The following is a 72089-nucleotide window of genomic DNA, read 5'->3' as shown; positions in this document are numbered from 1 at the left end:
TTTTATTTTTTTGTTTTTTGAGATAGGGTCTCAGTCTAGCCCAGGCTGACCTGGAATTCACTATGGAGTCTCAGGATGGCCTCAAACTCACGGCAATCCTCCTACCTCTGCCTCCTGAGAGCTGGGGGATTAAAGGCTTGCGCCACCACGTCTGGTGCAAGCACTATTTCTTGTGAATAGGGTTTTAATCAGGAATCTGTGATTACAGGCTGCTTGACTGCATAGAACAATGAAGCGTTGTGTGGCCTTAGACCTTGGTCAAAGAATCACAATGGCACATAGCACACGACTGTCGGTTAGTCCTATTCTCCTAGTGTTGTTTCCATCTCATTGATAGCTTTGCCTGTGAAGATACTAGCAATTCAAGCACCACAGAAATATTGAGTAAGAAAGTCTTGGCTGGAGAGATGGCTTAGTGGTTAAGGCAGTTGCCTGCAAAGACAGAGGACCCCGGTTTTATTCCTTAGGACCCATGTAAAGCCAGATTCACAAGGTGGCACATGTGTCTGGAGTTTGTAGAGGCTAGAGGCCCTGGCATGCCCATTATCTCTTTGCCTCTCTCTCTCATAAATAAATACATAAAATTTTAAAAATTGAAAAAAGAAAACTGGAGGTAATATTCTTAGGGCTGTGCTTTAACAAGCTCTCTCTGTAATTCTCATACATATTAAAATTTGAGAAGCCCTGGACTAAGGGATGGCTAATGCAAGAAGTACATATCTAATACCACTTTTTGTGGTAGCTATCCCCTAGTTGGGCATTTTGTCATAGCAATGAGAAAAGTAACTAACACAATCTTTGGCTTGAAGGAGCTTGTTTAAGTAAGAAATACTAGATAAGTAAATTTATAACTCCCAAAGGTACTGGAGATATTCTAATTCCTTTGAAGAAATGCAGACATGGATGTAGGTAAAGGAATCTTGGAAATGGTCAAGCAGAGTGACCAGATAAATCACTGTGACTGACAGACAAAAGGTTGACAGAACTTTCTTATGAGCATCATTATGTAAATACCAACGCCTAGCCCAATTTACCACTACTGTCTCCTGGCCTCAACTAGTCACCTGCATTTCATAAGCTATAGTTTGGGTCTTAATTGGGGAAATAAACTTTGTCAGAGAAATGTGAGAGTTGAATTAGATGTCCCCCACAAACACATGTGCTTTGAATGCTTGGCCCCAGCTGGTGGCACTTTGGGAGGTGAAGCCTGGCTGAAGGAGGTGTATTGCTGGAGGTGGACTTAGGTTTTATAGTGAGCTCTACCTTTCCAGAGATTGTCTCGTTCTCCTGCTGCTGTTTTCTGCCTGCTGTGACAGAGGCGATGTCAAGCCTCTGTTCATGCCATGCTTCCCCTGAAGTCATGAAGCTTCCTCTGCAGACTGTAAACCAAAGCAAACCCTTTCCTCTCGCAAACTGCTTCTGGTCAGGCGCTTTATCCTAGCAAGGAGAAGGTACCTGTAACAAAACTTATGTACAAATGTAGGGCTTTGACTCTGAACTCTGTCTCAGAAGCTGCTTATTATTCAAATAAAATTTATGTAAAATATTTCAATAATTTAGTTCCTATGCTCTACAAAGGATCGAATATGTATGAAGAAATACATGAGAAAAAATACTAAAGAAACAAAGTTACTTGCCATAGGGGAAAATAAGATTAAGGCACATTATTGCAATTAGAGGGAAGAGACACTTAACACTTAACACTCTGATCTTTTTTATATCTCCATTTCTTTGAATTAATCAAACTGGCACCTTAATCCTTAAACCAAAAACAACCAGAAGAGAATAAAGACATAAGCTCAGAGTGCTGCACAAAACAAGTTGCAAAGCAACAGAGCACTTTACAATTGGGTTGCCTGAACTTCTGGGCAGGAATGAGCCACCAACCCAGCAAACCAGCCAACTCCCTTCTCTGAGTGTTCATTTTCTCCACTCTTTCCTTCTACAATAATTTACATGCTGTTATTTATAACTTCTTGCTAGTCTACCTGATGATGAACAGCTCCTTTATTTCATCTGAAATCTTTATTGAGAAAAAAATATATAAAATAGATTATTTATTATTACATAATAAATAATTTTAGCTAAACAATGTCATTAATATGGGGAACATAGTTGTTTTGTTTTAAAGTTGACAGGTTTTGTTACATTATCACTAGAACTTAAGAGAAGGAAGCAGGAGAGAGTACAGGGGTCTGCTGCCCCGTGAGAAGACAAAAGCAGGGTAAAGCCCACCCAGAGACCCAGATTGGAAACTTTGCTAGGTTCCGGATGGAGGCCAAATAGATCAGCTCATCAGGCGGGGAACATACTTTTAAAAAATGAAAGAAAATAATCAAAAGTACCAGACAGAAAAAAGAAACAGAAGTTTTATTTTACATAATATTGCAAAACAGAAAGATGTTTTATTAGCAAGGCATAGTGGTTCATACCCATAATCCTAGCACTTGGTGGGTAGGTGGGAGGAAAAAGCAGGAGCATTTCCATGAGTTTGAGGCTAGCCTGGGCTACAGAGTAAGATGTTGTCTCAACCCCCCCCCTACATTTTGTAAACTGAAAAAAAAAAAAAAAACTAGCTCATATTTTAGAGGAAATAAATCTTTCACCAGTCTAAAAGCTGTATTTGAGTCCCGGCATGGCAAAAGAATCAGGAAGCACTTACAGTTGAAGGACTGAAACTCACAAGAAAGTAGACAAGTCTTGGAAATGAAGGCTCATGTAGAGTGCAATCCCTGTTGGACTGCCCCAGAGGAGTATGTCAACACTCTGTATATTGTCCTTTGGTTTTGAGACTGATACAATGCATAGGTCGATCAAGTCAACAACATCTAAACTGTTAAAGGATTTTTTTTTTTCCCAGAGTCTTCTGGGAGTGGTAAAACAGGATACAGTCTTTTCTTCTCATTTCCCTTCATGAAATGGACTCTTCTTTTGGGAACACGATAGTTGTGCTGCATACAGATAGGGCCTAACAATACTGCTGCGACATTTAAGTATTTCACCTTCTATGAAGTGCAGCCTGTGTGTCCTTTCAAACTTGGCTGCTGGACCAAATGCAAAGGAACCACTGTGTGACTTTCCACTTATCTTTCCGTACCCAGGCTACAAAGTTAGTGTGTGAGGGTGTCAGGTGTCACCTAGGGACTTAAGAATGAGTCTTTTTACAGTGAATCCAATCCCATGACCTCTACTACTTTGCCTTTGATTTGGAAGCAGTTAACTACCAGAACTGCCTACTACATTAATCAGAATCAAGTTCACCTGAAATGTGGGCACACAATAATTCCTAGTTTGCCACATAATAGTGTTAGGCTTACTCCATTACATGCAGGGACACATTTGCCAGCAGGAAATGGCACTGTTTTTCTTCTTCATTTGCTGCATTAGCCAGAATGCTGTGTCCAATTTGGAAATTGTTTCAAAATTTTGTAGACATTCCAAGAGTTCAAAAAACACTTTTATGATTTTCACTCCGGTTCATCTGTTATCGTTGCTCCTGGTTTGCCTCATCAATGGCTTATTTTCTGTTCCTCTAAATGCATAAACATGCAAATGTATAGATTTCAAGCCATTTTAAGGTAAATTACATGTATCACATGATCTTACCTCTTAATATTTCAATGGATAGCAACTTATCTTTATCTTTTTTAAAAAAATATTTTTATTTATTTATTTTCAAGTAGAGAGCACTAAAAGAAAGAGACAGAAAGAATGGGTGCACCAGGGCCTCCAACCACTGCAAATGAACTCTAGGCACATGTGCCACTTTGTGCATCCGGCTTTGTGTGGGTACTGGGGAATTGAATCTTGGTCCTTAGGCTTTGGCATCAAGTGCCTTAAAGGCTGAGCCATTTCCACAGCCCATCTTTATCTTTTGTTTGTTGAGTCAGTGTCTTCCAGTGCAACTCAGGATGGTCTGACATTCCTGATCTTCATGCCTCAGCCTTCCTCTCAAATGCTAGGATCATAGCTATTTGTAGCCAGGCCTGGCTTTCAGGAAATATTTCTTTTTTTTGCTTCTTCTTTCTCCTCTTTTTTTTTTTTTTCTTTTGAGACAGCATCTCATGTAGCTCAGGCTGGCTTCAAACTTGTTTTGTAGCTGAGAGTGATTTTCTGTCTGCATGCCTGGTTTTAGAAGGTGTTAGGAATCAAACCCAGGCCTTTATTTATACTAGGCAAGCACTTACCAACTGTGCTACATCTTCACCTTGAATATTTCTGAAGAATAAGATATTCTCTTACATAGCCACATCACTGAGCTATGACAGTGCTATAATATTAATATTGATACATATCCTCGTCAAATTTATCATCCATATCATATCAGTTTGGATAACATTTTCTAGTTCTCATGATTCCATAGTCTTAAAATTGAGAACTTGTCCACAACCTTCTTTTGTCTCAAGCAAAGTATTAGTGTGACCTTGCAGAATGTCTGGAACTTGGATGGGTTAATTCTCCACTGGGGACCATCCCCTTACACACTCAAGATCCAGGCATCTCTCACACCCACCTCCTGTGGAACCAGAATTAATTATTTGAAGACATTATATGTTTCCCCAATGCTCAAAATCCCTGGATTTGCTTTATTGACAACATAGTCTCTCTGTTGAGGATACACAGAAACTTCAGCATGTTTGATGACTACCACCAAGATACAAAGTAAAGTGAGGCTAACATTTTGTTTTACATTTGAGAGGCAAAACTGACTACTACTTTTGGTTGGGTGTGGGCAGGTTCTCATGTATCTCAGCCTATCTTGGAATTTACTATGTAGCCATTGGATAATATTGAACACCCCATCCTCTTTGAAATGCAGGTGTGTTCTGCCACATCTGATTAGTGCAATGCTAGGGATGGAACCCAGGACATCATGCATGCTAGGCAAGCATTCTGTCAACAGAGCTTCATCCCAGCCAAAGACTGTTCATAATGACTAGGACTTGTGTCAGCTACCTATGGTTTGGAAAAGAACCCTGGGATGGTCTGTCTGTCCTCATACACTAATCTACTTGATGTGCTGATTTATAGTTTCTATGGAATATTTGAAAATATGCTGGAGTAATCCAATCCTTTAAAGGTTTTGGCCCCTATTAAGATGTTTAACATATAAAATGTATAAAAATCAAACCACTAAGGCCATTAAAGACACAATGATTCTATAATGGAATTTGAACAAATCTATCATTATTCATCAATATGAAAGTGCTTTTGAAAATTACTATACAAAGTACTGAAGAAACAGGGCGGAAAAGGTGAAAAGATCCTATTTATAAAGGTAGTTGAAATAAAATGGCAGAGACTGAGAAAACTCAAATAAATATACATAATAATGAATAAAATAATATATATTAATCAACTATAAATGGACCAAGATAGTACTAAGTCTTGGCTATTTCTTTCTTTAACTTTTAAAAATATTTTATTTTTAGTTATTTATTTATTTGAGAAGAAAGAGTAAGGGAAAAAGAAACAGAGAGAGACACAAAGAAAGAGAAAGAGAGAGAGAATGAGAACACCAGGGCTTCTAGCCACTGCAGACAAACTCCAGACATATGCCACCATGTGCATCTGGCTTAAGTGGGGAATTGAACCTGGGTCCTTCTGCTTTGTAGGCAACCACCTTAGCTGCTAAGCCATCTCTCCAGTCCGCTTTTGCTATTTCTATGCCATACATATAATTGCTCTTTTTCTTTCTTCCTTCCCTTCTTTCCTGCCTACCTGTCTGCCTCCCTTCCTCCCCCTCTCTCTTTCTTTCTTTCCTTCCTCCCTCTTTCCTTCCTTCCTTCTTTCCTCTTCCTTCCTTATGTGTTCTCTCTCTCTCTCCCTCTCCTTCTGCCTGTTTTTTTGAGACAGGATCTCTTAGAATTGGCTGGCATGGAATTTTCTATGACCCAAACATGTAATAATCCTCTTGCCCCTGCTTCCTAAGCACTGAGATTGTAAGTATGTGTTACCATGCATGGCTAGAATTGTTCTAGAAGGGAAGGCTGCCTGCTAAAATGGTTATGGTAGCCCAGCTGTAGTAATGAAAGGAAGGCCATTATCTGTCCCTCTATAGGAAGGGAGTGAGGATACTATAGCCCTTGTTAAACATGGACAACAATATTCCTAAAGAGGATCTAACAATCAAGCTGGCCAACTAATAATCAACATTGAAATAAAAATTTAAAAACATTTTTAAAAAATTATTTATTTTGTATGTGGGTGCACATGTGTGCGGATGTGGATACACACATGCCACACTGTGCATGTATAGGTCAGAGGATGATCTTCAGGTCAATCTTCTCCTCCCCCCTCATTTGCTGCGGGGTCTCTCATTGCTCACAGCTGTGCTCTGCAGGCTAACTGGTTCATGAGCTTCCCAGAAATTTCCTGTCTCCACTTACCAACTCACCATGCATATGCTGGGATACAGAGAGTTGCCATGGCATTTGGCTTTTACATGGGGTCTGAGGATTTGAACTCAAGTACTCAGGCTTAAGGGACAAGTGCTTAATTGACTGACTCATCTCACCAGCCCTAGAACAACTTTATTTCTTTTTGTTTCAGTTTGTTAGTAAGTATAATCTATTTGTTTTCTAAAATGTCTAAGAAGTCACTTTTGCTATGAACTGCTTCTTCCAGTAACCATATTCTCTCCTATAGCTTAATTAAAATTATTGATGAGGTAGGCACTAGCTTGACTCTGGTAAGGATTAATTTTATGGGTGAATTTGAATGGGCCATTGGGTGTTCAGAGACTGCTTCTGGATGGATTCACAAGAATGTTTCTGGAAGATATGACCAGTAGAATTGGTGAACTGGATAAAATGACAGTGGACTTCTTCAATCTGTTCAGGACCCACATAGAACATAAGTGTGGAAGAAGGCTGAAAAGCTTTCTTGCGTGAACCCAGGATTTTGTCCATCTTCTCTCTGTGATCTTGAGCTTAGCCCTTGGACTATATTAGCAGCCTTCTCAGATTATAAGCTTGCATGTAGCATGTTATAAGACGTTTTATCCCCCACGATTGTGTGAGCTTACAATAAATCCTTATGATAAATGTCTGTCTCTCTCTGTCTTTCCCTTTCTTTCTCTCTCCCTCCTATTCTGTCTTTTTTTCTTCTTCTGGAGGATTCTGATGAATAAAACTCCTAATATTAAAACACTCCCTGTACCTTTACTAAAATGTCCTTCAAACAAGAACTTGTAAGAGCTTTATGCATGACATCATATGATAATAGATAATCATTAACATTAAATTTCATACCACTCCCGGGAATGACTATTGCAGTCAGCAGGTGACTTGATTCAATTCTCAAACAGGACTAGACTATAGAACCAACTGCCTTAATGAGTGTGATAGCTGTTCATGGTGGTTACTCATTCATTGATACTTGGTATCAGTCCCACTACTGTTAGGAAACAGGTGTTGGGTCCATAATCTCTGCATAAGAGTCAACTTACTTATTTTGTGTATCATAGTCAGTGAGTAAAGCTTCATAATGTTCAAAGCACTGGTTGGAAAGTTTAAAAGTATTTCTTAATATGTTCTTCCAGTAAGAATGGCAAACATTTCTTGAGTTCATATTATATGCAATAGTGTTAGAAATTCTAGTATGTAATATATTTTTTAAAACAATCTTATAAATATAACTGCTGTCTGTTTTGTGGCAGAAAAACTAAGAATAGTCACACCACAACTAAATAATTGCTTACAAATTCAAACTTTTGTTTTGGCTCCCACATATCTCTTCCAAACAATTTGCTGTAAATAGATACAAGTGGGGCTACGTTTTTTATGAGTCTGGAATCAAGCCTGATTCAAAGGTTATTGTTGGCTATTAGTGATAGAATTAACTTTGGGTAAATGGTTCAAATTAGAAGTAGTTGTGATTTGAATGACCTGAGTATGATAATTATAGGTCAGAAAACCTTCATAAGCTGATGGGGACATATAGGCTAATTACACCAAATGAAACATGAAAATAAATCCTGTTACTTTCACAATCATTGTTTCAACTAATAGAATACCAGAAAAGTCCATCAAAAATGAACAAAAACAGGTGAAATCATTTTTCCATTGTCCATGTGAGAATGTATCAAATGCAAAGCAGGATGGTGCTTACAGTTGTAGGTATGAAGAAATCGGATGCACCTCTGCATCTTTTCAAAACACTATGCCAAAAAAAAAAAAAAAAAAAAAGCAGCAATGAAGTTCAAAGGCCTGAAAAAAATCTGGTGATAGGCAATTTCAAATAAAAGTGTTAACATAAATGTCAACTGTAAAAGAAATTTAGGAAGCTGGTTATATAAAATTAAAAGTGCTATAAACATGAATTAAATATTTTCTAACACCACACATATAATTATAAATCCATACACAATCTTATTTCTTGTGAAATCTTCCAGTATGGCACCAATAAAACTATTCTGTATCAAAAGGTGCAAACTTCAAACTGCCATTTGCCACGTGCTGCAGGCAGTTTCTACACCTGCTGTGGGCGTGTTTTCATCACCAATGCAGAAAACTTATGTACAGAAAACCTATGCTAGATACTTTTCTAGAATTTACAGACTTTTTGTTCACTTTTGATATGAGGTGAGGCAACTAATCCTAAGCCAAACTGCTGCATAAAAGGCAAAAAGGGCGCTTCATAACTTTTGAAGGAAACTCATTAATTTATATGTACAAATACCAGTCATAAACAGTTGTTGAAAATTATGATCATACTCAATATTTTCTTTTTTTAAACTTTTTTTTTAAAATTTTTATTTATTTATTTGAGAGTGACAGACACAGAGAGAAAGACAGATAGAGGGAGAGAGAGAGCATGGGCGCGCCAGGGCTTCCAGCCTCTGCAAACAAACTCCAGACGCGTGCGCCCCCTTGTGCATCTGGCTAATGTGGGACCTGGGGAACCGAGCCTCGAACCAGGGTCCTTAGGCTTCACAGGCAAGCACTTAACCGCTAAGCCATCTCTCCAGCCCCATACTCAATATTTTCACTCTGTCCATTAGAAACACAGGCAAATGAAAGCCCACTGAAATTTGTGACAAGAATGCTTTTCTTAGGTGTGTGGAAAAATAACGCTTTTCTGACAAGAAGTTACTTGTCATATATATATATATATATATATATATATATATATATATATATGTGAAAGTTTTTTTTTTTTTTTCATCTCAATACTTCATTGAACTATAGGAGTGAATGGAGAGATAGCAAAATACTAAGAAAGCATTTCAGAATTGCTAACCATGGACTATTCTAAACAAATTCTTTTTTTTTTTTTTTCGAGGTAGGGTCTTACTCTAGCCCAGGCTGACCTGGAATTCACTAGGGAGTCTCAGGGTGGCCTCAAACTCACAGCAATCCTCCTACCTCTGCCTCACCACGCCTGGCTTTTTTTTTTTTTTTTTTTTGAGACAGAATCTCACTCTAGGCTGGTCTCAAACTCATGCAGTCCTCCTGTCCCAGCCTCCCAAGTGCTGAAGTTTAAAGATGTGAGCTAACACACCTGCCCCACACAAAGGTCCTATTACTATTTCTGAAACAACCCAGATAAGAAAGTCAACTTCTTCAATGTGTTAGTCATGTAAAGGCCAAAGAAAAGCATTTGCTCTTCTGCCGGAGGCACTTAGAGGAATTTTACCACTCTTCCAAAATGTTGCAAGTGTTGCTATTTCAGCAAGATTTTAAGACCATTTTTTCCCTATTATTCTTCCAAGTTTATGTTTGAAGAATCTTACTGAAATTGAGAAAAATGAGCCTCTTCAGTGATGGAGCCAGCCCCCAAAGGAAACAACTATTGTCATTTTTTCCCTCCCAGTTGCTTGTTCTTTAGGGATCATTTCTCTTAGTTTCTTGTAATGTGTTCTAAGGAATGGAGAAAGATTATAAAGTATGTTTTAAAGTGTATTAAATATAACTTATGGTAAATTAGTAATACCTCTTGAAAAACCTTGCTCAGAGCTCTCCCACGGTGCTTCCTCTGGGGGAAGATAACTCAATTGTGTTGATTTAAAGGTTCTGTCTAGTTCTTTTAAGCATTCCTTTGATGTTGTATTGCTTTGCTTGTAATAGACTGTTATTGCCCTAGATTGAGTTTGCAGAGTGAAGGTAAATCTTTTGTGATGTGATTGAGCCTCTGTAAACTCAATATTGCTCACTGGGCCTTTATAACTCTCAGTTACACTGAGCAGAACAGCACACATTTTCATTTTTACCTTTTTAGATTTTTATTCTTTGTTCTGAAGCTGAAAGTACATATGCTCATATACAGGCTAGTGTCCGTCTGGGGAAGTGGTAACTGGTAAGCAACAAGAACACTGTCAAATGGATTATTTTTCTTCTGAAATCATTGATTTTTTTTTTTTTTTTTGGTGATGTTTTTTATCATGTCCCATTAGGCCCTTTGCTCTGATATTCAGAAAGCAGTATGGTTGTGAAAACCTCAACTCAAACATCTATCCAAGGTCTAGTTGGAAGGCTTTCCCAGGACACAATCTCTCTGGAGGAACCCTTTCCTACCTGGAAACTTTCCTACGTGGAAAGTCAGATAAGCATGGCTGCCCCTTGTGGTCACACCATGGACACAAACCTACATGGTCAGAAGTGTGACCATAAATAATTCAATGCTAGGCTGGAGAGATTGCTAAGTGGTTAAGGCACTTGTCTGGAAAGTCAAAGGACCCAGGCTCAATTCCCCAGGACCCACATGACCCAGATGCACAAGGTGGCACATGTACCTGAAATTTGTTTGCAGTGGCTAGAGACCCTGGCATGCTCATTCTCTTTCTTGAATAAATAAATAAATAAAATTTAAAGAAAAAAATAATCAATGTTAACATCACTCCATTTGATTGGAAGTAGTTTTCCTTATAAATGGATTAAGTAATCTGCTTCATTTGTCAAACTGCTTGTAAAAATTAGTAGTTTTCAATTACACAGCATACCAATCATAGTTTAAAACTACTTACAGGGCTGGAGAAATGTCTTAGTGGTTAAGGCACGTGCCTGCAAAGCCAAAGGACTCAGGGCACATGTATCTAGAGTTCGTTTGCAGTGGCTGGAGGCCCTGGCATGCCCATTCGCTGTGTCTCTCTTTCTCCCTGCCTATTTCTCTCTCTCAAATAAAGAAAAATAAAATATTTTTTAAAACTACTTACAAAAACAAAAGTGTAGCTCAGTGGTACAACACTTGCCTGGTGTACACAAGGCTCTGGATTTGAGATCCAGCACCACAGAAACAGAACAAAAAACCTGCTTTTATGGCAAGGAATAGTCAGTATTAACACTTAGGAGTCCAGGGCCACTTTAAAATTACACACAATATGCCTGTTCCCATTAAATTCTCAGATGTGATTGTTCAGTTACATTTAGTTGTCTTAACTTGGCTTTTGTCATATTGGGTTCTCTTTTCTTTTCTTTTTATCTCATAATCCAGGCTGACTTTGAAATTGAATTCACTATGTGGTCAAGGATGATCTTGAATTCCTCTCCATCTTGCTTCCACTTCCCAAGTGCTAGGATTGCAATATTTGCCATGCGCTTGGCTTTTTAAAGCAAGGCAGTTTAAAAAGCTATGTTTAAGCTTTAACTTCTTGGCATGTGCTATATTTATCCTTTTGCTTATTATTTCAAAGGATAAGAGCACATAATCTTAGAGCAATTGTTACATGATAATTTTTTGAGATGACAAAACATTTACAAATGTAAGAATATATTTTATGTTATAGAATATTGAATTTTAAATAAACACATGCCTTTGGGTGTGTTATTTATCTAAAATAGTTGATAACTTTCATTTTAGAAAAGTTAAAATTTCCTTTCATACAAAACTTGTTCATTATTCTCTCTCAAGCTATTGAAAAAAAAAATCACTAGTTATTAGTCCTTGGCAATTGACAAATGTTAGCTAACAAATAAATGCCAATAGTATTGGCATTTCTGATGACTTGTCTTGTTCTCTTCTTCACTGTGGACCTCTTACAAATGAAAGTTTTGAGCATCTGCAGAGGCTTGTAAAAGAAAACAGTTATCAAGTTCATGTGAAGGATGCTTCTAAGGGGGCTATGGCTGAATAATGACACAAACGTGTTAAGATTTAGTTTCTGTTATGAAGAAGTAAGAGGTTCCATCACAGGGCTTGCATGGGCCTTCCTAGATGTCTTAGTCAACTTGAGTAGCTAGAACTAATACTGGAGGTGGAGTGTATTAAAATAAAGCAACATCTATAACTCACATCTTTGATGCTGAGAAGTGGAGATCAAGGTGTGGCCAGAGTTGGTTTTGTGGAGGGGGTAGCTGGTAGATGGCTAGCCATCTCTTTTCTGTGTCATTGCTGGTGGAGGGAGAGGTCACCTGTTCCTAGAAGATCAGTAATCCATTGAAGAGGGCAGTATTTTCATGACCTAATGCTTCCCAAAGCTCCTTCCTCCAAATGCCATCACCCAAGAGACTTGTGCTTTAGTATATGAACTCTGGGAGGACACAAACATTTAGTACTTCACACAAAACTGGAAAAATTGGTTTTGCAAAGTACTTTCTTGCTAAGTAAGAACACTATGAAAATATCACCCATTACCATCATCATTTAACCCTCCACCAGGATGAATGGCGCAGTTCCAGAGAAAAGTAGAGCCTTCTCCAGGAAAACAAATGTTATGATTGACAGCCATCCTTACTGCTCTCTCACACACGTAACTCTACCTGCTCACCTCCTTAACTTTGTTGTTAGTGTTACTTTTCCTTTTCAATATCCAATATAGACTGATTACATCTTTTCCAGATTGTCCATAGTCTATAGAGAACCATTTGGGAACCACAGATGGTCTAATCTTTTACCTTATAAGAAGGAAGAAGTTAACATATTCTATAAACATGTATGTCTACTCACTTTAAATATTTATACATGTGTATTTAATTTTTTTTTTTTTTTTTTTGGTTTTTCGAGGTAGGGTCTCACTCTGGCTCAGGCTGACCTGGAATTCACTATGTAGTCTCAGGGTGGCCTCGAACTCTCGGAGATCCTCCTACCTCTGCCTCCCAAGTGCTGGGATTGAAGGCGTGCGCCACCACCCCCGGCTCAAATTTTTTTAATACTATTCTGACTGCAGAGATTAAATAACAGCTTTGGCTGACCATGGTTGAACATGCCTTTAGTCCCAGTACTTGGGAGGCAGAGGTAGGAGGATTGCCATGAGTTTGAGGCCACCCTGAGACTATGTAGTGATCCAGAGTAAGATCCTATCTCGAAAAACCAAAAAACAGCAACAATAACAAAACACACCTTTGTGTATGTATGTGTGTGTATGATACATTATGTAAATGTGTATGTGTGTGAGTGTGAGCACACACATGCCACCACACATACGTGTCAGTCAGGACAACCTTGGGGGTTGCTCCTTGCCTTTCATCTTGTTTTGAAGTAGGGTCTATTATTCACTGTGTGTACAGCAGGCTATCTGGCCTTCTGGAAATCCTTCTGTCTCTGTCTCCACATCTCGGCCTGTGAACACTAGCATTATAGACATGTGTGCCTCTCTCTGTGCCTCTATTTGGGTTATTGGGGCCAAACTCAGATCCTCAGACTTGCAAGTGCTTTACACATTTATCCACCTCTCCAGCCTGATGTGTGTGTGTGTGTGTGTGTGTGTGTGTGTGTGTGTGTGTGTGTTTGGGGGGGGGGAAGGAGGGAGAAGGGCTTGTGAAGTAGCCCAGACTGACCTCAAATTCACAGTCCTCCTGTCTTTGCCTGTGAGGGTTAGAGTAAGCATGTGTCATAATTCTGGTGTGACTGCAGATTTCTAAAGAAAAAATCATGTTCAATAGTCTCTGCTTTAATATGCAATAATTTACTTTTATTTAATTTACCTTTATTATCTATAACAGAAGACTAAAACTTTCATAAACTTTTTGCCAGAGACAAAGTAACTTTTATTCCTATGTTCATTGAACATATGTTATTATAATGTTTATACATTTAGTGGCAGGTATTTGGTGGTCTTCTGTTTTAAAAAATCAGTGCCCTAGCAAGTGGAACATTAGACACGAGAGGTCTCCATGGGCATGTCTGTCAGGTTCAGATGTGAACAGCGTGACCCATGAGGTGAACTGAAAGAATAAAGCAGAGAGAAACATCAACAGTCATCATTCAAACCGAGTCATTTATAGTTCTCTCCTACAACACACCTGTTCTCCTCATGAGCGCCTGCTGCTCTGCAAGTTGCCCTAATTTGCATGGACTTTCCGTGACCTATCTGTAAGCATGCAGCAAGCGTACACCTGCCTGGAAGGCTGGGTTTGTATGTCGTTGCTCGCCACAGAGAAAAGCGATAAAGCAAACCAGCATAGGTAAAAATTGTGGACATTGCAAAGGAAATAGCAATCACAAATGATCAAAATAAGGAACCAAAGAAATGTGCTTGTGACAGAACAGAACAGAACCACCGGTCAAGAAAATTGACTTACAGCCAGGAAACTGTGAGCGCTGAAAATTTAGTTTATGGAGTTAGAAATGACACAACAAGATAGAATTCTTTTTTTTTTTTTTATAGTTCTTCTGAAATAATGAACTGAATTTGTAAGGGAAAACTTGAATCCACAAGAGCCTGATAGTTAATTGTCCGTGTAACAGCCAGGCTCGCACACAGAGAGGGGCTGAGTACAGCACCTGGAGCTGGTGCAGGTCTGTGAGGACCCCCCTCCCCTCCATAATGTCTGCGCACTTGGCCTGAGAGGCATTCAGATGACCTTTTTTGAAGAATCAAGCCTAAAGCAAGGAAAGGTGGAAGAAAGGATGGAAGGAAGGGAAGATGGAAAGAAGAAAGGAAGGAAGGAAGGACCTTTAAGGTGATAGTAGCTTTTAAATGCCCTTTTGTTCACTGCAGTTTTATTTTATCAGCACCCTTCTCTAACCAACTGAGTAACTGGCCAGTTGTTAAGAACAGTTTTTTAAAATCCATTATTTCCTTGAAATATATATTTATATAAGTCATATAATATAAGTAGAAGCTACACCATTGGAAAGAAAACCAGATGGGAAAATCAGTAAAGTTGAGGTTTAATCTTAACTTTTCTAAATACCACCAATGCATTACTATGGGAAAATTGCTAATATCTCTGTGTTTTGCCCTCATTTGCCATATGAAGGCTTTAGATTTGATTTTTAAAGTCCTTTCAGTTGTAATATGTTATGATATAAGCTCTTTCCCTGAGGAAGCTTTTCTCATAAATGTTAACTTCATTGCCATGTGTTCCTCCCTGTTGAGAATAGATTTTCAGGCTAAAATCGATATACAACTCTGCCTAGTGTTGAAACATTACAAGAAGATAAAAACATCTTGAAGAAAATGGAGCATACTACTCCAGATAACTACATCAAAATAAGAATGAGCCAACATGGCTAATGAGAATAAAGCAGATGACACCTATTATGGCCATGAATAACGTCACGCACAAAGAAAATGTTCCCACATGCTAGCGTTTGAATCGAATGTTCCTCCTAAGCTCATGATTTGAGCACTTGTTCATTAGTTGGTGGCACTAGTTTTGGAGGAAGGTAGGGGACAAATTGGTAGAAGTGGCTTACAGGGTGCGGCCTCTGAAGGTCATAATCCATAATCTGGCTCTGGCTTTATTCTCCCTCCCTCTCTCTCTTTCTCACTCTATTTTACTTTTCTTCCTTTATTTCTTTTAGAAATATTTCTTTTTTATTTTAGAGAGAGAGTGGAAGAGAGAGAGAGAGAGGGAAGAGAGAGGCAGATAGAATGGGAGTGCCAGGGTCTGTAGCCACTGCAAACAAACTCCAGACACATGGCTTTTGTGGGTACTTAGGAATTGAACCTGAATCCTTTGGCTTCACAGGCAACTGACTTAACTGCTAAGTGCTCTCTCCAGCCTTCTCTCTGTTTCTTGATCAGACATGATGTGAGCAGCTTTTACCACACATACTATCTGCTATGAACTCAGTTGCTCAGCCACACCTTCCACGCCATGATACACTGCAGCCCTCTGAAACTATAATCCAAAATAACTCTTCTCTTAAGTTGTTTCTGTCAGGTATTAGGGTCACAATAGTGCAAAAGACACTACATATTGCCGGGCTCCCCTGGCGGGTAGTGCTGAGGAGGGACCAGGCCCGCTGCTTCCTCCCAAGGGGCTGAGGAGGAGGATGAGTGTCAACGACTCAGAACCTCTCCTAGTCATCGGAGAAAAAGCACACTGAGTTGGGAGTCTTGTTGAAGCAGGAACTCGCTTTATTGTTACAGGTGGTTGCCTACATAATGTTGAGAACGAAGGCTGGGATCTCAGGAAAGGATGAGGTGTAAGGGCCAGTAGCATATTGCGACTTTTGAAATGGTTGGTTGTAAGTATGCGTGGGAACGCTAACCTTTTTGCAGAGGTGGCAGGCCAGAGGCCATTAGGCGTCCTGCTGAGTCCTAGCTGGCCAGAGACAGGTCGCCGAACTTTAGCTAGGCTCAGGAAGTTCCACTAGGCCGCGTCTGGGCCTTTCCCCTTTCTAATTATTTATTTATGCATGCATTCATTTACAAGTGTAGTAAGTGTGTGTGTGAGAGAGAGAGTGGGGTTGGGAGGGAGAGAGAGAGAGGGAGAGGAGAAAGAGAGTGAGAAAGAGAATGTCAGGGCTTCTATCTGCTGCAAGCAAACTCCATATGCATGTACCGCTTTGTGCTCCTGGCTTTATGTGGGTACTGGGGAATTGAACCCAGGCTTTGCAAGCAAGTGTCTTAACCGCTGATCCATATCTCCAGCCTAATTCCCCCTTTCTAAAATGTTTTTCCTTTTGGAAAACTGCATTATGCTTGTGATTCACCCCAGCGAAGAGGTCATTATTGAAGCTATAGGCAAGAAAAAGATTAACCTATAGAAATGGACTCTGTACATATTGAAGTAAGTGACTTGGACTTGCTTTCTTTTCCATTTTCAGCTCTCCTATCAGTTCTCTCCCTCTCTGTTTTTTCTTTTGCAGTGAGCAAATGAAAGGGGCAACACTGATTCTTAAAGACAATGTCGCTATGTTCATTTGCCTCCTGGTCCAGTACAGTTGGCCCCTTGTAGTCATGGGAAGAAATAAGGAGGTAGGAGAAGAGGATCTGGGATTCTTCCCTGTACCTCTGGCTTTGATTCCATCACTTTGCAGTCTCATAGGCAGAGCTGTCACTTGGTTTGGAAACAGAATTCTTCCACTTACCCAGGAGCACTAGGAGTGGGTCTTTTCTCCTGATTTCACTGAGTCTTGGCTGTTCCATTTCCTCCTGTTTCTAATGAGCTTGTTCAGTGACTCAGAATACTTCCTTCATTCCATTCTCTTCAGCATCCCAGAGGAGGACTGTGATGAGAGAAGCCTTAACTAATACGTACTCTTTCAAGAGTTGGTAAAGCTAGTTTCTAAGATGTAGCAAAAGTATGACAAAGGTAACCTTTAGTTTTAAAGTGAAACATATTTACATAGTTTATAACTTTTTTTTAATTTAATTTATTAGTTTTCTTTTCAGTAAATACAGGCAGTTTGGTACCATTATTTAGGCTCATCTGTGATCTACCCCTTCCCATTAGACCCTCCTTGCAGATCATAAGAAGAGAGCTGCCCCAACATACCTCAATGGAGGCCCAACTGAAACTAAGGACAACTGGCGAAATAAGCAAGGGTGATGTTTTCCTGTGAACCGGATACCAGCACAAAGGGGAAGGAGATCAACGCAGAGAAAAATCAACTCCTACCAAATCAGAGAGCCAAAGCCTCAGAGGCCCCCAACACCTCATCACTGAAGCAGACCAAAAATGAACCCAACATGGCTCAGGGAAGTTTTGCAGAAGAGGGGGCAGAAAGAATGTCAGAATCACATGTTGGGTCATGATATGCAGAGACATTTATCATACCAATAACTGGGGGCTAACTTTAAATTAATTAATTAATTTGCAAGGGAAGAAAGAGACAGTGCAGCATGCCAGGACCTCCAGCCACTGCAAAGAAACTCCAGATACGTGGGCCCCACTTTGTGCTCCTGTCTTTACATGGGTACTGGGGGGTTGGATCCAGTCTGTCTCAGGCTTTGCAAGCAAGCACTTTGTCCACTGAGCAATCTCTCCAACCCAGTTTATGAATTTATTTTTTGTTTTGTGGTAAGGTTTCACTCTAGCTCAGGCTGACCTGGAATTCACTAAGAAGCCTTAGGGTGGCCTTGATCTCATGGCCATCCTCCTACCTCTGCCTCCTGAGTTCTGGGATTAAAGGCATATGCCACCACACCCCTCTCAGTTTATGAATTTTTAAACATTAAAATAATGCATAAATAAAAACAGATTTTTCTACTGTTAGTAAGCATTTATTAATTTTGTCACTAAATATGACAACATGCTTATGGCCAATCCTAAGTAGGTGATCACAGAAGACTCTCCATTGCTTTTCCTTCCTTTTATAACTTCATTTTCATCCTTCTGAAAAAAAAAAAAAACCAGTCCCTTCTCCACTTTTCTTTCCCAAAAGAAAAGAAACCTATGCAAATAGTTATGGTTGCATTAATTCTTATCAGTGCCACTTTATACCCCAGAGAGTAACAATTTCTATTTGTGATTGTTTTTCAGACTCCTTACCATTTATGTGCAATTGATGGTATAAGATTGACTTTCCAGTGTTACTGCACAACACACCATGAGGCATCCGCAGAAGAGGAAAGATCCCGGACCGGCCAGCTGATAACTGGGCTTTGATACCCTGTGTTGCCGCCATCTCTCTTTTCACTTCACGAATGCTTTGAAAGGAAGTTGGGAATAAAAGGCAAGTAGCAAAATGTCCTGTTGCCCGACAGAGATTTCTTTGGACTGAAGATCATCTAACAACGTTTGTTTCTCCTTCCTTTTGGCCTATTAACTGTGTCTGGTCCTGTCAGAGTACTGGCTCATGTCTTCTCCTGTGCTCTTCCTATCTCTTCCACCTGTGCCTGATTCCTTACACTTTTGGAAAGACTTTACCAAAGAGCAGCAACCTTCCATTGGACTCTGAAACCACCATAGGAGAAACAAAAAACACAAACAAATGACAGCTGTTTAGTAAACTTTTTATTAAAGATGCACCACCGTGGCCATTGATATGGGCTGCCAGATGTAGCTGGAAAAAGGTTTACTTTTGATGGGCCCTGTGTATAGTCTGAAAACCACACACCCCTGCGCTTGCAACAGGGAGGGAGAACACTTCAGAAAGCAATGAAATCAATGCCCTCAGTAGGGTACCTGAGGGTGTTTTGTTTTTGCTCCCCCCATCCTGCCCCTTTCTTTCTCTCTCTCTTCTTTTTTTTAAAGGGTTAAAGTGGGTGGTTTTCAGAGTTTTACAAGAGAACTATTAGTGAAAAACAATCTGATACATTCAACTTACTAAGGCCCTACTCTTTCCTCTAATCTTTCAGCAGGACCCAAGGGAGGCTAAAGTTTAGATCAGTCTATTCTCCACAGGAACTTTGATTCACTATTAAATTCCGTCTAATGAAGATGACTTTGCCATCCCACGGCCATCAGCACGCTATGTGTGGGACAATGCAAAACCTACCTTGTATAGAGGGATATTGTTCTTTCTTCTTAGTTACCCCGGTTGAATAGAATCTCATAGAAATTCACATGCACAAGTGACCTGCAAAATCAGTAGCAGTATTAATCTCTAGGGAGCCATGGCAAGTCAAGTTGAGGAAATAACTATTCTGCTTAAGTATACACTTGCTCATGTCTTACAGCATGTCATGTTTATGATAAGAGAAAGCATCAAAATAAGGAAAGGGGAAAGAAAAAGAGAAAAAGAAGAGGGAGAGAGAGGGAAAGGGGAGAGTTCTTCAAATGGTAGAAGTTGTAAGTTATAATGTCACTGCAGTTACTAACTGCACTGAATATGCACTGATTAAATTCAACATACTTCTTGCCTTGCAGATAAAAACTAAACAGGAGCATGTTCAGGTCTGAGATTTATGATGTTCAGCTTTAATGTATAAGGAATTAAGGTATACAATTACACTGACTAAAAATTTACAATTTATGAAACAAAAATGTATTCTGAAATCAGGCTGTTAAATACAATTCTATAATTATGTTTATTTGCTATTACTAGTTACCTTACACAACACATTAAAAATCAGGAAAACATTAAATAACATATTAAAAGTTGGGTAAATTTTGGACCTGGTGGTGCCGGACTATAATCAGATCCTTATAGACTAGGTAGGAGCACAAGTTCAAGGCTCTCTGCGCAAAGAATGACTACAGGCCTAGGAAGGGCTTTGAGATCCTATCCCAAAACAAACAAACAAAAATAAATAAAAGGAAAAAAAAGTCCCGAGGACTAGGCATATACTGAGCAGTAGAATATTTGTCCTGGGTTCAACAACCTTTGGTACTGAAAAAAAAACTTAGACAAATTCAGCCTTACAGATCACAATTCTTCTGCAGTTAACAATAACCACAAGAGTATTAGAGGTGAAGATCTGTGCTGAGGGATTATTTATTTTTTCAAATTCTCATATATATTACCTATACTGTTTATATAACTCATTTAGCCTCTCTTAGCTTCAGTTCACTCCTTTATAAAGTGAGCACTATTCATCCCCAAAGCTACTGCTACAGTGGTGCTACGGATGTGAATGGTGTTTTCATTGGCACACCTAAATCACCCAGAAAAGTAATTGCAACAGAATTACTACATGGGCTACTTCTACTCATATTTCATTCACCAAACTCTCTGAGCACTGTTGGTTAGCAAAACCAGGCTATTTAATTCAGAAAATCACTTTCACATGTTTCAGATAAATTATTTTAAAATATAATACAATTCCTATCTATTACCTAACAAGCAGCAAGATATTAATTTGAGTATCACTTTCCCCTGTTTCAATGCTTCAAAAAATATGTGAATTCTCTTTGGTTTGTGATGCAGTAGTTTCTATCAGACTGAACTCTCCACTGAGACTCATTCTGCATGATGAGGAGAAGGAGACTTAAAAAGCAGGGTCATGGTCGAGTGAATAAAAATAGACAATGTCTGGAGGAGATGATTCCTGAAAGAAGGGAACAGAATAGCTCTTATGTGTATCTGGTTTTGTGGAAATCAGTGATGCAAAGAGATCTACATAGAAATCTGCAGTTTCATTGGCTTGAAGGAATGTACAGAATTAATAGTGCCTGCAAACTTTGGATCTACTTAGAACCTGTGAACTAATTTGGAAATAGAAACTTTGGGAGTAATAAAGTTAAAGTGAGAACATATTAAATTAGGGTGGTGCTAGTCAAATGACTAATGTTCTTGTAGAGAGAGGGATATGACACAGATCGAGAGGAAAGACTGCTACGTGAAGAGGAAGGCAGAAGTTGGAGTGATGCAGGAATGTTAGGGATGAGGGCAGCTCCATGATAGTTTATCTAGAACATCCAAGATACTGGGTTTAATTTCCATTATTACATTCTTTGAAAAAAATTAAAATAAAATAAAGAAGTCTATTGTTTTAAAGTTTCTGAATTTAAAAAAATCTTATTTATTTATTCATTTAACAGAGAGAGAGGCAGCGAATGAGACAGAGAGAGAGAGAAAGAGAGAGAGAGAGAGAGAGAGAGAGAGAGAGAGAGAGAGTATATGGGCACACCAGGGCCTCTACCCACTGTAAATGAACTCCAGATGCATGTGCCACCTTGTGCATCTGGCTTTATTTGGGTACTGGGGAATCAAACCTGGGTTGTTAGGCTTCACAGGCAAGTGCCTTTACTCCTGAGCCATATTTCCAGCCCCAAATTCCTGTATTAACAAAGAAAAATGCATAATGCTAATGGAAAGCAAAAAATTGAAAAATTTTATAAAAATGATTTTAAATATATTTCAGTTAAATAGAGAACAAATAAATGTGAAAGCATACAATTTAAAGTAAAATACAGTATGAATAGCAAATGAGTCCATTGTCATTTTATGTGTTAATTTTTTTCTTTTTAATTTGTCCCTAGCCAATTAACCTTGTTTTCTGACATTGTGATATGTTTCTGTTAAAAAATTGAAAAATTTAAGAAAATTAAAAGCTGGTTGTTTTAACAAGATCATGATCAATTCATTCCAAGCTAGAATAGAATATCCTCCTAACAGACTCTTTAGGAATAGAGAGGGGACACCAACTATGCATGTGTCACGAATAAAGGGCTCTCTGCCATTAAGCTATAGTTCTGTATATCCCCCTGCCATTTCGTAACTTTTTTTTTAGGGACAAGATCTCACTTGAAGCCCAGGATGGCCTTAAACCTGTGAGCCTCCTGACTTCTGTGTGCCAAACACTTTATTAAATTGGATTTAAAGATACATTTATATGTTGACTTTTAGGTTTGGGCTCAGGTGTTATCAAAAGATTATGCAACCCTTTTATTGAAGAGTGTCTGTGGATGCCATGGGAATTTAGTATGAGATGAGGCAAAACTAAAGAATATAGGCTTAGGCTGAAAAATATAAATGTATTGCAACAAGCACAAAATAAGTAGCAAATGATGAAGGAAAATGGATGGAACTGTTGACCAAAGTAAGTCAGATTCAGAGACAAACACCACATGCTTACACTCATTTGAAGATTTAAAGGTGTCTCTCTCTCTCTCTCTCTCTCTCTCTCTCTCTCTCTCTGTGTGTGTGTGTGTGTGTGTGTGTGTGTGTGTGTGTGTGTGAGAGAGAGAGAGAGAGAGAGAGAGAGAGATGAAACTAGAAAGGGGATCATTATAGTGGAGGAAGAAATCTCTTCAGAGAAACGAAGGAGGGGAACAGGAAATGATAATGGAATTATGTGACATGAAAGCAGAAAGGAGTACTATTTGAGAGGAGAAAAGGGACCAGCAAGGAATGGCTTAGAGGATGGGGAGTGCAGTAATGAGACAAGAGGTAAAAATGCAATGACAAATATGATGAAAATGCCATAATGAAGCCAATCCCTTTGCATGTTGACTTAAAAATAAATTTAAAATGTAAACAAATGCTGGAAAAGATGTGGGAGGGGAAAGCAGCAAATGAATAGGAAGGCTATTAGACATCATCTTTAAAAAATATTTTTATTTATTTATTTTCAAGCCAGGGAGGGGGGATGGGCATGGCAGGGCCTCCAGCTTCTACAAGCAAACTCTAGATGCATATGCCATTTTTTGCCTCTGGCATTGTGTCATTATGTGGATACTGGTGAATCAAGCCCAGAACCCAGGTTGTTAGGCTTTGTAGGCAAATGTCTTAACCACTGAGCAATCTCTCCAACCCTAGAATCATCTTTTCTCCTTAAATTGTTTTCTTAAACATATAGAAGAAAATTGAAAGTGAGTAAATTTTCTCTTTCTTTGCATCACATTTGTCATATGCCACTGGTTCAAAACAAACTACATGGAGCTGTGGTGGTACATGCCAATGATCCCAACACTCTGGAGGAGTATGAAGAGTTAAAATCAATCCTGAGTTACATAGCAAAATCCTGTCTTAAAAATTACTCCCTTTAAAAATTAAACAGAGGGCTGGAGAGATAGCTTAGCACTTACGGCACTTACCTGCAAGCCTAAGAACCTAGGTCCTCCTAAATCCTGTCTTGTCTTCTCATCACTAAGTTAACACAGTAGTGTTGGAGAAAGTGCTCTGACCTTCAGAGTTTCATCACCTTCCTGAGGTGTCTTCACTCAGTCTTTAATTTTCTCATTCAGAGGATGAATGACACTACAAACATAGGATTTCTTCAATTTAAAAATTTTTTTTTCAAGGTAGGGTCTCACTCTAGCCCAGGCTGACCTGGAATTCACTACGTAGTCCCAGGGTGGCCTCGAACTCATGGCAATCCTCCTACCTCTGCCTCCCGAGTGCTGGAACTAAAGGTGTGTGCCACCATGACTGGCAATTTTTTAATTTTTATTTATTTATTGGGGAGAGAAAAAGAGACAGAGAGAGAAGGAGAGAGAGAATTGGTGTGCCAGGTGCATGCACCATCTTGAGCATGTGGCTTATGTGAGTCCTGGGGAATCGATCCAAAGTCCTTGGGCTTTTCAAGCAAGCACCTTAACCACTAAGCCATCTCTCCAGCCTGGATTTCTTCAATTTTAATGAATAAGCTTTTATTTTACTTCTATGGACCTCAAAGTACAAATCCTAAAAGATGACCCTTTTTGTCTCTGGATGGTGATGTGATTCCTCAGGTGATTCTTTGGATCAATTGTTCCCTGTGCAAAACAATGGGATAGATTGCAGTCCTATCATGTTTTCTTTCGCCTTTCATTAAGCTTTCAAAATCCTTGATATGAATAGACTTTTTCTCCTTTTATGGCCTTTTAATTTTTAATCACTTGTTGTCTCAAATGCTGATCATATTTCTGAGAAATTATTTTGTGTAAAAGATGGAGCAAGATAGAGTTGCCACATACCTTTTTATCTTTTCTGTGAAATTATTTGGACCTAAATTTGTGGTGACAGGGTAGCTTCTCTCTAATCGGTCCTGTTGCCATGAGAGCAGGCTGTTGAAAAGAGCAGGACCCACAGTCTGCAAGTCTCTGAATGTGTATGTCCTTGCTCACTAACACACGAACCTTGACTGTAGATGGGAAAATGTGCACAGTGGCAATTGCCAGTAATGCAATATTTTACAAAAAGTAAAAGTTATACTTTCCAATCTAAAAGCTGATCCAGTCACATACCGTCAGTCTTTTTACACAATAACTGATGGCTTGAAATACTTAAAAAAAAAATCTTTATAGGAAAGAAAGAGACATTGTCATTCATGATCTGAAATAAAGAAGAAAGGAAACAGAGGCAACTCTGCAGTCTCCAAGCTCCTCTGTGGTAACAACTGTATCCATTGCATTTCCTTTCTGGATTCTTATTGTTTAGCCCAGTGCACAACACATGATACGTGCTCAGCCAATAGCAAAGACATTTGACAAACTATGGTGTAAGAGCCCAAGAAGGAATGCAGTCCTCAAAGTGTCCTGGATATGAAATCTGTTGTCTGCAGCAGGATGGTCCTGTTTGGGTGAGAGAGGTGCTGGCAGGGGCGGGGGAGGACAGGCCTACTGCAACACTTACAGTTGTTACCGTAGAACCCACAATAGATACACGGTGCTGGGAGAGTCAATAACAGTAGATTAACATGAAGTAACACAGCCACCCAAAATGTGAGTAGGGCACAGGGCTCTGCGGAACTTGCGGCTGCTCAGCCCTGTGCAATGAAACAACTACTAAAGCACCTGCCATAGAGATGGAAAAATCAAATGAATAGCCACAGAAAGATTCCTGTACAAATGCACAGGCCTTTTCTTAGTGTGCAATTTGCTGATTTGTATTTGGCTGTCAACTACTCTTTTCTAGACAATAATTTAAAACATAGATGTGTCAAATGAAAATATATGACATTTCTAAATTTGAAATAATTTTAAACAAAGCTGCAAAAATGGCACATCTCTAAAATCTTCTGGGACTTGAACTCATGTCAGCAGCTTTGTGGAGCAGGCACCTTTAACTCCCCAGCAACAATACTACTTTGTGAGCATTTCAACATACCAGTTGCTAACAATAGGACCTTTCAAGGAACTCAACCTGGAATAAAGTCTGGTCAGATGTGACCTGCAGTTTTAATCTGCATAGGAGAGGGTGCCTTAAATTAAAAAACAAATTTCCCTCAACTGGCACTTGATGTAATCTGGACATTATCAGTCTGTTGCTTGTATTTAAACTATCTTATGAGAGGCAACTTCTGTAGAGGAGTCAATATAAAAAGTAAAAACAAATAAATCAGATAGTGCTTAAATAGAATGGTTTGACAGAAAACACTTAGTCCCACCCCCTTGGAATAAAAATTAAAAATAAGCAAGATTATAACCAATCATTAGTAAAATATGCAATTCATATATACATTCATAAATATATTACATGTTAAACTATCTGAAAGAACACTAGCAGCCATTGTGTTTAAAAGGCCAAAGACTTGTATGATCTGAAGAGAAATCAGAGTATCGCCATTGTGTCTGGATGCAGCTTTATTTTACCTGCATGGAGTGAGCGACCCAAGAATGCTTGGTCCTCAGTGGCTCTGCAGTGTCCATCCTTGTGTGGGAGGGATTTAACAAGAATTAGGTTGGCTTTCACAGCAACTTTATCAAAGGTTCTGTTTGTGGATGCCTGTGTTTTCAAAGATTCCTTGGTGCTGAATTTCCTCTTGGATCATGAACAAGACTTTGGTTTGCTTTTCTTCTGTTCTATGTTTCTCAAGGGACTTAGGGGTTGTTTCAAGTTTGTACTGTGCATGAACTTTCTGGATACATGGTAGTATGTTTGCAAGCTTTAGGAAAGCTGGCAAGACCCAGAGAGCTAGATTTTATCTTCTAAGCCCTGAAGACTATACCTACTCACTTGTAAAATGGAAAATATAATATTGGCCTTGTTTACCTTGTAAGCATGTGTGAGAAAATGGTGAAATAAGAGATAGCAATTCTTGAAAATGCAAAAGAGCACAAATATTACCCTAAGTTATAAAACTTTGTAAGGTTCAAATTAAAAAACATCCTATTTAATTCAAAAGTGAATGTGTCAGGAAGCAGAGATGAGATCCCTGAGACAAGTTGGTTAGGTAGGTGAGTCAAATCCTAGCCCTGGGCTCAAGTGTGAAAATTTGCCTCAGTAAATAAAGTGGGGGGCTATCAAAGAAAACACCAGACATCAACTTCTGGCCTCCATGTGCACAGACGTATACCAGCACACATGTGTGCACACACACATACACACACACTCACACACAAATTCCAAGTCCTTGTCTGGGATGGTGGTTCCTGACTTTAATCCTAGCACTTGGAAGACCAAGGTAGGAGGATCGCTGTGAGTTCAAGGTCAGTCTAAGACTACATAGTGAATTCCGGCTCAGCTTGAGCTAAAGTGAGATCCTACCTCAAAAAAACTCCAAAATATTAAAAAAATCCAAGTTCTTTAGGTATCAGTTTGGAAGTTCTTAAAATGTATGCATATAACATGATCAAGAGCAAACAAGTAGAAATTTGCCCAACAGAATTAAATATATGTCTGCATATGAGGGCTGTGCACAGATGTTTATATCAGACTTATATACAATAGCTGAAACCTGTGAACAACCCCAGTGTCCAGTAGATGAATGCATAAAAATACTGAAACACACCATATTAACAACAATTTACCTATACAAAAACCAAAATGTATGAATCAACAAAAGTTCTATTTAATGCAAGAAACTGACTGATCAGTGAACACATACTCTTGTAATTGCATAAACACACACACATAAATGTCAAAATTATAGAGACAAAAGGCAAATAGAATGTCTGGATATGGGGACTATAATATATTTTTTTAAAGTATGTCCATTATTTCAATGGCCATTATTTTTCCAAGGGCATAAAGATCTTTCAGAATATCTAAAATTTGTGCATATTATTCTATTGTAAATACATACATTTATGCAACAATAAAAATATATAAAGCAATAAAGTAACAAAATAAGAAAATGATTGGCCAAGGAAATGGTTTGACATTATAATTCAGTGTGATATACAAACACATTTTGATGAACAAAGCCATGGACTAGATTTGAATCTTAGTTCTCAGTTTCAATTTTAAGGCAAACCAAAAATATATATGAATATGATGGAAATCGAGTTTTCTGACTGTCCTTTTTTTGTTTGTTTTTTCAAGGTAGGGTCTCACTCTAGCTCAGGCTGACCTGGAATTCACTATGTAGTCTCAGGGTGGCCTCAAACTGACTGTTCATTTTTTAATTTTAAAAACTTTTTATTGACAACTTTCATACATATAGACAGTATACCATGATCACAATCCCCTCCCATTACTTTCATTTTTCCCGTTCCCTACTTCCCATCTAGTGAGTCCCTTCTTTCTCTCTCTCTTTTTTAAAAAAATTAGATATGAACATATTTTGTATGTAAACAACACATGTTGGTTCCATCCTTTCCTTCCTCCCTTCCTCTTTTCAGAAGAGGCCTTCCTCATTGGGGTTATGGGTCAACCCAATGGGGATTGTGGGTCATACATTATGGGGGGGACAAATTCCCAACTGGTGGCTCTAACAATCTTTCTGCCCCCTCTTCCACAAAATTCCCTGAGCCATGCTGGGTGTATTTTAAGTATACTTCAATGATGAGCACTTAGGAGCCTCTGGATCTCTGGTTTCCTATTTTTTTCTTCCAGTAGTTGATGAGTTTCAGGTCTTATATTGAGATCTTTAATCCATTTGGACTTGATTTTTGTGTATGGCAAAATGAATGGGTCTAATTTCATTTTTCTACATATGGTCATCCAGTTTGTCCAACAGCATTTGTTGAAGATGCTGTCTTTTCTCTAGTCTACATTACTGGCATCTTTGTCAAAGATCAAGCAGCTGTCATTTCTTGGCCTAAGGTCTGGGTCTTCAATTCTGTTCCATTGGTCTGTTTCTGTGTTTATTCCAGTACCATGCTGTTTTTGTCACTAGGGCATTGAAATATAGTTTTAGATCAGGTATGCTGATACCAACAGTTTTTTTGTTTTTTTCCTGAGGATATGTTTGGATATCTGAAGCCTTCTGCCATTCCTTATAAATTTTAGATCATTTTTTAAATCTCTATGAAGAATGGTGCTTTTATTTTCATTGGTACTGTATTAAATCTGTATATTGCTTTTGGTAGAATTGCCATTTTCTAGGTATTAATTCTACCTATCCAGGGACATGGGCGGTCTTTCCATCTTCTCAAGACTACTTCTATTTCTTTCTTGAGTGTTTTTATATTTTCATAATATAGGTATTTCACATCTTTGGTTAGTGCTATTCCAAGATATTTAATTTTTTGTTGTTGCTGTTGAAAATGGGACAGCCTCACTTATTACTTTCTCTGTATATTTGTCCTTTGCATGTAGAAAAGCTACTTACTTTTGTGCATTGATTTTATATTGCTACTTTGCTAAAGGAATTTATCACCTTTAGAAGTTTTGAGATGGAGACTTTTGGGTCACTTATAAATAGGATCATGTCATCTGCAAATAGGGCTAACTTGACTTCGTCCTTTCCAATTTGTATCCCTTTTATTTCTTTCTCCTGTGCTATTGTTCGAGCTAGAACTTCTAGTACTGTGTTGAAGAGCAGTGGTGAGAGTGGCCACCCCTGTCTTGAACCCAATTTCAGTGGGAACTACTTGAGATTTTCTCCATTAAATATTATTTGGGCTTTAGAGGCTTTAAATATAGCCTTTATTATGTTGAGATATAAAACCTCCATGCCTATTCTTTCCTGTATTTCGATCTTGAATTGGGGTTGTATTTTGTTGAAGGCCTTCTCTGCATCAATTGAGATGATTATGTGGTTCTTACTATTCAGTTTAGTTATGTGGTACATTACATTGACTGATTTCCATATGTTAAACCATCCCTGCATCCCAGGGATGAAGCCCATTTGAACAAGGTGGATAATGCTTTTGATGTGTTGTTGAACTTGGTTTGCAAGAATTTTGTTCAGGATCTTTACATCTAAGTTCATTAGGGATATGGGCCTATAACTTTCTTTCTTTGTTGCATCTCTGTCTGGTTTTGGTATTACGGTGATTCTAGTTTTATAAAAGGAGTTGGGGAGGATTCCATGGTCTCCAATTATGTGAAACAGTTTGAGAAAAGTTGGTTTCAGTTCTACCATGAAGGTTTGATAGAATTCAGCTGAGAAGCCATCTGGTCCTGGAGTTTTCTTTTTGGGGAGGTTTTTGATTACCTGTTTAATTTCCATGGATGTGATAGGTCTGTTTAAGAGATTAATCTACTCTGAGTTTAGTTTTGGTAGGTGGTATGTGTCTAGTAAATCATCCATTTCTTCCATATTTTTTTAATTTTGTGGAGTAGAAGTTTTGGAAGTATGCCCTGATTATTCTTCTAATTTCATTGGTGTCTGTTGTGATCTCTTCTTTTTCATATCTGATTTTGTTAATCTGAAACTTCTCCTTTTTTGCTTGATTAATGTGCCTAGGGGTTTGCCAATCTTGTTTATTTTTTTTTCAAAGAACTGGCTATTTGTTTCTTCAATTTCTTTTTCAAGGTATGCTCTCACTCTGGCCCAGGCTGACCTTGAATTCATGATAATACTCCTACTTCTGCCTCCTGAGTGCTGGGATTAAAGAAGTATGCCACCAAAAGTTTTACTGATGTTTTCAATTGCTTTTTGTTTGATTTTTTAGTTTGCAATTCATTAATTTCTGCTCTAGTCTTGATTATTTCTTTCCTTCTGGAGCTCTTTGGATTGGATTCTTCTTATTTTTTTCAGCACCTTTAGGTGGACAGCCTAGATATTGATTTAGGCTCTCTCTGTCTTTGTAATGAAGGCATTTAGGGCTAGGAAGATTCCCCTTAGGACTGCCTTCATTATGTCCCATAAGTTTTGGTGGGTTGTGTTTTCATTATCATTCAATTGTAGGAATATTACAATTTCTTTTTTTATTTCATCCATGACCAACTTACTGTTTAAAAGTGTGTTGTTTTGGGCTGGAGAGATGGCTTAGAAGTTAAGGCGCTTGCCTGTAAAGCCAAATGACCCAGGTTCAATTCCCTAGGACCCATGTAAGCCAGATGCACAAGGAGGCACATGCATCTGGAGTTCATTGCAGTGGCTGGAGGCCCTGGCACACCCATTTTCTCTTACTCTACCTGCCTATTTCTGTATCTCTCTCTCTCAAATAAATCAAAATAAAATTTTAAAAAATAGTGTGTTGTTTAGTCTCTAGGAGGTGGTATCTCTTGTTAATTTCTAGCTTTAAATCATTGTGATCTGACATGATCTAGGAAGTTATTTCAATTTTCTTGACTTTATGAAGGCATGCTTTATGGCCTAATATATGGTCAATTTAGGAGAAGGTTCCGTGGGATGCTGAGAAGAATGTCTATTCTGTAGAGATGGGGTGGAAAGGTTAGACCATGAGTTGCTTAGACAGATATTGGTCATTTTCCCCTAGTTGTCCACGTAGCACCTTCTGGCACTATATGCGCTAACTGTGTGGGGACTGGCTCTCTTCCAGTTTCCAGCCATGTCATTCCATGCTACTTGTCAGCTGCATATGGCTTCTTCAGCAGTAGGGTCTTGTGATTAACCTTTGGTGGGTCATCAAGTACTCTGACAGAAATCTGTCTTTCTTTTAGGAAAATATATAGGTCTCTCTTATCAAAAGCTCATTGTGGATGATAGCTACCTGCTGGTACTGGGAGTTATAGGTCATTGTCCACTAAGAAAAGGAAGAAAAAGATAACTAATATAAAGAATCTAGAGAGAAGAGGGAGAGAGAGAGAGAGAGAGAGAGAGAGAGAGAGAGAAGTTGTAGAAGATTAACCTCAGTCTTCATCGTACTCTCCAGTGCCTTGTGATTCAGGTGTTCCCTCTAGGGGCCTGGTGAAGGTTCAACCATTTGCTCTGCCTTTTGGGATGTAGAATTTTATAGTACAATTGCTGTTTGGGTCTAGATTTGTGTCTCCCAAACCCTCCCTTGCCTTCTCCTCCCTCACCACCCACCCTATTGTCTGGTCCTCGAGATGCTTGCTGGGAATGTTGGCATCTTGGGTAGATTCAGGTTAGGTGCTGTAGATGAGTGAGAATATGTGGTGATTATCTTTCTGTGATTAGGTAAGTTCATTGAGAATGATGTGTTCTAGGTTGAACTTTTTTTGGTCAAATTTCGTTGTGTTGTTTTTCCTTAATGCTGTGTAGAATTCCATTGTGTAGATATACTACATCTTAGTTATCCATTCTCCTAGTGATGGACATCTGTATTGATTCCAGCTCTTAGCTATTACGAATTGAGCTGCTACAAACATGGTTGAGCAAATCTCTCTGGCCTGTGGATTGAAGGTTTTAGGGTAGATGCCCAGTGATACTGCCTCCAGCCAGGTGGCTGCAGATGCAGACTACAAGCTAATAAAACACTGAATATATTGGAGGGACATCTATTCAAACTACCACATGTGGTGTTGCCTCTTTTGTTATATCTGAGAATCATATGGAGATGTTTATTTAAAATAGCAAGTTTGGGCTGGAGTGATGGATTAGTGGTTAAGTGCTTGCCTGAGAAGCCTAAGGACCCCGGTTCAAGGCTTGATTCCACAGAACCCACATAAGCCAGATGCACAAGGGGGCACATGCATCTGGAGTTCTTTTGCAGTGGCTGGAGGCCCTGGTGCGCCCATTCCCTCTCTCCATGCCTCTTTTTCTCTGTGTCTGTCTCTCTCAAATAAAGAAAGAAAGAAAATATTTTTAAAAAGTAAAATATCGATTTTTCTAACCACTTCCCCCCAAAATTCTGATTCCTTGTATCTGGGGCAGGACTTTTTTTTTTTTTTTTGGTGATTTTCTGAGGTAGTAGGGTCTCACTCTAGCCCATGCTGACCTGGAATTCACTATGTAGTCTTCAGGTGGCCTTGAACTCACAGCAATCCTCCTACCTCTGCTTCCCAACTGCTGGGATTAAAGGCCTGTGACTTGCATTTTACTGGTTTTTTTTTCAGGAAGTTTTTTCCCATTACTATGTCATGTAAAGTATATTTTCTTCCAGTAGTAGCCGGGTTTCTGGTCTTATATTGACGTCTTTGATCCATTTCAACTTGAGTGTTGTGCATGGCAAGATGTGTGGATCAATATTCAATTTCCTGCATATGGTTTTCCAGTTTGTCCAGTACAATTTGTTGAAGATGCTGTCTTTTTTCCAGCCTATATTGTTAGTGCCTTTGTCAAATATCAAGTAGCTGTAGTTGCTTGACTCAAAGTCTGTACCCTCAATTCTATTCCATTGGTCTATTCTCCTGTTTTTATGCCAGCACCATGCTGTTTTTATTGCTATGGCTTTGTAATATAGATTTAGATCAGGTATGGTGATGCCTAAAGAGGTGTTTCTTTTGTTGAGGATATTCTTGGATATCTGAGGCCTTCTGCCTTTCCATTTGAATTTTGAGATCACTTTTTCTGTCTGTGTGAAGAACAATGTTGGGATTTAAATTGGAATTGCATTAACTCTATATATTGCCTTTGGTAGGATTGCCATTTTCATAATGTTAATTCTGCCAATCCAGGAGAAGTGTGCCATTCCGTTTTCTCAAGTCCTCCTCAATTTCTTTTTTGAGTGTTTTTATGTTTTCATTGTATACATCTGTCACTTCCTTGGTTAACGTCATTCCAAGGTATTTTTGTTATTGTTGTTTTTGCTATGGAAAATGGGACCATGCCCCTTATTTCTTTCTCTGTATCTTTGTCATTTGCATATAGAAAGGTTACTGATTTTTGTGCATTGATTTTGATCCTGCTACTTTGCTAAAGGAGTTAATCACCTTCAAGAATTTTAGGGTGCAGTCTTTAGGGTCTCTTATGTACAGAATCATGTCATTTGTGAATAGAGCTAACTTAACTTCTTTCTTTCCAAATTATATCCCTTTTCTTTATTTCTCCTGTCTTATTGCTTGAGCTAGGACTTCCAGTACTATATTGAAGAGCAGAAGTAAGAGTGGACACCCTGTCTTGTTCCTGATCTCAATGGGAATTCCTCCAGTCTCTCTCCATTAAGTATTATTTGGGCCTTAGCAGCTTTGTATATTGCCTTTATTATGTTAAGATATGAACCAACCATGCCAATTCTCTCCAATGTTTTGATCATGAAGTGATGTTGTATCTTGCCAAAGGCTGCATGCTAAATTTCTAAGAGAAATTATTTGGGCTTTAGTAGCTTTTTTTTTTTTTTTTAATTTTATTTATTTATTTATTTGAGAGCAACAGACACAGAGAGAAAGACAGATAGAGGGAGAGAGAGAGAATGGGCGCGCCAGGGCTTCCAGCCTCTGCAAACGAACTCCAGACGCATGCGCCCCCTTGTGCATCTGGATAACGTGGGACCTGGGGAACCGAGCCTCGAACCGGGGTCCTTAGGCTTCACAGGCAAGCGCTTAACCACTAAGCCATCTCTCCAGCCCTTTAGTAGCTTTTTATATAGCCTTTATTGTGTTAAGATATGAACCGAGTATGTCAATTCTCTCCAATTTTTTGATCATGAAGTGATGTTGTATTTTGTCAAAGGCCTTTTCTGCATCTATTGAAATGATCATGTGGTTTTTGTGTTTAATCTTGTTTATATGGTGTATTACATTGACAGATTTCTGTATGTTGAATGACCCCTCCTTCCCTGGGATGAATCACACTTGACCAAGGTGGATAATGCTTTTGATATGCTGTTGGATTCGGTTTCTGAGGATTTTGTTCAGGATCTTTGTGTCCAAGCTCATCAGGGAAATAGGCCAGTAATTTTCTTTTCTTGCTGCATATCTACCTGGTTTTGGAATTAGGGTGATACTAGCTTCATAGAATGAGTGAGGGGGCTTTCCTTGTTCTTCCATTGTGTGGCACAGTTTGAGAAAGTTTGGTTTAAGTTCTTCCATGAAGGTCTGATCAAATTCAGCGGAAAAGCCATCTGGTCCTGGACTCTTCTTTTTGGGGAGGTTTTTCATTATTTTTCAATCTCAATGAGTATGATAGATTTGTTTAGGAGACTAATCTGCTCTGAGTTTAGCTTTGGTAGATGGTATGTGTTCAGGAATTTACCCATTTCCTCCATATTATCCAGTTTTGTGGAGTGGAGGTTTTTGAAATAAGTCCTAATAATTCTCCCAATTTTACTTATGTTTGTTGTGATCTTTTTCATTTCGAATTTTGTTAATTTGAAGCATCTCTCTCTCTCTCTCTCTCTTTTTGTTTTGCTTGATCAAATTGGCCAGGGGTTTGTCAATCTTGTTTATTTTTTCAAAGAACCAGCTCTTTGTTTCATCAATTTTCTTAATTGTTTTCTTAGTTTCCCATTCGTTAATTTCTGCTCTGATCTTAATTTTTTCTTTCCATCTGGAGCTTTTTGTGTTGGATTCTTCTTGCTTTTCCAGTGCCTTTAGGTGGATAGTTTTGTGCCAAGACCCCTGACCAGGAGCCAAGTCCCTCAGTCACCCAGGAGTCACCCAGAGAACCGCCACAGAAGCCAAGACACTCAAAACAACAGGTTTCTTTATTGCAAGCCTAGGCCTGGGCTCTGTCCCCACAGTCCGGCACAGTGGTAATGAGGGAGAGAGCCCCTTTCTTTTGAGGGAAGGGGTTCATATAGGAATTTGAACAAAGAAGTAGGGGATAGATACATGATTGGCTGATTTAAACAGTTCTGATTGGCTTGGAGTTTCAGTGGGCAAAGCTGGGGGCAGGAGCTAGGGGCACTCCAGGCAGATGAAGTCATCTCCATTGTCCTTGAAGTGGAGTTTCCTCAGTTTCTTATCTAAGCAGGTGGTCGGAGGGTCCCCCACAGTGGAGTGTTTCTGCAATGTCCTTGAAGTGGAGATTCCTCAGAAAAGTTTGGGGGAAAGGCAGCAATTAAACTAGCAAAGTTTACAGAAGCAAAAGGTCAGCACATTGGCAGGCTAGTTCTCTATCTAAGTCAGGCCTGGGTCTTTTTTTTTTACTTTAAATAGTTATAGTTGGTCTCACAGATAGTTAGGTTATTGATTGGGGATTTCTCTCTTTGTTAAGAAGGCATTTAGTGCTGTGAATTTTTCCCTGTGGACCAACTTCATTGTGTCCCATAAGTTTTGTTCCATAAGTTTTGATACAATGTGTTCTCATGGTTATTCATTTGTAGAAATTTTGCAATTTCATTTTTTATTTCATCCACTGCATTTATTATTTAGAAGTGTGCCATTCAGTTTCCAGGAGGTGATGGGATTCTTGGTGGGTCTTTTGTTGTTAATTTCTAGCAATGTAGCATTGTGATCTGATATCATGCAGGGAATTATGTCAATCTAGCTAAATATATGGACACAGGCTTTGTGACCTATGATCTATGTGATCTATTTTATTTTAGTTTAAAAATTTGAAATCATTTTATTTATTTACTATTGATTTATTAGATACAGAGGGAAAGAGAGAAAGAATTGGGGGTGCTCCAGGGTCTCTAGCCACTGCAAATGAACTCCAGATGCATGTGCCATGATATGCATCTGGCTTACATGGTACATGGAGAATCAAACCTGGGTCCTTAGGTTGTAGGCATGCACCTTAACTGCTAAGCCATCTCTCCAGCCCTATATGATCTGTTTTAGAGAATGTCCCATGGGCTGCTGAAAAGAATGTGTAGTCTGTGGGTTTTATTTTTGAGGTCCTCTTGTTTTTCACTCTCCTTCATATCTCTTAACTGTCTTTGAACTCCTTCCATTTTCTTATCTATTAGGTCTAATCTAGTGATGGCAGCATTCATCCAGTTATTGGTCCTTTGTTGCTTTTCTGCAAGTTCTACCACTAGCTTGGACAGGGTTGTATTGCTCATAGCTTAATTCTGGTATTCTGGTCCTAATGCCTCTCCTGTGTTTTGATTAGAGACTTTCATTATAGGACTGGGTGATTTTACTGGATTTACTTGCATTTGATTTTTCATGTTCTTTGTTTTGTGCTGTGGTCTCCCTGTATGGGCAGGAAGAGTAGGACTGTAGTTTCGATGGGCCGGGGAAGTGGTGTCTCTTGGGGGAGCTGGTCTGAGCTAGCCTTTGGGCAAGCAGACAGGCAGAGTGCTCCTAAGCTCATGTGTGTATGGGCGGATCAGCCTGAGCTCACGAGTGGCGGGCCACAGGAGCTGACTCAGGTCGCTGTGATGGGCCGCTGGAGCAGTGAGCTGCTGAAGCAGCCTGAGTTTGCACTCGGTGGGCTGCAGAAGCAGACTGAGCTCGCATGATGTGGCAGGCTGCCAAAGCTTCCTGAGCTCTTGCATGGCAGGCCGCCAGAGGCGAGCAGATGGGCCTTAAACTGGAGCTGTAGATGGGGGATTGGGCCTGAGCTGGTGTGGGCCAACAGGCAGAGTGAGCTGAGCTCACATGTGGGCAGGTGAAATGGACTTGAGCTTGCGCGTGGATGGATAGGATGCCAGAGCAGCTAGCATGCCAATGGGTAGAGCATGCTGAGCTTGCACCAGCAGATGAGTGGGGTGCCCGTGGCAGGCAGATGTACAAGCCTGTGCTCACTCAGACCAGTGGGCAGAGCCTGCCCGAGATCACACATGAGCAGGGGTAGCAGGGTGATCGCTCCTGTGTATTGAGGCCAGTGGAACTATGCTGGCCTGGGTCCACTTTCCTATAGTAAGTGCAGAAGTATCCAGAGGCTGGGATTATGGCTAGGGCCACTGCTGGTTTGCTGTCCCCTAAAAACCCAGTCAACCCTTGATGCCTTGCCTTTCTTTCATGGGGAGATGTGGTGTGGTTAGATAGTTGCCATCTTGACCGAAAGTCCCTGTGATCTTCTTCCTGGTGGCTCTCGAAATAAGTTGTTTGACTGTTCTGTGTGGAATATTCCCTCCAGTATTCTCTGTAGGTTTGGCTTTGTATTTATATAATCATAGAGTTGAGGTTTTTTTTTGTTGTTGTTTGTTTGTTTTGTTTTTCGAGGTAGGGTCTTGCTCTGGCCCAGGCTGACCTGGAATTCACTATGTAGTCTCAGGGTGGCCTTGAACTCATGGTGATCCTCCTACCTCTGCCTCCTGTGTGCTGGGCTTAAAGATGTGTGCCATGATGCCCTGCTCTAGAGTTAAGTTTTTTCATGGAAAGTTTTTCTTTCACCATCTATTATGAGGGATACTTTTGCTGGATAAAATAACTTGATTTGGAAGCCATAGCTTTTCAGACTTTAAAGTGTCCCATTCTAGGCCTTTCTGGTTTTGAGTATTTCCATTGATAAATCTGATGTAATTCTGATGAGATTTCCTTTATATGTTGTGAATTGCTTCACTCTTTCTGTTTCAACACTCTTTGGTTTTGTTGTTAAGAATTTTAAATATGATGTGTCTTGGAGAGTTTCTTCTTTGGTCCTGTCTGTTTGGTGTTATGTGGGCTTCTTGTATATGGATGGGCCTCTCTTTTGCAAGGTTTGGGAAATTGTCTGCAATAATTCTGTTGAATATGTTCTCAATGCCTGTAGTCTGGATTTCTTCTCCTTTTGGTATACTCATGATTCAAATGTCTAGTCATTTTAGGGTTTCCCACAGTTCCCTCATATTCCATTCAATTGATTTTTTTAACGTAGCAATATTTTGGCCTCCTGATTCATTTCTTCTGTCTTATCTTCCAGGTCAGAGGTTCTGTCTTCCACATGAGTAACTCTGTGGGTGGATGGTTCTAGAGAGGTTTTTATAATTTCTATTTCATTTTTTCCCCCCTGTTGTGTTGTTTTGCATTGTGCCCATTTCTTTTCTGAGGTACTATTTCAGTTTGAGTTCTGATTTTCTTGATGCATCCTGGAGTTCATTGTTGCCTTTGATCAAGTCTTCATTAAGGTTAATCAACAGGTTGTTGAGATCTTCCATTTTTTGACTTAACTTCCATTTATTCATATCTCTTTAGTGGGTTCTAACATTTTCTTCAATCAGGTTAAGCCTATTATCAAGAGCTGAATACTCTAGGAGATTATTCTGTTCAATTTCATTGATATCACTGTTGGTTCTTTGATAATTTGCTTCAAGTTCAGCTATGATTTTTAATCAGGGTGTTATTGGTTGTTGTGTTTTCATTTGGGGAGTTAATTTCTGTTGATTTCTCTATGATTTCATTGGAAGCTTCCACTGTAGGACTAGACATCCTTGGATGTGATCTCTCAGTTTTCTGACTTTTGTTGGCTTTTTTGTGTTGTTGTCTACCCATTTTAGGAACAGTATTTTATTGAGGAGGAAGCAAGGTTTTGTCCTTTGTTCTGTTCACACTCTGACTGAGATGAACAGAGATGTTGGTATCCAGTGGCCAGTCAGAGCAAAAGGCCTGGCTCCACAGCTCACACAGGGACCAGGCCTCACCAAGCAGGGCACAGTGGGACCTACCAGGACCAGGAGACTGGGAGGAACAAGGGAACAGGGATCTGGCCTACTTCATGCTGAGCCCTCCAGAAGAGGCAATTCAGACCTGGGAGGTGGGAGGAGCCCAGAAATGGGTCTGGCCTACTCACTCCAGACCACTGTGCCTGCCCCACACACTGTCTGGGCAAGGAACTCAGGCCAGTGAGGTAGGAAGAGTCCATAATTGGGAGTAGCCTACTCACTCCAGACCATGGTGCCCACTCACACACTGTCAGAGCAAGGAAGCCAGACCCAGAGGGTTGGGAGTAGCCCAGAAATGGGTCTGGCCTACTCACTCCAGTCCGCTATGCCTGCCCACACACTGTTCACGCAAGGAACTCAGGCCAGTGAGGTGGGAGGAGTCCTAACTGTCCTTTTGAATGCTGGGCTCTAGAGGGAAGGGCTAGACTGATTACACATATTTATGAGGTCTACCTTTGTTTCATATATAAGATAACTAACTAGTGTTATTGTGTTTTTGTACTGTAAATCTTGACAAGATTGACAAGCATAATGTCATAGAAAACAATTATGTATAATTAAATTAGTCATATTTGTGTCTGATCCATTTTACAGTACAATAAATAAACAATAAAACATGACTTAACATGGCTAGCAAGTTTATTTATCTTTTTTTTTTATTATGGACATAGTATGGTACATCATGTGTTGGTACCATACTTTCCCTCATTCCTGCCCCCATTCCACTGGAGGCCCTCCTCAGCAGAGTTGCTGGTACTCCATATGGGCTTGTGGGTTATGCGTTGTAAAAGCAGAAGTCAGGTACTGCGGGAAAGCAATGCCTCTTAGCATGATGTTCCAACCTGTGGCTCTTACAATGTTTCTATCTCCTCTTCTGCAAAATTTCCTGAGCCATGTGCATGTATGTAAAGACTCTTACGAGCCTCTGGATTTCTGCTTTGGTAGGTGTTGAGTATCCTCAGCATCTCTCTCCTTCACCCTGGTGCTGATTGTCAGGTTCACCATGGAAGGAGCACTCTTGCTTGTCTCTCCAATTCCTCTGTGGTTTCAGCTGTGGCTTGGATGAAGTAAAAGGGGTGGTTTATCTTTTTGGGTCTTACTACCTCCTGAAAAAGAAAAACAGATTCTCCAATGGAGAGTAAAGTCAGCATAGGTTAAATGGGATAAATGTTATTAATTTAGGAAGAATTTGATGAATGTACCCTTCTTTTAGCCAAAAACTAGTGGTAACTGGACATAATCTTTGTCTCCATAGGATTCAGACCTGGTCCCTAATTCTAGATATGGGTTACTTTCCCCTGAGCAGATCTCTTAGCCAACCAGAAAATTAAAGGTTACCCACTGTTGCTGCGTGCCAGTATTGCACTGATGTGTACATTTTATCAGGGTGTTTGCTTCTGAGTAGTTTAGATCCCTGCTTGCTCAGACCTTTGCTGGACCCTTTCCCCTAGTAGCGCATGTAGTACTTCCCAGCACTAGATAGGCTACCTGCCTGAGGAGTGACTCTTCCAGATTCTAGCAAGGCTTCTCCATATTCTGTACCAGCAGCATATGGTGTCTTCAGAAATAGGGTCTTACCATTTACCTCAGGCTTTGACAGAAGCCTGTCTTTTTGTGGGGGACCTTGTGGGTAGCAACCAATTCCTGGTACTGGGAGTTACCTCCCAGAGCCAAAAATTTTTAAGGTTCAACTTCATCTTACCCTTCACAGGGCCCTTCTTTTCAGGTGGTCTCCCCGTACTCCTGTTAAGGGTTAAATCTTTTAGTCTATATTTTAAGAAAAAGGTTCCTATGGTACAAGTTCACTTGGGTTTTATTTTTCTGTTTGTTTCCTCCCACCCTCCCTTTCCCTTCAGCTCCAAACCCTTCCATCCCTATTGTCTGGGCCTTGAGCTGCCTATCAGGTATGACAGCTACTCAAAATGATCCAGGTTAGTAACTGCAGATGATTGAGACCATGTGGTGTTTGTCTTTCTGTGATTGTGTGAATTCCCTGAATATGATCTGTTCTGAGTCTGTCCATTTTCCTGCGTTTCATTGCATCTCTTTTTTCCTTATTGTTGAGTAGAATTCTATTGTGTATATGTGCACCTGTTTTACATTCATCAAATGATGGGCACTTGTGTTGATTCCAGTTCTCAGATATTATGAACTGAACAGTCATAAACATGGTTGATCAAATATCTCTGGAGTGAAGCATGGAACATTTAGGGTAAATTCCCAGTAAGGGAATAACTGGGTCTGTTGGTATCTCTATATTCATCTTTTTCAGGAATCTGTATATTAATTTCCATAGTGGTTGTACAAGTTTGCTCTCCCACCAACAGTGAATGAGAGTCCCTCATGCAAATCCTTACCAACATTTGTTGTCATTTCATTTTTTAATGATTGCCATCCTTACAGAAATAAGGTGGAAACTCATTGTTGTTTGATTTTGCATTTCCCTGATGGTCAGGAATATTGAACATTTTCTTAAGTGTGTGTTATCCATTTCTTTTCCAGAGAACTCCCTATTCAATTCTCTATCCCATTTTTTGAGTGGATGTTCTTGATTTTTTACTGTTTAGTTTTTTGAGCTCTTTGTAAATTCTGGTTACTAGACTTCTGTCAGTGGTATAGTTGGCAAAAATGTTCTCACATTCTGTGGGTAATCTACTGGCTCTGCTTGGGGTATTTTTGTCTGTGCAAAAGCTTTTTAGCTTCATGAGTTCCCATTGGTTTAGTGATTAATTTCCTGGGCTACTGCAATATTGTTCAGAAAGTCTTTTTCCACTCCTATATTGTGAAGAATTCCTATTTTTTCTTCCAGTAGGAAAAACATTGCATGTGTTATTTTGAGGTCTTTAATTCATTTGGACTTGATTTTGGTGTATGTAGAGATGAGTGGGTCTAGTTTCATTTTTGTACATATCATTATCTAATTTGTCCAATACCATTTGTTGAAGATCCTATCTTTTCTCCAGTCAACATTATTGACAACTTTGTCAAAGTCTTTAATTCTGTTCCATTGGTCTGTATTTTTGTATTTTATACAACTACCATGCTTTAAAAAAAAAAAAAACTATGGCTTTGTAATATAGATCAGGGATCATGTAATTTAAATGTATATAATTTAGATCAGGTATGGTTATACTTCCAAAGGTGTTTCTTTTGCTGAGGACATGTTTAGACAGCTGAGGTCAGCTGCCATTCCATATGAATTTTGACATCATTTTTTCTGTCTCTCTGAAGAATGATGCTGGTATTTTTATTGGTGTTGCATTAAAGCTGTATATTGCTTTTGGCAGAATTGCCATTTTCACGATATTAATTCTACCTATCCAGGAGTATGTGAACTCTTTCCATCTTCTTGAGTCCTCCTCCACTTATTTCTTGATGTTTTTTTAAAAAATGTTTTTGTTATATATGTCTTTCACATCTTTGGTTAGTGTTAGTCCAAGGTATTTCACATTTTTGTTGCTATTAAAAATGGAACAGCCTCACTGATTTCTTTCTCCTTATATTTGCCCTTTGCATATAGAAAGGCTACTGATTTTTGTGTGTTGATTTTGTACCCTGCAATTTTACTGAAGGAATTAATCACCTTTAGAAATTTTGAGATGGGAACTTTCAGGACACTATGTACAGGATCATGTCATCTGCAAATGGGGATAACTTGACATCATTCCTTCCAATTTGTATCCCTTTTATTTCTGTCTCCTGTCTTATTGTTTGAGTTAAGACTTCTAGTACTATGCTGAAAAGCAGTGATCAGAGTGGGCACCCCGTTTGGTTCCTGATCTCAATGGGAACTCATTGAGTCTTTCCCCACTAAATATTATGTGGACTTTGGATGTTTTATATATAGCCTTTATTTTGTTGAGATATAAACCATCCATGCATATTCTCTCCAGTGTTTTGATCATGAGGTGGTGGTGTACTTTGTCAAACACTTTATCTATTCCAGTCAATATGCAAATAATTTTGAAAGGAAGGAACCTAAGAAGAATGCTGAAGGAGTTCTTGAACCTCCAGGTCAATATTTATTCCTGTCAGGATTCAAAAACTTGATGGGGAAGTTCACCTTGTACTGATTTTGGAAACATTAAAAATTCAGGATAGGGCTGGGAGATAGATTAGCAGCTAAGGTACTTTCCAACAAAGCCACAGGACCTGGATTCAATGCCCCAGTACCCACGTTTATCCAGATACAAAAGGTGACACATGTGTTGAGTTCATTTGCAGTGGTTAGAGACCCATTTTCTCTATCTCTCTTTCTGCCACACACTCTTTCTCAAATAAATAAATAAATAATAAAAGTATAGTTTTTAAATGTAGGATAAAGGGCAACAATAGTCCCCAGAGCCACTAAAATGCAACAATGTGAAGTAGGGTCATAGTGTTGAGCTCTCAGCAGTTTCTGGGTTTCTTCTTTGATATGTTTTGAGTGTACTCAGTGTCTATTGTTATTCCCTGGAGCATGTTGTCAGGCTCACAGGTACAGCAGCACTCATATTTAACTTTCCATTTCTTCTGTGATTTCACTTGAGCCCTGGCAGATGTGCAACAGGTGGCACATCACATGAAAGAGTCAGCTATCTTTCCCTGTCATATTAATAGATTTTAGTTCTCCCTGGTTATCTCTGACTCCTGTAAAACAAAACAAAACAAAAAAAAAAAGGAAGGAAACAAATTTTTCCAAGGAAAGAAGGAGCAGCATGGGGTAAAGGGAATAAGTATAGTTAATAAAGAGAGAGTTTGGTGGGTATAACCTCTCTTTTTGGCCAAAGACACTGGTAGGAGCTTCTCACTGCAGTCTGTGGTCATTATCTCCATAGGATTCTGAGTTGGCTCCCAGTACCAGCTATGAGTCCCTTCTCATTGAGTGGGCCTCTTATCCAGAGACCCATTGGTTACCTGCCTAGACTGAGTGCCACTATTACACAGGTGTCTACATCTTCTCTGACTGGTTGATTTTGTATCTAGCATGATCCCCTGCTAGACTGATGGTCATTTTCCCCTAGAAGTTCATGTAGCACTTTCAAGCACTATGTGGGCTAGCCATGGGGGAGCTGGGTTCCTTCTAAATTCTCATGTGATCTCTCAGTGTCCTGTGTTGGCAGCTTGTGGTGTCTCTATCAATAGGGTCTTACCTTTTAATTCTGGTGGGTAATCAAGTGCTTTGACAGAAGCCTGCCATGTTTGGGGAACCTCATAGATCTCTTCAACCAATAGCTCAGTATGGAGTGTAACCCCTTTTCTGGCACTAGGAATTTAAGCCAGAACCCACCAATTTAGAATTAGACTTCCTCCTTCCTTCTCCCAGGCCCTTCTGTCCAGATGATCCCCCTTTCTCCCATTGAGGGTTATTTATATATCTTTTAATTGGCTATCCAGGAGAAAGATTTTATGGTACTAATTCATGTTGGCTTTAGTTTTGTGTATATCTTCTGCCATCTTTCCTTGCTACTCTCCCAAGACCTTTCTACCTCTATTATCTGTCTCTTGAGTTGCTTATCAAGTGTATCTGCAACTCAAGCTGTTCCAGGCTAGGAATCACATATGAGGGAGAACATGCAGTGGTTTTCTTTCTGTGTTTGTGTGAGTTCACTTAGTATGATTTTTTCCCAGCCTTGCATTTTCCATTTTTCAGCAAATTTTATTTTTCCATACTGCTGAGTAGCATTCCATTGTGTATATGTTCTACATCTTCATTTTCTATTCATATCTTGATGGGCATTGGGCTGATTCCAGTACCCAGCTATTGTGAATAGAACAGCCCCATACATGGCTGAACAAGTGCCTCTGTAGTTAAGAGTAGAGTCTTTGGAGTATATGGCTAGTAGTGGTATTGCTGGATTTAATGGAAGTTCTATATTCAGCTCTTTGAAGAGTCTCCATACTGACTTTCATAGTGGTTGTACAAGTTTGCACTTCTACCAGAAGTGGATGAGGGTTTTTTTTCTCCACATTCCCACCAACATTTGTTGAAATATGATTTTTATTTATTTAGTAGAGAGAGAGGGAGAGAAAAAAGGATGCAGATATAGAGAGAATGAGAACAGCAAGAGAAAGAGAGAAGAGGGGGATGCACCAGGGCTTCTAGCCACTGCATAAAAACTTCAGATGCATGTCCCACCTTATCCATCTGGCTTACTTGGGTACTGGGGAATTGAATTTCAGCTTTTAGGCTTTGCAGGCAAGCACCTTAAACACTAAATCATCTCTCTAGCCCCCTTGTTTTTAAATCTTATTTTTATTTACTTATGAGAGGGAGAGAGAATAGGTGTGCCAGGCCCCTAGTCACTGAAAACAAACTCCAGATGCCTGCACCACTATGTGCATTCTGGGGAATCAGACCTGGATCTTTAGGCTGTGTAGGAAAATGCCTTAACTACTAATCCAGCTCTCCAGCCCTGATTGTGTTTTGTTTTGTTTTGTTTTGTTTTTGTAATGATAGTCATCCTGGCTGGGGTGAGATGGTATCTCAAAGTAATTTTAATTTGCATTTCCCCATTTGCTAAGCATGTTGAACAATTCTTTTGATGTTCATTACCCATTTGACTTTTGTCTTTTAGAACTCTCTTCAATTCCCCTTTCTTAATTTTTCATGGGTGGCTTGACTTTATATTACTTAGTTTTTTAAAGCTTTTTATAGATTATAAATATTAGACCTGTGTCAGATACATAGCTGACAAAGATTTTTCTCTATGTGGGCTTTTTAATATTGGTCTGAATGCATGTTGCATTGTGAGATGGCAATGAGTCTAGATGACCTGAGTGAAATGTGGTGATATGAATGTAAATGTTCTTCTTACCATCAGCATTTGTGATTAGGCCTCCTACTTGGTTGATAGCTGTGGAGCCTTTGGGAAGTAGAACATTGTTGGAAAAGGTGTGCTGCTAGGGACAGCTCTTGGGGTAATTGGTTCAGCTCATTGTGTTTTCAGAGTTAGCAGCATGGAGACTTTTAACTTTCTGCTGCTAATATGTGATGTGAACTGGTTGCAATGCTTTCTCCACCATGATAAGCTTCCCTTGAAACTGTAAGCTTGAAATAAATCCTTTCCTCCAATAAGTTGCTTTTGATCAAGTGTTTTGTCCCAGCAATGAGAACATAACTGCTACATATATCCAGAGAAACACACAGAGAAACAAGAACATACATATGATTTTAACTTGACATTTCTGTACCACCTTTTTAAAGACTTTGTAAGACATGTGTTTAAGGAATAGCCAAAGGTAAATATATATACATACCCAGAGACAAATAACCATATTTTTCTTCTTTTTTTTTTTTAAATTTATTTATTTATTTATTTGAGAGCGACAGACAGAGAGAGAAAGACAGATAGAGGGAGAGAGAGAGAATGGGCATGCCAGGGCTTCCAGCTACTGTAAACGAACTCCAGACGCGTGCACCCCCTTGTGCATCTGGCTAACGTGGGACCTGGGGAACCGAGCCTTGAACTGGGGTCCTTCAGCTTCACAGGCAAGTGCTTAACCGCTAAGCCATCTCTCCAGCCCTATTTTTCTTCCTTTAATGGAATAGACTTGTTGACATGGCAAATATTTTGTGATCATGCTTTTTATAATATTACATTATGCTTTAAGAAATTTCTGTGGCTTTAAAATTTTTTGTATGTTTTTTTTTAATTTTGGATGTTTGTAGGTATATTTTGTAAATGTTTGTATTTTTGTGACATTATAACTTAATGAAATATTTTTGATACTTTAAACAGAGTTGATGAGAATTAAGTAAATTACCAGTGTTAATAAGCATTAAATTAAATATTTCTTCTTTCATGTTTTCACTCATTCTCTTTCCCTTCAATTTTAATCTTTTTTAAATCTCTGTTTGTGCTTAGCCTTAATTATTCCATATTTTTCTCACTCTATTTGATTTACTCATTTGATTGCTAAGTGGGTATAAGCATGCTCCAACTTCCCCCTCATTCTTATTTACCTTACTTTGCAATTTTTTGGTATAAAATTCTATTTCCATATTGTTACATCTGCCATTTTCACTTGCTTGTGAAAAAATAGCCTCACATTTACACTTTAGTCTGTAGTTATACAGGAACAATATTCACTACCATATTTGATATTTATCCTATTTCTCTTTTACTTGAATGAATTATTTTGTATTTTGAGAATGGGTTTCCTTATGTAGCCTAGGCTAGCCTAAAACTTGTTATATAGACTACAATAGCCTCAAACTCATTCAGGATCTTCCTGCCTAATGATCAGGAATGCTGGGATTATAGGTTTGTGCCACAATACTCAGCTTAAATGAAGTTTAATTTTTTTGAGATTTTATTTTTATTTATTTATTAGAGTCAGAGAGAAGGAGAGGGAGAGAAAGAGAGAGAGGAAGACAGTGAGAATGGACATGCTCAGCACTCTAGCCACTGCAAATAAACTCCAGACACTTGTGTCATCATGTGCATGTGGCTTACATGGGACCTGGGTCCTTACACTTCACAAACAAGTGCTTTAACCAGTAAGCCATCTCTCCAGCCCTTAAATGAATTTATTTCTTTTTTTGTTTTTTCGAGGTAGGGTTTTACTCTAGTCCAGGCTGACCTGGAATTTACTACGTAGTCTCAGGGTGGCCTTGAACTCATGGCAATCCTCCTACCTCTACCTCCCAAGTGCTGGGATTAAAGTCATGTGCCACCACAACCAGCTTTCAAATGAAATTTTTAATGTCACTTTTTTCAGGAGTGTTTATACAAACAACTTTTTTAAAAGGTGTGTTGTTGATAAAAAAATATTTTTAAATGTGTGTTGGTTTTATACTTGATAATGGGATGGCCAGATGTGGTTTGATTCAGGAATCCCCCATAAATTTAGGTGTTCTAAATGCTAGGTTCACAGTTGATGGAGATTTGGGAATTAACACCTGCTGGAAGCAGTGTATTGTTGGGGGTGGGCTTATGGGTGTTATAGCCACTTTCCCCATGCCAGTGTTTGACACACTCTCCTATTCCTGTTGTTCACGTTATGTGGGTCAGGGGGTGATGTCCACCCTCTGCTTATACCATAGTTTTCTCCTATGTTGTGGAGCTTCCCCTCAAGCCTGTAAGCCAAAATAAACCTCTTTTTCCCACAAGCTGCTCTTGGTTGGGTAATTTCTACCAGCAATGCAAACTTGACTGCAAGACCAGGTATAAACTAGGTGGTGGGGGATGAGCCATTTTCTTCCTTCAGTAATTTTTAGGCAATTCTTAGTTACTTTTACTCTCTCATAGTTAATGTTCACTTAGAAGGCTGGAATGCAGCCTAGTTTTGATTTTCTCCTTTACTGGCTTTTGTGTACTTGCTTGTTTTGCTTATTTATTTATTTATTTATTAACATTTTTTCTTCATTTTTTATTTATTTATTTGAGAGCGACAGACACAAAGAGAAAGACAGATAGAGGGAGAGAGAGAGAATGGGCGCGCCAGGGCTTCCAGCCTCTGCAAACGAACTCCAGACATGTGCGCCCCCTTGTGCATCTGGCTAACGTGGGACCTGGGGAACCGAGCCTCGAACCGAGGTCCTTAGGCTTCACAGGCAAGCGCTTAACCGCTAAGCCATCTCTCCAGCCCTGTTTTGCTTATTTAAAGCATTATTTATTTATCTATTTAAGAGAAAGAGGGAGAGAGAGAGAGAGAGAGAGAGAGAGAGAAAGAGAGAGAGAGAGAAAAAGAGAGAGAGAGAAGCATATATAGAGAGAATGTGGGCACCAGGGCCTGCAACCACTGCAAATAAAAACTCCAGATGCATGCATGTGCCACCAGCCACCATGTGCATCAGACTACGTGGGTCCTGGCAAGTTGAACCTGGGTCCTTTGGCTTTGCTGGCAAACACCTTAAATGCTAAGCCATTTCTCCAATGCTTAAGCATAATTTTTATTAGCACTGTCTTTTAGTCTTTTATATATATTATATATATTTGAGGGTGTCATCCTTATGAAATGATCTTTTTGAAGCTTTACCTAGAAGTTAAGCAATATTGTTTCATTGCAACCAATTTTATTTTAAAAATAAACTATTAAAAAGCCCTGGACTAGGCCAAGGCATAAATAAATAAATAAAAATACATAATAAAAATGATAACAGAAGAGATAAGAAGCATTATTGATTGAAGTGCACATCCTAATCTCTGGGAAAATATTATACTAAATGGTCAAATTTGATCATATTCCAGTAAAATTATTGAACCTTAAGCATAAAGATTTACTTTTACAGATAAGAAATAGCATCAAATCATTAATAAGAATATATATACAAATTCTGGAGAGCAGTCAAGCCCTGTAAAAACAAAATTGCAGAATATGAATATTAAAATTAAAAATAATATTCACTGTGTGATATCACTCACTTGCAAAGTATGATGAATTACTTCTATTAAAAATTATCTGGGGACTTCTGGTTAAGATGGTGGCATAGGAACCATGCCAAAGCAGCCTAGGTGGGGAAGCAAAAAAAAAAGAAAAAGAAAAAGAAAAAGAAAAAGAAAGAAAGAAAAGAAAAAACTCGGCAAAATACACACTTTTACTAAAAAGTGAGGTGTATAGGAAATTGAAATGGCAGCAGAGAACTAGGAGAGATCCAGAGCCCACATAGGCCAGCAAAAGTGGCTCCAGCAGCTGTGGTGCTAGGTCTGTGGGACCTTCAGGCTTGGCTTGAGCCACAGGAAAAGCCAGGTGAAGGGAATTTTCACTCACACAGGAGCTCTCCACAAACTCAAGAAACATGAAGGGAGAACAGCAGTGAACAACGGAGGAACAGATCACAAGGTAGTAGAACATGTGAACCAGCGAGAGAACTAGAGCCAGCGTCGGCCTCCCCTCTGCCACCGCCAGTGGCCAGCTCCAGTGAACAGAGCAGTGGTCCAGTGACCCAGCCACGCCTACTTGAACCCATAGTACACCAAAGAGGGACCCAAGCAGGAGTGCAGCATAACTGAGACCAAAATTATCCCAAAAGGCAACTGGGATTACACCAGGTCAGTACCCGCCTATTAAACCTGGTATATAGGCCTGAACCAGAAGTGCTAATTGCACCTTCCATATCAGGATAAATTATGTGTTAAATCTAATAGATGGTCAGATTTTCCATTCTTAAATAAGCTCTATTTTGGGCTTGTTATTTGTTGCTTCTTGATTTATAGTGGCTTTGTTTCCTCTTCTGTTATATATTATGGAAGGGTTTCACCTGGTCACAAGCTGACTTGGAAGCCTCAACAAACCATAAATCTTAACCTCCTTGTTGTCAGGATTAAGGGAGTGGGTGGGGCACCACACACCCTGAGGGACAGAGGATCTGGTTATCATAATACCTACTCTTGGACAAATGCATTGTGCTGGTTTTCATTGAAAGTGTACATTGTTTATTAAATTGTAGAAACTATTTGTATTTTGTTCTACTCAGCCTATTTGAATACTGTCATAGCAGGCAAACTCAACACCTAGGGTCACTTTTGTAGATACTCTGAGAGTCTTGAGAGCCACACCTAGTGCCTTAAGCTCCTACCCTGAAGATATATAATATTAGATTAATTGATACATCTAATAATACCCAGCTAACTAGAAAATCCAATCATTAAATAATCCAGGATGCAAAAATATATACATTATAACACAAGAAATACCAAAAATCAAGACAATATAAATCCACCAAAAAGTATTAATGCATCAGAAATGACCTCCAGTGAGAATGAGTTAGAGGAAATGCCTGAGAAATATTTCAAAAGAATGATTCTAAATATGGTCAAAGAAGTCAAAGAAGAAATCAAAAGAATCAAAGAAGACACAGGACACCAATTTAATGAAATAAAGATGTCAATACTAGACATAAATAAGAAAATAGAAATAATAAAGAAAAACCAGTTAGAATTACTACCAATAAAGAACACAGTTAATGAAATAAAAAACTCTGTAGAAAATCTCACCAGTAGAATTTATGAAGGAGAGACAGAATATCTAAGCTAGAAGACCAGGTGGCAGATCTAACACGGTCAAACAAAGAGAAAGACAAACTTAGAGAAAAGAATGAATGGAGAAGAATTTCACTCCAAAGGCATAGTAGGCATCTTCAACAAAATCATAGAAGAAAACTTCCCCCAAATTGGAAAAGAGGTGCCAATGCAGATAAAGGAATCCTTTAGAATACCAGCCAGACAAAACCTGGAAAGAACTTCTCCTTGCCATATTATAATCAAACTACCAAACACACAAACAAGATGAAAAAAAAAAAAAAAAAGAAGAAGAAGTAGAAAAGAGCTGTTAGAGAGAAGAATCAAGTTATCTACAAAGGCAAGCCTATCAGGATTACAGCAGATTTCTCCACACAAACTTTAAAAGCCAGAAGGGCATGGAATGATGTATACTAAGTTCTGAGTGATAACAGCTGTCAACCAAGGTTACTTTATCCTAAAAAGCTATCCATCCAAATAAACAGAGAAATAAGGACATTCCATGACAAAAGCAGGCTAAAGGAGTATTTGAAGACAAAACTAGCTCTACAAAAAGTACTTGAAAGAATTTTCCATGCTGAAGAGAAAGAAAAGCACACATATAAGGACCCTGGAAAAAACAAGCAATACTCAAATACTAGATAACACAAAAGAACAAAGGTAAAACCAGAAGAACTACAAAAAAAAAAAAAAAGCAAAAATAAATACACACCTTTCAGTAATATCTCTTAATATCATCGCCCTCAATACCCCAACTAAAAGACATAGGTTTGCAGACTGGGCTAAAAAGCAGGATCTTTCAATTTGTTGCCTCCAAGAAACCCACCCACATTTCCACAAAGGATCGACACTATCTTAGGGTGGAAGGTTGGAAAATGGTGTTTCAAGCAAATGGACCTAGAAAAGAAGCAGAGGTTGCCATCCTAATATCTGACAAGGTAGACTTCAGTCCAACATTAGTTAAGAAAGATAAGGAAGGTCACTTTATATTGATTAAAGGCACCCTCCAACAGTAGGACATTACAATCCTAAACATATATGTACCTAACATGGCGCCCCCCAAATTAATCAAACAAAAGCTATTAGAACTAAGGTCACAGATAACACCAAACACAGTGGTGGTGGATGACTTCAACTCCCCACTCTCATCAATGGACAGGTCATCCCAGGAAAAAACAAACAGAGAGGCATCTGGACTAAATGAGGTCAATAGAAGGAAGGGACCTAACAAATATCTACAGGACATTTCATCCAAAATTACAGACCAATCTCCCTCATGAACATAGATGCAAAAATTCTCAACAAAATATTGGCAAACAGAATACAAGAATTGATCACAAATATCATTCACCCTGACCAAGCAGGCTTTATCCCAGAGATGCACGGATGGTTCAACAAATGCAAATTGATAAATGTAATACATTATATAAATGGATTGAAAGACAAAAATCACATGATCATCTCATTAGATATAGACAAGCATTTGACAAAATCCAACATCCCTTCATGAAAAAAGTCCTACAGAGACTGGGAATAGAAGGAACATATCTCAATATAATAAAGGCTATCTATGACAAGCCTACAGCCAACATATTGCTAAATGGGGAAAAACTGGAAGCTTTTCCACTAAAATCAGGAACAATACAAGAGTTTCCACTGTCCCCACTTTTATTTAATATAGTACTGGAAGTCTTAGCCATAGCAATAAGGCAAGAGACATACATAAAAGGGATACAAATTGGAAACGAAGAGATCAAGTTATCATTATTTGCAGATGACATGATTCTATATATAAAAGAACCCTAAAGGCTCTACCAGCAAACTGTTAGAGCTGATAAACACCTATGGTCGTGTAGCAGGTTACAAAATAAATACACAGAAATCAGTAGCCTTGCTATATGCTAACAACAAACACACAGAGGATGAAATCAGAGAATCACTCCCATTCACAATTATATCAAAGAAAATAAAGTACCGTGGAATAAACCTGACCAAGGAGGTAAAGGATCTCTACAGTGAAAACTATAAAAAACACTCAAACAAGAAATTGCAGAAGACACTACGAAATGGAAAAACATCCCTTGTTCCTGGATTGTAAAAATCAATATTGTGAAAATGGAAATCTTACCAAAAGCAATCTACACATTTAATGCAATCCCAATCAAAATTCCAATGGCATTCTTCATAGAAATAGAAAATCAATGCCAAAATTCATTTGGAATCACAAAAAACCTTGAATATCTAAAATAATACTAAGCAACAAAAATAAGGCTGGTGGTATCACCATACCTGATTTTAACCTATAATACAGAGCCAGAGTAACAAAAACAGCATGACACTGGCACAGAAGCAAACAGGTAGATCAATGGAACAGAATAGAGGACCCAGGTGTAAGTCTGGGTAGCTACAGCCACCTGATATTCGATAAAAATGCCAAAAATACTCATTAGAGGAAAGACAGCTTCTTCAGCAAATGGTGCTGGGAAAATTGGATATGTATCTGTAGAAGGATGAAAATAGATTCTTCACTCTTTCTATGCACAAGAATTAAGTCCAAATGCATTAAAGACATTAACATCAGATGTGAAACTCTGAAACTTCTAGAGGAAAAAGTAGGGGAAACCCTTCAACATATTGGCCTTGGCAAAGACTTGCTGAATACAACCCCAATTGCTCAGGCAATAAAACCACAGATTAACCACTGGGACCTCATGAAATTACAGATTTTGTACTGCATAGGACACTGTGGATAAAGCAAAGAGGCAACCTACATAATGGGAAAAAATCTTTGCCAGCTATATATCTGATAGACAATTAATATCTAGAATATACCAAGAACTCAAAAAATTAAATAATAAGATATCAAACAAGCCAATTAAAAAATAGGCTATGGAGCTAAATAGAGAGTTCTCAGAAGAAATACAGATGACATATAAGCATCTAAAAATTTTTCTACATCCCTTGTCATCAGGGAAATGCAGATTAAAACTACATTGAGATTCCATCTCCCTCCTGTCAGATTGGCTACCATCATGAAAACAAATGATCATAAATGCTGGCAGGGAAAAAGAGGAACCCTTCTACACTGTTAGTAGGAATGCAATATGGTCCAGCCATTGTGGAAATCAGTGTGGAGGTCCCTAAGACAGCTAAAAATTGATCTACCATATGACCCAGTTATAGCCTCCAAGGCATATATCCTAAGGACTCACCTCATTACCTTAGAAATATGTGCTCAACCATGTTTATTGTCACTCAATTCACAATAGCTGGGAAATGGAACCAGCCTAGATGTCCCTCAACTGATGGGTGGATAATGAAGATGTGGCACATTTATACAATGGAGTTCTACTCAGTGGTAAAGAAAAATGAAGTTATGAAATTTGCAGAGAAATGGATGGATCTGGAAAGGATTATACTAAGTGAGGTAACCCAGGCCCAGAAAGCCATGTGCCGCATGTTCTCTTTCATATGTGGATCCTAGCTACAGATGATTGGGCTTCTGTGTGAGAAGGAAAAAACTCAGTAGCAGAGACGAGTAAGCTAAAAAAAAGGTATAAAGGAGGAGAAAGGGAGGGAGGGGGGTACTTAATAGGATGATATTGTATATATGTAAGTAGAAGAATAGATTAACAGGGGTGAAAAGGCCCAAAGTGAGGTCAGGGGAAGGGATTGAGTAAAGGAAAGGTGGAGCGGGGGGGGGGGGTAATCAAAATCTAAGAGGATATATATAAATCATATAGAATCCTACATTTTTGGACAATGGAACCCTCAGGAGCTGTAGATTGTTGCTAGAAAATTTTCAGTGCCAGGGATGGGATGCCTTCCAGTGAGTTGTAGGCCAGAGAGGTCCTTGATGCCTTCAAAACATTATAGGCCATTGCCGAGGCCCTTGGTTTCCCACCAGGAATAGATGGTAAGACCCTATTATTGAAGACTCCACATACTTGGGCTGTAAGGCCACTGAGAATTCCTGCTGGAACTGAGGTAATAACCTCCTCCATGTAGACCAGCTGACAGAAATCTGGAAGAAACCATTCTACATGCAGTTCAATGGGAGAAAGAGATAGCCACAGTGAAGATACTCAACAGTGGACACTGCAATCCTTGTATTTGGCCAGCTAGGCCAAATGATCCAACGAGTGCAATAGTGGCATGTCTATTATGGTGGAAACCAATGCCCTATAATTGGACTGGAGGCCCCCTGCATGGGAGGGAATACATCCCTGATACTGAAAACTTAAAACAGGGGCAGTCATGAGCCCTAGGGATGTAACATCTGCTGATGTCTTGATAAATGTATATACTATGCTTATCAAACTGCCCATTAAGCACTTCTCTTAATATTCATACCCTTATATTAATGCTACTCTCACTTTTGGTATAGAATCTTCTCTTTTCAGCTGGCAGTGACCTTGGGATGACTCAGAAGGTATCATGGTGCTAGAAATAAGTGACTGGAGTATTGAGTAATATCTTGATCATACCTTCCAAGGCTCAGGGTCTAATGTGGAAGAGGTGGCAGAAAGAATGTAAGAGCCAAAAGAAGGGTAGGACTTCTTACAACATGCTTCCTCCAGAAATAAAATGGCCTGCCTATCCATGACCTCACAGTGCCTGACACTACCTACACAAGACCATCATAAGAGGAGGAAAAGATCATGACATCAATATAAAAGTGAGACTGATTGAGATGGGGAAATGGAATTTCAAAGGAGAAAGTGGGGGGAAGGAGGGTATTGCCATATATATATATTTTTATTCTCACAATTTTTATTAACATTTTCCATGATTATAAAAAATATCCCATGGTAATACCCTCCCTTCCTCCCCCTACACTTTCCCCTTTGAAATTCCATTCTCCATCATATTACCTCCCCATCTCAATCATTGTACTTACATATATACAATACCAACCTATTAAGTACCCTCCTCCCTTCCTTTCTCTTTCCTTTATATCTCCTTTTAACTTACTGGCCTCTGCTACTAAGTATTTTCCTTCTCACGCAGAAGTCCAATCATCTGTAGCTAGGATCCACATATGAGGGAGAACATGTGGCACTTGGCTGAGATATTTTTTATAATAATGGAAGATGTTAATAAAAATTGAGAAAAAGTAAAGTAAAATTATCTGGGGGTTGGAAAAATGGCTTAGCATTTAAGGCACTTGCTTATAAAGCCTAAGAACTGAGGTTTGATTCCCCAGAACCCACATAAGCCAGATGCACATAGGGAAGCATGTGTCTGGAGTAGGTTTGCGGGGGTTTGAGGCCCTATCATGGTCATTCTCTCTTCCTCCCTGTCTCTTTCTCTGATAACTAAATAAAAGAAAATTCAATAAAGTGTACCAAAGGTCAAAGACAGTCCTAACATTCAGAGATCATTACAATTTTTGTATAAATTCCCATAATTTCTTATTTATTTCTCCAGCTTTCATCAAATTATTTTCATATATCCTTTCATATCTTTTGTTATTTCACCTACAGTGATATAAATTCCCTGAATTGGTATGACTGGAGCAAATGACCTGAATATACACAGACTTTTATTTAGTGTTGAATTGTTTTTCAGAAAGTTGTAATATGAATGTGCTCATTTAGCTCAACTATTTCTGGTTTTTAAAGCCAAACTCTTACTCTAGCCCAGGCTGACCTACAACTCACCCTGTACCTTGGGTGGCTCTTGAACTCATGGTAATCGTCCTACCTCAAACTCTGGAGTGTGACTATAAGTGTGAGCCACTGCACCTGGCTTAACTCACACATGGTGGTACCAAACACTATTCTGTGATATTTTCTGGCTTGAAACACAAAAGACAGTATTTTCTGTGAGAGGCAAGCAGTTGCCTCCAGTTTCCACAAACCCACTGCCCTTCTTGCATGGACAGCTGCATAGCTACTTGTCTTGTCATTAGTTCCTCAGCAATGTGAGTAAGAACATATATGCCACTTGAAGATCTTGGCCTTGAAACACTACATACTATCTTGCTGTCTTCACCTCTCCAGGTCTGTGGATGGGTGTGGGCTCTCCTCATGCCTGTGAAGAGTGACTAGTTAAAGGGAAGTGGAGGTTTGGAATGATGGATGGTGTAAGATGAAACCATGCAGCCTGTTTGGACCCTATGTGAGAAGAAACAATGGTGGTTTTATGAAACTTCATTTGGGGGACTCTTTAGCAGCCTTGTGATTCAAGATAGTTTCATTCCTGGAGAAATGACACAAGTGCTAAGAATGTCAGCTTTAAACTGCAAGAAGTAAATAAATATTAAGGCCATTTTGCCATTTATACATAACTTCTTGAGTTACTGATTATATTTTTCTTCAAAATTTTCATACATGAAGCTAGCAAGGTGGCTCAGCAGTTACGGCACTTGCCTGCAAAGCCTAACCACCCATGTTTGATTTCCCAATGCCCAAGGAAAGCCAAATGCACAAAGTGATGCATGAATCTGGAATACGTTTGCAGTGTCTACAGACCCTGGTGTGCCCATTATCTCTCTCCCCACCCCCACTCGCAAGTAAGTAAATAAATATTTTTTCAAATCTTAAACAGTGTTATAAGTCAGAAAAAATGGGACTATATAACAAAGGGATGATTGAAACAACTTCCTGGAAGCTGGAAATTAGATGAAAGAATGGTAACTGCTCCAGGTGATGTCTTCTATAAGCCAGTCACCATGCACAAATGGTAGGGTCCTTATGAATTGTGAGCCCCAGGTATTGCAGAGAGCACCTTGGTCTTTTCATACTGTCCTAAAACAATAGTATCGGCCACATGATTCATGAAGCAGAGAAATGTATTTATCATGGTTCTGAAGGCAGAAGAGTCCAAGGTCAAGGCACAGGCAGACGCCTAACCTCCTGACCAATCATGCCCTCTTCTCCCATGGTAGAAAGTGAGAGGGAGCTCTGTGGTCCCCCTGCCTCTGTGTGTGTGTGTTAAAATAAGAGCACTAACCTATTTTTGAGAAACTTTTTTTTTTATCTATAAAAGACTCCATTTTGTACTATCATTACATTGGGGAGCAGGATTTCTGCATAACAATTTTGGGACATATAAAACTTTAGCTATAATACTGAGTGAGATTTGCTGTTAATATTTGTATTATATATCACAGGGGAATAGGATTACAACATAAAAATTTGGGACATGTAAAAATGGTCTGTAATAGAGTATGGATTCTTTCTTCTTCACATTTAGGACACTAGTTTTATTAAAACCAAAGGTATATTGTACCTTCAAGAATATAGGGGTGGTGCTGAAGAGATTGCTTAGCTGTTAGGGCACTTTCCTGGGAAGACTAAGGACCTAGGTTCAATTCCTCAGTACCCACGTAAGTCAGATGCACATGGTGGTGCATGCATTTGGAATATGTTTGCAGTGGCCAGAGGCACTGGTGTGCCCATTCTTTCTCTGTCTCTCTCTCCTTCTCACTCTCTAATAAATAATAACTGAGTAAATAAATACAGGGGTGAGGAATAGGGAGATAGCTCAGCCATTAAAGGTCCTTGCTACCAAAGCCTGCCATCCTGGGTTTGATTTCCCAGTGCCCACATAAAGCCAGATGCAAAAAGGGGCACATGCACCTGGAGTTCATTGGCAGTGGCAAGAAGCCCTGGAGTGCCTGCCCATACTCTCTTCGTCTCTCTCTCTCTTGCTCTCTGCTTGCAAATAAAATATTTTTTTTTAAGAAGGATACAGAAGCCGGGTGTGGCGACACTCGCCTTTAATTACAGCACTCTGGAGTCTGAGCAGGAGGGTCAGCATGAGTTTGAGGCCAACCTGAGACTATATACTGAATTCCAGGTCATCCTGGGCTAAACAGAAACCTTACCTCAAAAAAAAAAAAAGAAAAGAAAAGAAAAGAAAGAAAGAAAGAGAGAAAAGAAAAGATAAAGAAAGAACACAAGGTGAGACAGGTGTGGTGGTGCACACTTAGGAGGCAGAGGTAGGCAGACCACTGTAAGTTTGAAACCAGCCTAGGAGTATAATGTTAGTTCCAGGTTAGCCTGGGCTAGAGTTGAAACTTACCTCAAATAAAACAACCACAAGAAGAATATAGGGGTGATGGTTGGGGCTAGAAACATGATATTTGGTAAAAATTGTCACTTGAAACTGTGGGCTCTTTCATTATCATCTTGACTTAGGTAATATGTAGAGGCAGGAAGCTCTGGATGACCTTTTAGAAAGCCATTTTTCCCTAAAATTGCTGAACGTAATGATAATAACCTGTACCACAGCATACCACCCCAGCTTCCCAGAGCAATAGAAATACAGATGACTGGGGAAGGCTTCCTGAAGGAAAGTAAATCATGAATAAAAGATTAGGAGTAAGAATGGCATTAGTCTCTTCAAGAAAACAAAAAACAACAAAAAACTGGAACATAAAAGGAAATAGAGCCATGTCCTACTACTTACAAACTTTCAGTTTCAAAATGTGATTTTCCATCTATCTCATTCTCTCTGCATAAAAATATTGGGAGATATGTTTCACAACATGAGAGAATAGAACCACACTGTTAAGTTTTGAGGCAAGCGCCTGAACTGCTGGGTCATCTCTCCAGTCCCAAGATTCTAACTTCTTTTCAGAATATATATCCACAGTGTTTTATGATTACTTTTTTAATTATAATGACTTCTTGAGGAAACTCCATACTGTTTTGGAGCTGTACCACTTGGCATTTCCACCAATGGTTTGCTCTAATTTTTGCATGTCATTATCAATGCTTATCTTTTTTCTTAAAAAGTTATTCATTTGATCAATTGTGTTTTCTTTGGGGAAATACCTGCTTGAAGCATTTACCAATTTTTAAATTATGTTATTTGTAATGTTCTTCCTGTTGAGTTATAGAATTTCCTTTTGTGTTTCAGAAATCTTTTCTCCAATTGTTTGTTTCCTTTTATGGTTAAATGAAGTTCCACTCATACTTTCTATGCTTTTAGCATCACACCTATGAAATTACTGCCAAGGGCAATGTTGAGAAGATTCCCCCAAAGTTTCCTCCTTCCTTTTTTCTTCTCTTCTTCCTCTTCTTTTCCTTCTTTCTTTACTTCTCCTTTTCTCCTCTCTCCTTCATCCTCTCTTTTTCCATTTCTTGTCCTTGCAGTCCCTTCTTTATTTTTCTTTTCTTTTCTTCTTTTTGTTAAGATAAAGTCCCCCATGTACCTTAGACTGTTCTCAAACTTGTTATTGCCTCAACGTGTTGAGTGCTGAGACTCCAGGCATGTGCAACTATAGCCAGCTTTCCCTATGAAACTTAGAGTTACACATTTCAAATTTATTCTGAATTAAATTTTGAGGATGGGGTATGATAAGATTTCAATTTCATCTTCTTTATCTATTGATATCTGTTTGTTGAGACTATCATGTCCCTTATCCCTTTTGTGCATTCTTACTACATTTCCTGAAGATCATTTGACTATATTTGTTGATTTATTTTTTGGACAATTTTTCTATTTCAGTGATCTAGATGTCTATTTTTAGGTCATTACCATACTGATTTGCTTACTATCATTAACTTATTTTGAAGTGAGGAAACACAATGCCCTCAATATGGTTATTCATATTCAAGATGGAGCTGGCTGTGAGGTCATGGATATCCAGGCCATTTTGTGTTTGGAAGATTGCATGGTAGGGTTGGAGAGATGGCTTAGCAGTTAGGGCATTTGCCTGCAAAACCAAAGGACCCAGGTTTGATTTCCCAGAACCCACATAGGACAGATGCACAAGGTGGTATATGAGTCTGGAGTTCTTTTTTTTTTTTTTTTAAAGATTGTATTTAAGTAGTCTTACCCTTCTTTTGGCTCTTATATTCTCTCCGCCACCTCTTTCTGAATGGACCATGTGCCTTGGAAGGTATGGTAGAGATATTGCAGCACTGAGCAGTCCTCTGTCACTTCATCTCAGCATCATTGTGCCTTCTGAGTCATCCCAGAAGTCACTGTCATCTGAAAAGAGAAGCTTCTCTAACCAAAAGTGAGAATGGCATTATTAAATTGGTATGAATGTTAAAGGAAATGCTTATTGGACTGTTTGCTGAACATAATACATGCATTTAGCTAGACAACATCAGGTATTACACTCCTAGGGCTCATGATGTCACCTGTTATAGGCTTTTAACTAGGTTTTCAGTACCACACATTTATTCCCTCTTGTGGCATGCACCTGCAGTCCAATTAGAGAACAATTGATTTCCCCCATAACAGATGTTCCCCCATAACACCTGTTGGCTCATTTGACCTGGATGGCCAAATTTGAGGCTTGCAATGTGCTCTGTTGTTTCTCTCCACTGATGATTTCTCTCTCCCATAGGGCTGCATGGAATGTAGCTTTTTATATCTTTCAGTCAGTCGGTCTACACAGAGGAACTTTTCAGCTCAGCTTCAGCAAGATTTCTCAGTGACCTTCAGCCCAACCATGTGGAGTCTTCAGCAATAGGGTCATACTATCTATTCTTGATGAGAAACAAAGAACCTTGGCAATGGCCTGTAATGTTTCTGGGGCCTCAGATATCTCCCTGGCCAACAGCTCACTGGAAGGTATCTCAAGCCTGGCACAGAAAATTTTCTAGTAATAATCTATGGCTTCTGGGTACACCATTGTTCAAAAAAGTAGGTCTAGATATGGCTTACTCATACCCTCTTAAATTTGTATTTATCCTCCACCATCCTTCCTTTACTCAATCTCTTCTCCTCTTTTTTGTTTCTAAGGATATGATTGGTACTAATTTTTCCTTGAACTTTTGGAAGGATTCATGAGTGAAATTATTTCTTGGGTTTTGTATTTTGGGAGGATTACTGATTTGATATCTATACTAGTTGTGAATCTCTTCAGATTTTCTATTTTTTTAAAGAAGTATTTTTTTAATTTTTATTTATTTATTTGCGAGCAACAGACAGAGAGAAAAAGGTCGGGGGGGGGGAGAGAATGGGTACGCCAGGGCTTCCAGCCACTGCAAACGAACTCCAGATGCGTGCGCTCCCATGTGCATCTGGCTAACGTGGGACCTGGGGAACCAAGCCTTGAACCTGGGTCCTTAGGCTTCACAGGCAAGCGCTTAACTGCTAAGCCATCTCTCCAGCCCAGATTTTCTATTTTTAATAATTTATTTATTTATGAGAGAGGCAGAGAGATAGAGGGAGGGAGGGAGGGAGAATGGGTGTGTCAAGGCCTCTAGCTACTGCAAGTGAACTCCAGAAGCATGTGTTACCTTGTTCATCTGGCTTTATGTGGGTACTGGGGAATCAAACCAAGGTCCTTAGACTTTAGTAGGCATGTGCCTTAACTGCTGCGTCATTTCTTTAGCCCCAGATTTTCTATTTTTTTATGACTTAGTCTTGGTGAGTTTTATGCTTAATTCACCAGTTTCTTTAAGTTGGCCTTCTTCTTCTTTTTTTTTTTTTTGGTTTTTCAAGGTAGGGTCTCACTCTGGCTCAGGCTGACCTGGAATTCACTATGTAGTCTCAGGGTGGCCTCGAACTCTCGGCGATCCTCCTACCTCTGCCTCCCGAGTGCTGGGATTAAAGGCGTGCACCACCATGCCCAGCCCTTCTTTTTTTTTTTTAAAGAAACTTTGATTGTTAATTTTTAACAATTTTTATTTTATTTTATTTGTTTAAGAGAGAGAAAGAAGCAGATGCAGAAAGAGAGAGAGAATGGGCACTAGGGCCTTCAGCCACTGGAAACGAACTCCAGACGCATGTGCCACCTTGTGCATATGGCTTACATGGGTTCTGGGAATTAAACCTAGGTCATTTGGCTTCACAGGCAAATGCCTTAACTGCTAAGCCATGTCTCCAGCCCTAGGTTAGCCTTTTTAGTCTACGTAATGATTTGTTGCCTTTGTTCATTTCTTTAATAAACTAACTGATGATTTCATTGCACCTTTTTCTAGTGATTTCCTACTCTGTATTTCATCTATTCCTATTTTAATCTTTGTAGTTTTCTTTCTAATGTTAACCTTGGGCTTTATTTATTCTTTATTATTCTGTTCCTTGAGGTGTAAAATTAGGTTATATTTTTAAGATCTTTCTTTCTTTCCTTTCCTCCCTTCCCTCCCTCCCTCCCTTCTTTTCTTTCTTTCTTTCTTTCTCTCTTTCCCTCTTTCTTTCTTCCTTCCTTTCTTTCTTTCCTTCCTTCCTTCCTTCCTTCCTTCCTTCCTTCCTTCCTTCCTTCCTTCCTTCCTTCTTTCTTTCTTTCTTTCTTTCTTGTTTTGATGTACGGTTTCACTCTAATCAAGGCTGACCTGGAATTCACTATGTAGTCTCATGGTGGACGCGAATACGTGGTGATCCTCCCACCTCTGCCTTCCGAGTGCTGGGACTAAAGGTATGCACCACCACACAAAGCTGATCTGAGTGCTAACTTTTTTTTGTATTTTTTTTGTATTTTTTTTTTTGTTTGTTGCAGTGCTAAAGTTTATACACAAGGCCATGTACATGCAAGAACTCTACCACTGAGCTACATCCAAGCCATACATGTTTTTTGTGTTGAGATATTTTCTAATTTATTCTATTTCTTATTTGATCAAATGGTTATTCATGAGTTTATTGTTTAATTTCCACATCTATGCATTTTTAATTTTCCTTATAATATTGATTTCTAGTTTTATTTCATTATGCCTATAAAAGATAGTTGGTCTGATTCTAAATTTATGATTTTGTGAAGATTTGTTCTGTGACCTAACATGTGATCTATCCTGGAAGCATCATATATACTTAAAAAGAATTATATTCTGCTCTTGTTTGAAGGAATGTTCAAATGAGGGCCAGTTGATCAAGTGTTAAGTCTTGTTCTCTTATTGATCTTCTGATTGGACATTATGTCCACTATCGGTGGATGGATGTATGGTATGGTTGCAAAGTTATGACACAAATATTAAGTGGGTCATAGTGGGATGGAATGAAAATTCTTAATATGATTCAATTACTGTGCAATTTAAATTTTATGAATTGCTTATTTATGGAAATTTTCAACTTCATTGTGACATTCTAGGCTATATTTGACTGTAAGGAACTGAAACAACATAAATCAAAAACAGATAATGGAGGAATGCTGTATTTTTTCACAATTTATATTTATTTATATTGTATATGTTCTATCATGTTTAGCTATGGTAATTCTAAGACTCTTGTCTTTTAACTTTTATGGTAAAATTAAAATAAAGATTAAGGAAACTACAGAACACCATCAATCTCACCAACATGAACATTACAAACATTACAGAGTCCTAGAGGACCAGGTGTAGTCAAAGAAATCATGGTGGAAAACTTTCCAAAAGTGATTTACCCATCAGCACTACAGAATATATATATATTTAGTTTTTCGAGGTAGGGTTTCACTCTAGCTCAGGCTCTCCTGGAATTCACTATGTAGTCTCAGGGCAATCCTCCTACCTCTGCCTCCAGAGTGCTGGGATATTAAAGGCGTGTGCCACCTCGCCTGGCTTGTTTTTTAATATATATATTTTTATTGACAACTTCTATACTTAAAGACAACAAACCACGGTATTTCCTCCCCTCCCTCACTTTCCCCTTCATAACTCTGCTCTCCATCATATCCGCTCCCTCTCTCCATTAGTTTCTCCTAATTTGATGTCATCATCTTTTTCTCCTATTATGAATGTCTTGAGTGGGTATTGCTAGGCACTGTGAGGTCTTGGATATCAAGGCCAATTTCTGTCCAGACAGTTGTATGTAAGAAATGGTACTCTTCCTTTGACTCTTACATTCTTTCCTCTATCTCTTCTACAATGGTTTCTGAGCCTTGGAGGGTGTGAGAAGTTTCAGTGCTGGACACTACTTTGTCCCTTCTTCTCAGCACTATGTTGCTTGTGGGTCATCCCAGTGGGCATTGTCATCTGAACAGAGAAGCTTCTCTAACCAGAAGTGATACTAGCATTAATATATGAATATGACCATTAAGTATAGTGTTTTCAGAGAAATTTCGTGAGAGTAATATATGCATTTATCTAGACAAGAGCTGGCTTTATACCCCTAAGGCTCATGACCTCCCCTGCCATAGGCTTTCAATTAGGTTTTCAGTACCAGATATGTATTCCCTCCCATAGAGTGGGCCTTCAGTCCAATAAGAAAGCAGTTGGTTTCCCCCAGAGCAGACATGCCACTATTACACTTGTTCAGCCATTTGGCTTGTCTGGCCAAACTTGAGGCTTCCGGTGTCCACTGTTTCACTGATGATGACTTCTGTCCCCCATAAGGCTGCATACAGTGCAGCTTTTTTTTCATCTTTCAGTTGGCTGGTCTTCAGGAAGAAAGTTTTCTGCTCAGTACCAGCTTGATTTCTTAGTGAATTTGCCACTCAGGCATGTGAAATCTTCAGCAGTAGGGTCTTACCATCTATTTCTCATGGGAAACCAAGGGACTTGGCAATAGCCTACAAAGTTTTGGAGGCAACAGGGACCTCCCTGTGAAACAACTCACTGGAAGGTATCCCATCCCTGGTGCTGAAAATTTTCTAGTAACAATCTCTTGCTTCTGGATGTGCCATTATTCAAGAAAGTAGATTTTCATATGTCTTATTCAGAATATTTTGAATTTTGATTGACCCACCCTTTACCCTTGTTTTATACAATCTCTTCCCCTGACCTAGCTTAAGCCTTTCCCCTTCCTGTAATCTGTCCTTCTAATTACATATATACAATACCATTCCCTAATGTTCTTCCCTCTCCTTCCTCCCTTATAGCCCTTTTCTAGCTTATGGGCCTCTGGTACTGATTTTTGTTTCCATCTCACACACGTCTCTTAAATTATCTATTAAATTAAAATAAAGAATAAGGAAACTATGGAACACCAACAATCTCACCAATATGAACATTACCAAGTTCTAGGACTAGGTTTATTCAAAGAAATCATGGCAGAAAACCTTCCAAAAGTGATTTACCCATCATTACTACAGAATTTTATTTATTTATTTATTCATTGTTTTTTGAGATAGAGTCTCACTTTAGCCCATGGTGACCTGTAATTTACTATATAGTCTCAGGGTTGCCTCTTACTCATGGTGATCTTCCTATCTCTGCCTCCTGAGTGCTGGTATTAAAGGTGTGCACCACTACACCCGGTCTTACTATAGCATTTAATAGCCTATATTTGTCTGTATATTTTTTAAATGTTTCTTTTTTAAAATGAAGGAACAAGTTCATTTTGGCTTATAGCTTTGAGGAAAAGTCTCATTGTAGCAGGGAGAATGTAACAACTACAAATAGCTAGGTGGGCATTATGTCTTCATAGCATGAAAGAAACAGTCTGAGTGCTGGGTTTCAAGATGGCTATAACACCCCAGAACCTGCCCACAGAAACACTCCTCTTTCAGCAAGACTCTACCTCCCAAAGGCCCAACAGCTTTCTCAAATTGCCACCAGTGGATATTCAAAATACATAAGCCTATGGAAAACATTTCATATTCAAACCAGCACAGAGGAAAGTCAAAGATTAACTAATTTTCTTTTTTATATAATTTTTTTATTAATTAAATTTGTACTCAGTGAATTTAGTCAATTTGGTACCATTATTAGGCTCATCCATGCCCTACCTCCTTCCTCTAGCCCCTCCTTGTTGAGGTATATGGGTCATGTGCTGGAGACAGCAAACATGCCACTTCAGGATCATGAGGAATCTGAGGAATTGAGCACTGAAGAGCTGCTTGACACAGTTCCAGCCCAGCTGTCTCTTCCCTGGTGTCCAATGTGGCCCCTCTATAGAAAAATCTTTGGCTCTCTATGCCACAGAAATCTGTGGTTTTCTGTAAAATGTTTGTATTTCTCTGTCTTTCACTTGGTGTCTCAATCTCTAAGTTTACTTTTCCAGTAAAAATTGGTGTTGGTGAAGTGTTGGTCAATGTATCTGAAAGAGGTTCTGGCAAAGAATTGGAAAAACAAGAAAATGGATCGGAGATAATTGTTTTCCTTAAAGGCCTTAAAGAAATTCAGGCATGGAGTACAGTACATTTAGGAGGAAACAAGGAACCTCCTGGAGCAATGTAAAAATTGTTCTATGACTAATTTTTCTAAATGGCAATTATTATGAATGACTCTTTACCAAGAATCCTTACAGAAAAACAACCAAAGTCAGAAAGAGTTCAATCAGGGGGACCAAATTCTAAATATTGGAGGGATGTGAAAAGGAAAATTCAAAATAAATGATTGAAGGATAAATGGATTTACTGGATCAGTGATTAATGATGGGAAGGTCCATTTGTGGTTGTTTCGCCTCTTACCTTTAATATAGTAATTGAAAGTAGAAGTTCAGGAAATCACAAGTGTTTGACCACACATAAATGGGGAAAATGTAAAAACAGTTAATCATTATAGGGGCCTGACAACTTTACTTGAGGTGAATAATTATGGGATTGTTTGATTAAAAGCAATAACAAAAATTTTCTATGAATTCTGTGAAAGTGTACCTTTCTTGAAGTTTGTTCTTGCATGACGTGACCAGAAAATAAAAGACTGAGGCTAAGAGCTGTGGCAGCAGAGAAGTAGAGAAGCATAGAAGCATGGAAGCATAGAAACAGGGAAAAGCAGAGAACAAAGAAAAAGACAAAAAATTGAAAAAGAAAAAAAAGAGAAAAAGAAAAAAATAGAAACAGAAGAGGCAGAGAGAGAAAGATGGAAAAATTCAACTGCCTTCAGCATTAGCCTGTCAGCTTGCACCAGAACTTGACTTCAAGTCATTATTGTGCCACTCCCTTTCACACCTCTCTTTGGGGACCCACCTTCAAGCTAGGGCTGGACCCTGGCAGTCATGCATTCTGGAGTTAGCCCATAGTTATGGGTAGGATAAATGTCTCTGCATATCATGACCCAAAATGTGGCACTGACATTATTTCTGCCCCCTCTTCTGCAAAATTTCCCTGAGCCATGTTGGGTTCATTTTTGGACTGCTTCAATGATGAGGTATTGGGGGTTTCTGGGTCTCTGGAAATATGATTAGGTAGGAGTTGATTTTTCTCTGTGTTGATCTCCTTCATGCTTGTGCTGGTACCTGTTTCACCAAGAAAACAGCACCCTGTTTGCTTTGCCAATTATTCTTAGTTTTTCCACCAGGGCCCTTTTGAGGTATGATGGGGTGGCTCTTTCCTTAGGATCTATGTCTATCTGCAAAAGAGAAGCAGATTATCCCAGGGAGAGTAAATTAGCACCAGACAAATGAGATAAACCTTACTTTTTATAGAGAATTTAATAGGTGTAGGCCCTCTTGTAGCCCAATGTTGGTGGTAGCTTGATAACGGAGGGTAGGCTTATGTTTTAATATGGTTCTGACTTGTTTCCCAGTTCCAGCTATGGGTCCTGCACCACTGAGGGGATCATTTAGCCAAATCAAGAGCAGTTGGTTTCCCACCATGGCTGTGCACCACTATTGCACTTGTGCAAGCATCACAACAGGATATTTGCTGCTAAGTAGGTTAGACCATGAGTTGCTTGGACAGATATTGGTTATTTTCCCCCATTCGCCCATGTAGCACCTTCTGGCACAAGACACACTGACTATCTGGATATTGACTCTCTTCCAGCTTCCAGCAATGCCATTCCATTTTATGTGTCAACTGCATATGGTGACTTCAGCAGTAGGGTCTTACCACTAACATTTGGGGGGTCATGAAGTACTCTGACAGAAATATGTCTTTCTTTTAGGAAACCGTGTAGGCCTCTCTGATAAAAAGCTCTCTGTAGATGATAGCCACATTCTGGCACTGGGAGTTACAGGTCAGTGCCCACTAAGAAAAGGAAGAAAAAGATAACTAATATAAAATAGATAGAGAGAAGAGAGAGAGGGAGGGGGAGAGAGAGAAGCTGTAGAAGATTAAGGTCAGTCTTCATCATACACTCTCCAGTGTCTTGTGGCTCAGGTGTTCCCTCTAAAGGCCTGGTGAAGGTTCAGCCATCTTGTCTGCCTTTTAGGATGTAGAATTTTATGGTACCATTGACCATTGGGTCTAGATTTGTGTCTCCCATCTCCTCCTTTGCCCTCACCTCCCTTACCACCCATCCTATTGTCTAGTCCTTGAGATGCTTGCTGGGTATGTAAGGTATCTTGGGTATATTCAGATTAGATGCTGTACATGAGTGAGACTATGTGGCAACTTTCTGTGATTGGGTAAGTTCACTGAGAATGATTTGTTCTAGGTTCAACCATTTTTCTTCAAATTACATTGTCATTTTTTCTTAGTGCTGTATAAAATTCCACTGTGTAGATATACCACATCTTAATTATTCATTCTTCTAGTGATGGACATCTGGGTTGATTCCAGCTCTTGGCAACTATGAATTGAGCCACTACAAACATGGTTGAGCAAATCTCTGTAGCCTGTGGTTTGAAGGTTTTCGGGTAGATGCCCAGTAAGGGAATAACTGGGTCTGTTGGTATCTCTATAGTCAGCTTTTTCAGGAGTCTCCATATTGCATATTGTACCATCTTCCATTCCCACCAACAGTGGATGAGTGTTCCTAATTCTTCACATCCTAGCCAGCATTTATTTTCATTTGATTTTTTGATGTTTACTACCCTTATTGGGATAAGGTGGAATCTCATATTTGTTTTAATTTGCATTTCCCTGATGATTAGGGATGATGAACATTTTATTAAGTGTGTGTTTGCCATTTTGTATTTCTTCCTTTGTGAACTGCCTGTTCACCTTTTTGCCCCATTTTGTGAGTGGGTTGTTGCACCCTTCCATGTGTTGTCTTCAAGAAACTCACCTCACCACTAAAGATACACACCTCCTCATGATGAAAGAGTGGAGAACAATATTCCAAGCAAATGGGAATAAGAAACAAGCAGGTGTATGTAGCTATATCCATATCAGATAAAATAGACTTCAAACCAAAAATAATCAAAAAAGACAAAGAAGGCTACTTTCTACTTATCAAAGGAACAATCCATCAAGAGGATATTACAATCATAAATCTGTATGCACCAAACACAGGGGCACCACAGTTCATAAAACAAAACCTACTTGACAATAAAACAGAAATAACCACCAACCCCATCATAGCTGGGGACTTCAATACACCATTATCAGTAATAGACAGATTATCCAAACAGAAACTCAACAGGGAAGTAAGAAAGCTCAACAAAACCATAGATCACATAGACCTAATGGACATCTACAGAACATTCCATCCCAAAACCACAGACTACACATTCTTCTCAGCAGCCCATGGAACGTTCTCTAAAATAGATCATATACTGGGTCACAAAGCTTCCTCTACATATTTAGGAAAATTGATATAATTCCCTGCATGATATCAGATCACAATGCTATATTGCTAGAAACTGACAACAAAAGACCCACCAAGAATCCCAATGGCACCTGGAAACTGTACAGCACACTTTTAAACAATAAATGGATAGTGGATGAAATAAAGAATGAAATTTCAAAATTTCTAGAAATGAATGATGATGACAACACATGGTACCAATACTTATGGGACACAATGAAGGCAGTCCTCAGGGGAAAATTCATAGCACTCAATGCCATCATAACAAAGACAGAGAGATCCCAAATCAATAACCTAACCATCCACCTAAAGGCACTGGAAAAGCAAGAAAAATCCACCCAAAAAGCTCCAGAAGGAAAGAAATAATTAAAATCAGAGCAGAAATTAATGAATTGGAAACTAAGAAAACAATTTAAGACAATTGACAAAACAAAGATCTGGTTCTTTGAAAAAATAAACAAAATTGACAAACCCCTGACCAATTTGATCAAGCAAAAAAAAGAGATGCTTCAAATTAACAAAATTCAAAATGAAAAAGGAGAGATCACAACAGACATTAGTGAAATTGGGAGAATCATCAGGCCTTATTTCAAAAACCACTAATCCACAAAACTGGATAAAGTGGAGGAGATGGATAAATTCCTGGAAGCATACCATCTATCAAAGCTAAACTCAGAGAGATTAATCCCCTAAACAAACCTATCACACTCATTGAGATTGAAAAAGTAATAAAAAAAAAAAAAACCTCTCCCAAAAGAAGAGTCCAGGACCAGATGGGTTCTCAGCTGTTCCAACAAACCTTCATGGAAGAACCCAAACCAATCTTCTTCAAACTGTGCCACACAATTGGAGAACTGGGAAAGCTACCCAACTCCTTCTATGAAACTAATATCACCCTAATTCTAAAACCAGGCAAAGATGCCACAAGAAAAGAAAACTACCAGCTTATTTCCCTGATGAACTTAGATGCAAAGATCTTGAACAAAATCTTTGGAAACTGAATCCAACAACACATCAAAAGCATTATCCACCTTATCATGTGGGATTCATCCCAAGAACACAGGGGTGGTTCAACATACAGAAATCTGACAATGTAGTACACCACATAATCAAGGTTAAACACAAAAACCACATGAACATGTTGATAGAGGCAGAAAAGGCCTTTGACAAGATACAACATCACTTCATGATCAAAACATTGAAGACAATTGGCATGGTTGGTTCATATCTTAACATAATAAAGGCAATATACAAAGCTGCTAAGGCCCAAATAACACTTAATGGAGAGAGACTGGAGGAATTTCCATTAAGATCACGAACAATACAGGGTTGTCCTCTTTCACCTCTGCTCTTCAATATAGTACTGGAAGTTCTAGCTCAAGCAATAAGACAGAAGAAATAAATAAAAGGGATGCAATTTGGAAAGGAAGAAGTTAAGTTAGCTCTATTTGCTGATGACATGATTGTATACATAAGAGACCTGAGAGACTCCATCCCAGGACTCCTGAAGGTGATTAACTCCTATAGCAAAGTAGCAGGATACAAAATCAATGCACAAAATAAGCAGCCTTTCTATATGCAAATGACAAAGATACAGTGAAAGAAGTAAGGGACATGGCCCCATTTTCAATAGCAACAAAATATAAAATACTTTGGAATAATGTTAACCAAGGAAGTGAAAGATGTATACAATGAAAACATAAAAACACTCAAAAAAGAAATTGAGGAGGACTTGAGAAAATGGAAAGACCTCCCATGCTCCTGGAGAGGCAGAATTAACAATGTGAAGATGACAATCCTACCAAAGTCAATATACAGATTTAATGCAATTCCAATTAAAATCCCTACAGTGTTCTTCACAGAGATAGAAAAATTGATCTCAAATTTTATATGGAAAGGCAGAAGGCCTCGCATATCCAAGCATATCCTCAGTAAAAGAAATACCTCTGGAGGCATCACCATACCTGATCTAAAGCTATATTACAAAGCTGTAGTAGTGAAAACAGCATAAAAACAGGACTATAGAC

The sequence above is a fragment of the Jaculus jaculus genome, chromosome 2 (genome assembly GCF_020740685.1).
Source record: "Jaculus jaculus isolate mJacJac1 chromosome 2, mJacJac1.mat.Y.cur, whole genome shotgun sequence".
Lineage (NCBI taxonomy): Eukaryota > Metazoa > Chordata > Mammalia > Rodentia > Dipodidae > Jaculus > Jaculus jaculus.
Note: the sequence above shows the minus strand (reverse complement) of the source record.